The sequence below is a fragment of the Panicum virgatum genome, chromosome 4K (genome assembly GCF_016808335.1).
Source record: "Panicum virgatum strain AP13 chromosome 4K, P.virgatum_v5, whole genome shotgun sequence".
Taxonomy (NCBI): domain Eukaryota; kingdom Viridiplantae; phylum Streptophyta; class Magnoliopsida; order Poales; family Poaceae; genus Panicum; species Panicum virgatum.
In genome coordinates this window covers 47,006,090-47,074,993 of record NC_053139.1, presented here as the reverse complement: position 1 = coordinate 47,074,993, position 68,904 = coordinate 47,006,090, and the positions used below count along the sequence as shown (strand labels likewise).

At 46.1% G+C, this 68,904-nt stretch overlaps 5 protein-coding genes and 1 long non-coding RNA gene across 22 annotated transcripts; 2 read left to right on the top strand and 4 right to left on the bottom strand.

Moving 5' to 3' along the window:
- Nucleotides 1–6,805: 6,805 nt before the first annotated feature.
- LOC120704511 lies at nucleotides 6,806–15,578 on the bottom strand. 9 transcript variants are annotated; one of them, XR_005687583.1, is made up of 9 exons: nucleotides 14,903–15,577; nucleotides 14,646–14,801; nucleotides 14,104–14,211; nucleotides 13,213–14,015; nucleotides 13,002–13,099; nucleotides 10,888–11,026; nucleotides 8,979–9,787; nucleotides 8,793–8,894; nucleotides 6,806–7,225 (listed from the first exon to the last, which is right to left on the bottom strand). XR_005687583.1 is itself a non-coding variant. In XM_039988928.1 (7 exons), the coding sequence occupies exons 1-6, from the start codon at nucleotides 15,496–15,498 to the stop codon at nucleotides 10,916–10,918; spliced, it is 1,872 nt and encodes a 623-aa protein (XP_039844862.1). In that variant the 5' UTR covers nucleotides 15,499–15,577; the 3' UTR covers nucleotides 9,971–10,009; nucleotides 10,888–10,915. The 9 variants fall into 9 exon arrangements, 6 of the variants coding, with proteins under 6 accessions (XP_039844862.1, XP_039844861.1, XP_039844863.1 ...); XR_005687584.1 differs by having other exon boundaries at nucleotides 13,209–14,015; nucleotides 14,903–15,576; XR_005687585.1 differs by lacking the exons at nucleotides 6,806–7,225; nucleotides 8,793–8,894; nucleotides 8,979–9,787 and adding an exon at nucleotides 9,971–10,009 and having other exon boundaries at nucleotides 13,209–14,015; nucleotides 14,903–15,576.
- Nucleotides 15,579–18,615: 3,037 nt separating this feature from the next.
- LOC120704510 lies at nucleotides 18,616–22,582 on the bottom strand. 5 transcript variants are annotated; one of them, XR_005687582.1, is made up of 7 exons: nucleotides 22,162–22,581; nucleotides 21,939–22,088; nucleotides 21,473–21,800; nucleotides 21,099–21,206; nucleotides 20,192–21,012; nucleotides 20,011–20,112; nucleotides 18,632–18,997 (listed from the first exon to the last, which is right to left on the bottom strand). XR_005687582.1 is itself a non-coding variant. In XM_039988924.1 (6 exons), the coding sequence occupies exons 1-4, from the start codon at nucleotides 22,469–22,471 to the stop codon at nucleotides 20,280–20,282; spliced, it is 1,188 nt and encodes a 395-aa protein (XP_039844858.1). In that variant the 5' UTR covers nucleotides 22,472–22,577; the 3' UTR covers nucleotides 18,616–18,997; nucleotides 20,011–20,112; nucleotides 20,192–20,279. The 5 variants fall into 5 exon arrangements, 3 of the variants coding, with proteins under 3 accessions (XP_039844858.1, XP_039844857.1, XP_039844856.1); XM_039988924.1 differs by lacking the exon at nucleotides 21,473–21,800 and having other exon boundaries at nucleotides 18,616–18,997; nucleotides 22,052–22,088; nucleotides 22,162–22,577; XR_005687581.1 differs by having other exon boundaries at nucleotides 21,473–22,088; nucleotides 22,162–22,582.
- Nucleotides 22,583–40,833: 18,251 nt separating this feature from the next.
- Nucleotides 40,834–42,468, bottom strand: LOC120704509. The gene is made up of 2 exons (XR_005687580.1): nucleotides 42,283–42,468; nucleotides 40,834–42,024 (listed from the first exon to the last, which is right to left on the bottom strand). It is a non-coding gene; the product is annotated as an uncharacterized LOC120704509 (long non-coding RNA).
- Nucleotides 42,469–42,549: 81 nt separating this feature from the next.
- Nucleotides 42,550–44,917, top strand: LOC120704508. Of its 2 annotated transcripts, none has more exons than XM_039988920.1 (2): nucleotides 42,550–44,032; nucleotides 44,467–44,917. In XM_039988920.1, exons 1-2 carry the CDS (start codon nucleotides 42,697–42,699, stop codon nucleotides 44,487–44,489), a joined length of 1,359 nt encoding a protein of 452 aa, XP_039844854.1. In that variant the 5' UTR covers nucleotides 42,550–42,696; the 3' UTR covers nucleotides 44,490–44,917. The 2 variants fall into 2 exon arrangements, with proteins under 2 accessions (XP_039844854.1, XP_039844853.1); XM_039988919.1 differs by having other exon boundaries at nucleotides 44,461–44,917.
- Nucleotides 44,918–56,682: 11,765 nt separating this feature from the next.
- On the top strand, nucleotides 56,683–61,151 carry LOC120704506 (probable protein phosphatase 2C 60). Of its 2 annotated transcripts, none has more exons than XM_039988913.1 (5): nucleotides 56,683–56,850; nucleotides 57,642–58,069; nucleotides 58,206–58,573; nucleotides 59,399–59,635; nucleotides 60,445–61,151. In XM_039988913.1, exons 2-5 carry the CDS (start codon nucleotides 57,751–57,753, stop codon nucleotides 60,685–60,687), a joined length of 1,167 nt encoding a protein of 388 aa, XP_039844847.1. In that variant the 5' UTR covers nucleotides 56,683–56,850; nucleotides 57,642–57,750; the 3' UTR covers nucleotides 60,688–61,151. The 2 variants fall into 2 exon arrangements, with proteins under 2 accessions (XP_039844847.1, XP_039844848.1); XM_039988914.1 differs by lacking the exon at nucleotides 56,683–56,850 and adding an exon at nucleotides 57,286–57,532.
- A 999-nt stretch (nucleotides 61,152–62,150) lies between these two features.
- On the bottom strand, nucleotides 62,151–65,188 carry LOC120704507 (NEP1-interacting protein 1-like). 3 transcript variants are annotated; one of them, XM_039988918.1, is made up of 5 exons: nucleotides 64,722–65,188; nucleotides 63,842–64,657; nucleotides 63,059–63,142; nucleotides 62,789–62,959; nucleotides 62,151–62,643 (listed from the first exon to the last, which is right to left on the bottom strand). In XM_039988918.1, the coding sequence occupies exons 2-5, from the start codon at nucleotides 64,091–64,093 to the stop codon at nucleotides 62,521–62,523; spliced, it is 630 nt and encodes a 209-aa protein (XP_039844852.1). In that variant the 5' UTR covers nucleotides 64,094–64,657; nucleotides 64,722–65,188; the 3' UTR covers nucleotides 62,151–62,520. The 3 variants fall into 3 exon arrangements, with proteins under 3 accessions (XP_039844852.1, XP_039844850.1, XP_039844849.1); XM_039988916.1 differs by having other exon boundaries at nucleotides 63,842–64,646; XM_039988915.1 differs by having other exon boundaries at nucleotides 63,842–64,020; nucleotides 64,722–65,185.
- Between the last annotated feature and the right edge of the window lie 3,716 nt (nucleotides 65,189–68,904).

Sequence of the window (68,904 nt, the reverse complement as noted above, 5' to 3'; positions counted from 1 at the left end):
AATATATTGTGCAAGATAATGTAAAACCATAATGTGGGGAGCTCTCTTCTATATAGCAGCAGCTACATCATCTGATCCAAGTGAAGTTAAAACTATCACACACAAGTACATTCGGATAGCGTAACTAGATATATAGTCTCCAAGTGAGGAAATAAGATGCACTGCTCAGTCAGTTAGAGGAACTTTGGTCATGGCTAAAATAAAGAATGCTAACTTAGAACTGACCTCATCAGCTAACTGTGTGCATTTGCCTTTCTAGAGCTCCTTTCTTCCTGAGAAATCAGTTCTATACAGAGTTGTGACCTGCAAATGCAGAGCTTCAGAACAGCAGCTAGGACTGCTATTATTAATCATGAAATCATTTAATCAGCTTAAATGGTAACACCACAGTTTCATAAAAAATCTTGTACTGTAACAATTGCTCTGCAGGTTACAGCAAATTTGATAAAGGAGATAAAGAGAAAAAGAGGAAGGCTAATCATGCAATGCAAGTATTCGTAAATTACTTGTTCACAACTCAGCTAGGTTAGTTAACAAAGCATGGTCAGAGTAGAAGCTTGAACTGCGATGCAAGTATTCGTAAATTCATTGTGATTGTTTGTTACTAAAATCCTTGAAACAGAAAGTGTAGTATGATGAGACTGATTTCCCTATATCCAAATAATACGTAACACTTATTAGCCCTCACATGCATGCATGAGCCTTAAGAGGTGGATATTATGTCAACAGAGAAAGTCGTGTTCAATGTGCCCTAAATGCTTTAGTAGTTTCCGCTGATGATTTTGCTTTCTTGCTAGTCATGATGCTTAACCTTTTATTTGTTCTGACTGCACAAAATATAGGCTGGTAGCGGCGTCCGCCTGCGACGTGCTCGACGAGAAGCTTGAACTGCGAGTCCACACCAAGCCAGCCACGCCTACACCGCCGACCCGTTGTAAGCACTGCCACCGTCTTTGCATATCTAGCACCGCCACCGTCTTTGCATATCTAGCACCTCGTAGTTCATGTAACCTAGTTAGACGTCTCCCGTTCGGAAGAGATACAATTGAGATATGCGGATCTTTGCATATCTATAATTGTATCTCTTTCGAATTGTCCACATTATTTGGACAGCCCGAGGATGCGTAGATACAGATAGTTACCATGATCAACTCCCATCCGAGACAGAGTCTCGGCATCACCTCCCCGTTGTTCTCCGGATACACAATCTCCCTTTCGGGATGTGTATCTGGAGAACAACGGGGAGGTGCTGCCGAAATTTTGTCTCGGATGGTAGTGGACCATGAAAACTGACCGTATGTACGCATCCTCGGGTGGGATTAAGACCTACCTTCACCTATTAGAATGTAGGGACAACACGTAGATGCATTTGATTTTTATTCTCACTCCGGTTTAGAGGATGGATGACCGTCATTGGATGTACACGGGCCGTCCAAGTCAGGCTACCATGACCGATGAATGGATTCGAAAGACCAATGATTTTTTGGAAGCCGCGTGGAGTCAGGCTGAAGGATCGAGTTTCTTGTGGTGTCTGTGCAACATATGTGGAAATAAGAAACGGAAAACGAAGAAGGTTATGGGCCAACATCTTTGCAAGTATGGATTTACGCCGGACTATACCCATTGGATCTTTCATGGTGAAGGCCACCGTATGAGGGACGAGGTCGTGAGGCAACGCATCGATGATTGTGATGCTGATGGTGGGGTTGGAGACATGTTACATGACTATCATGAAGCACATTTCGGTGAAGGACTGCAGGAGGAGGAGCTAGAGGCATCCGCAAAGGCGTATTTCGAGATGTTGGAGGCTGCACAGAAACCACTTCACGGTCATACAAAGGTTTCTCAGCTGGACGGCATCGGACGGCTAATGGCCTTGAAGTCTCAGTTTAGCCTGAGCCGAGACGCCTTTGACAGTCTGTTGACCGTGTTTGGAAGCATGCTTCCAGAAAATCACATTATGCCAAAGTCAATGTATCAGGCACAGAAAATTCTCGGTGCACTTAAGATGCCATATGAGCAGATACATTCTTGTCCAAATTGGTGTATCTTATTTAGGAAGGAGCATGAGAAAGATGCTTACTGTCCGAAATGTAAAGCCTCTAGGTTCCTCGAAGTGAACTCTGGTGATGGTCAGCCTAAGAAGCAGCTCACGATTCCCGTGAAAATCCTACGCTACCTTCCTTTCATTCCGAGGATCCAACGACTATTCATGACCGAGGAATCCGCGCAACAGATGACCTGGCACAAGAAAGGTGTTCGATACAACCCTGACAAGATGGTGCATCCATCCGATGGTGAGTCATGGAAGAATTTTGATAGGATTCATCGTGACAAGGCTAATGAAGCTCGTAATGTACGTATTGCGCTTGCAACAGATGGGTTCAATCCTTATGGGATGGTGGCCGCCTCGTACTCATGCTGGCCTGTGTTTGTTATCCCTCTGAATCTCCCTCCAGGGGTCCTATTTCAACGACAGTCCATATTCGTGTCGTTGATTATTCCAGAGCACCCGGGGAATAAAATGAGTGTTTACATGGAGCCTCTGATTGATGATTTGGTCAAGGCATGGGACGAAGGGGTGTGGACCTATGATCGAGCAACAAAGACAAATTTTAGAATGTATGTTTGATACCAATTCTCCCTGCATGACTTACCCGCGTATGGCATATTCTGTGGCTGGTGTACTCACGGGAAGTTCCCATGTCCCACATGCAAGGTAGCTCTGCAGTTCATCTGGTTGAGGAAGGGGGTAAGTATTCGTCGTTTGACAAACATCGACAATTCCTCCCCGCTGACCATCCTTTTAGACAAGACGTTAAGAACTTCACGAAAGGTGTAAAAATTACAGAAATTGCACCGCCGATCATGACGGGTGCTGCGATTCATGCTCAGATAGACGCTCTCCGAGTCAACGATGGCGGTGGTTTTGTTGGGTACGGTGAGGAACATGCTTGGACTTAGAAGTCTGGGCTGTGGAGGCTCCCTTATATTGATGATATTCTGCTTCCACACAACATTGATGTGATGCATACTGAAAAGAATTGGGGGGAGGCACTTTTTGGAACAGTCATGGATATTTCTGATAAGACAAAGGACAACGTAAAGACAAGAGTGGATCTGGCAATGTTGTGCGATAGACCAAGATACGAAATGAGGACTCCTGTACCCGGGAGGAAATGGAAGAAGACACAGGCCGACTTCGTCCTCACGAGGGCCCAGAAGAAAGAAGCACTAGAGTGGATCCAAAAGTTACAATTTCCCGATGGATATGCAGTGAATCTTAGGAGGGTGTGAACTTGACTACTATGCGAATCAACGGGCTAAAGAGTCATGACTACCATATATAGATTGAGCGGCTTCTTCCGGTGATGGTTCGAGGCTACTTACCTGATAATGTATGGCTCGTGCTAGCAGAGTTGAGCAATTTTTTCCGTCAGCTTTGTGCTAAGGAGTTATCTCGGGCTGTTATTGCGGACATGGAAAAAATGGCTCCCGTGTTGCTCTGTAAGTTGGAGAAGATCTTTCCACCAGCCTTCTTCAATCCAATGCAGCATTTGCTTCTGCATCTGCCTTATGAGGCAAGAATGGGAGGGCCTGTGCAGTTCCATTGGTGCTATCCAGTTGAAAGATGCCAGAAGGTTCTTCGAACGAAATGTAAGAATAAATGCAAAATTGAGGCTTCGATTGCTGAGGCATACATTTTGGAGGAGGTGTCAAACTTCACGACTAAATACTATGGTGAGAAGCTTCCCAGCGTGCATAATCCACCTCCTCGTTACAATGCTGGCGATAATGAATCGAGTCTCAGTATTTTCCGAGGGCAACTTGGAAGTGCAAGTGATGCGAGGTACAAGACCCTGAACCATGAAGAGTGGCATCGTATCATGCTTTATTTGTTGACCAACCTTTCTGAGGTGGAGCCGTACATAGGGTAAGTTCTCATTTAACGTGTTCACGATGTTCCACGATTTAGCATCTCATTTAACATCTTCTTGCATTTGCACTAAGCAGCATCCAACCCCTTGATCATATTTCACACAGGCAATTTGTTCGTCAATTCTGGCGTCGCTCAAGGTCTCCGACCCAGAACGAATCGGAGTCTCTTCTAAAAAATGGCGCCGGAAATTCTCAGCCCGATTTCATTTATTGGTTGCAACAAAAAGTAAACTTAGTGGTTGGCTGATCGAACACGTGTGCTACATGATCCTTCCCAAGATCTCTCGTGCTTTATACTAGAGATTAGCTAGGCTGCCAATGTAATTTCCCACAAATTAGACAGTAAATTCGTGACTATATATTGCTGTTTAATTACGTATGATTAGGAGGCACCAGGACTGATCTTTCAGCCACACATTGTATATTAGTGGAAGTTTAGAACGATCGTACATGATGGACAAGTAGTGAGTAGTGACAGGGTTCAGGCGTTCTTGCGTATTTGCCCAATTCTGAATTATTGTATTTTGTGCAAATAATAGAAACACATTAAATACGAATCTGCAGTATTTGCGCTTTAGTGCTCGAGTTTTAGTTGTAGTATAATCTCAGTACTCCTTTTATTTTTTCCTTCTTTTATCAAGCTAATACTGGTTCAGATGCATTGCAAATAATACTTGAGTTTGATGCAATATATACAGCCTGCATTTTTATTGTATTTTACCTTGCTCAGATAGTGGCTCTATGCATCACCATGCCAAAAGTTAAAATATTTTTTTTTGCAGAATCAATCGATTGGGGGTCAAATGAGCCTCCGGACGAGCATTCACCGGCACGTGCAGCGTCGTAGTGGCCACCTAGCTGATTTAGAGTTGTTTATGATATTTGTTCTACGGGCTTGTTGTTGTTGGACTAGACTTGTTTAATTAGTTGGACTTGTGCTTGTTGAACGTTACATTTATGGCATCGATGTTGGACTTATGCTATTTGTGATATTCATGCGACACAGCGTGAGATATTTGCGTTATTATGTGATGGATGTGCCATATATATACTGTAACGCTTGTCTGGAATGTATATATGTTTTTTTTGTGATGATGAATGTGGTTAATACATAAAAAAACAGAAAAAATACAAAAAAAACAGCAAGCTTTGCCTAGTGTTTTTACCCTGACACTCGGCAAAGCAACCATTTTCTATTTTCTGGAAAACGTATTTGCCGAGTGTAATTACCTTGGCACTCGGCGAAGTTTGAAACTTCGCCGAGTGCCAGACGCCTGACACTCGGCAAAGACCCAAACTTCGCCGAGTGCCAGACGCCTGACACTCGGCGAAGTTTCAAACTTCGCCGAGTGCCAGACTCCTGACACTCGGCAAAGACCCAAACTTCGCCGAGTGCGGCCAGCTTGGCATTCGGTGAAGTTTGAATCTTTGCCGAGTGCCGAGCATCTGGCACTCGGCACCCGTTCGCCAGTTCACTTGTCCGTGCGTCCCGTTTCAACTTTTTTGCCGAGTGCGGCTTGGCACACGGCAAAGGTTTGCCGAGTGCCCGAGAAAAGGCACTCGGCAAAGCCGGCTTCGCCGGTAGAAGAAAGGCCGTGTGCGCTTCGCCGAGTGCTGCACTCGGCCAACAATTTGCCGAGTGTTTTTCGGCCTTTGCCGAGTGTCTGTGACACTCGGCAAAGTACGCGAGTCCGGTAGTGCATGATGTTAACATGTATTGCCACATATTTGGACTTAACAGTAAAAATGTTCCTACCAAAAAAAACAGTAAAAATGTTTCTTGGGTGCTGACAAAACCGCCCCTAAGCACAAGATCTCTGTTTTGGAAGGACTAAGCAAAAAAAAATCCTAACAGGTTATCTAAATAAAAATTATAAAGAGCAGACCGTTTCTGCGGTATCTTTGACTTTGGTACATCATCTCTCATTGACAGGTGGGGCCGAAACAGGTTCCTATCTCGGTGTATTCTGGCAGTTTTCGTTCTTTGTTCGTCCGCCTGTTGGTGTCTAAGACGAACTCGAACTGCACTGCTACCTCGCCTCACACCACAGCTCCCCACTCCCGCGCGCCGCCGCTCCCAGTCCCGCCTGCCGCCGCCATGAACCGGAGCTGTCCATCGCCGCCAGATCTAGAGCTCCACGGCCGGCAGCAGAACTCGAGCTCGAGCAGGCCCGCCCGCTCGCCACAGCCACGCGCCGCTAGAGGAGGGCCGGAGCCGGCGTGCGGCATAGCAAGGCGGATCTGGGGAGGAAGGCGCCGGGGCAAAGCCGAGGAGCCGCGCCGCCGAGCCGAGGTCGCGCACCAGCGGCCTTGCTCCTGCACGCACCCGCCACTACCGCACCTCCGCCGCATGGACACGACAGGTCTAGTCTTTTATTGATTTCCTGTTAAATAGGGATGTAAATGGTATGAATATTTCCCACCGTATTCGAATTCGATCCGGTCTGGAAAGATTTTTATCCGTCAGTATCCGATTCCGAATAATCAATATCTATAACCGTATCTGAATACTAAAAAATCACATTTTTACGATGTTGATATCCATTATAATTTTATCCGGCAAAAACTAACACTATCCATATCTAACTCCGTATTCAAACAAAAATATAAAAATAAATATAATATTACTAATATCCGTCCATATTCGATCCGTTTACATTAGTAATGGGCCGAGCGCCGGCAAGTACAGGAACGCAGGATCGCCACCATGGGCATGCAAGATGGACCCAGTCCTGATGCAGGCACGGGATCTGTTTACACTACCAACCAATACATTTTCAATTCCTTGGACCCCTGAATACTTCGCCGACCAGTCTGGACCCCGAATTACTTGTAACCAAATGAATTGGTCTGCAACGAAACAAACTGGAACCAACCAATCCAACCAAAATTTTCAGAACATGACAGAAAATGAATTCTGTATCTACCGTTCAAGCATAAATTTTTCATATGTACTATACAGCATATTACTTACACGATTACACCATAACAAGAAGAATATTTACATTGCCGGTACGTATACACGACGATCCAGCTGCTATACTACACCACTGAAAAGACAGAACAAAAACTCCCGTCTCTTCAGAGACCATTGACTACAAAAATTCTGGACTGTCAGACATAACCACCTTCACCAAGAAAAAGAGTTGCCCATAACTTACCACACCTCATAGCATTCCAATCAACCTGTGCCAACCTCTCTTTAGTGCTGGCCTCAAGATCCCCTCAACTAGGATCTTCTTCAGTCCTTCCATCCAAAACAACCAGACCTTGTCCACCAGAAACCCTGAAAAACACAAGCCACTCCTCAGCATTAGTTCTGCTTGCGCATATTATATGTCGATTTTTCCCTCACATAGATCCAAATTCTCAAACAGCTTGTTTATTGAAAGTTTCAGAGACAACTTCCTTCCATTAGTAGTAGTAATGTGACAGAGAAAACAGAATACTGCTATAACGACAGCACATTGGTACAGCTCCTTTACAACAAGGAGATCAAAGGGCTCAAATCACCTGGGTGGTTGCCCAACTATGAATCGAAAGGTTCAGATCAATGGGTTGTAACAGAGTTGTAAAAATGGGTTGTACTTGTACATGAGATGCTTCCTTAAAAATGATGGTGAATGGTTTCTTCTCTGTACCAAAAAGGAGAGAGAGAGAGAGAGATTCCTTCTCTTAGCGACAGGTTCTTCTCCAAGTTTATATCACTAAATAATAACAATAACACATTGATTATGGACGAACAAATGAACGGCGACCAGAAAGCACACATCTAAAGGTAATGGCAGAATTAGGAGACTAAATAGTATAAATCATTGATCAATTGAAAAACAGTTCCTAATCAAGCTGTCCTCACCCTCTTTCAACTGCAAAGATATGGCAATGCCCACAACTTCATTCAGAAATAAATGTCTACTACCTAGACCCTAAATGGAGTACAGAGCTGTTACATTGTGTATGACAGGCTTATTCTTACAGTAGGGTTTGATAGTGCACGATGTAATCAAACATGAGATGCTTTATGCATGTAATCAGCAGTGTTTGGTTCTCATGCGATGTTGAGAGTTCAGTGTTCAATAATCTACTTTGGAGACTCCTAGCATCGCCTAAGCAACCATAAGCCAACACAAGCTAAAAGTACATTTTTATTTAAGAAATAGAAAGGCTAAAAAGTGAGGTTCTCGTTGCCTTCAATATACCATCAGACACAGTATGAGAAATATCAACCTAGCTGTGTCTAACTATGACTCATAGGGAGGAGTTGGAAGACAGCAGGCCAGTTATAAATGGTCTAAGCTGGCATGGCCTCCTCTGATAACAGCAAATCGAGAATTGTTTGTGCCTCACAACGAGCATTTTGAACCATAACATAACAGGAATATGAAATAAATTCGTGTCTAAAAGGCATGAAATACCTAAATAAAAAAAACCAAGATAACTGGTCAAAAAAGGATATACACCTTATAAATATAGAATAATACAAACAAGTATACATTTCAAAAGTTACTGATGAGAGTATGATTTCAAATAAACATACTTTACACAATCAAATTGCACACTGTATATATTGGTTTATCTGTTTTTCAGTGCCCATCCTATTCATTCCCATAAACAATAATTCAGCATTACCAGGTAGGTAATGAACAGTTAGCATGCAGTAGTGAACCCAAACCACAGCTTGGCAGGCAGTGTACAAGGAGATGGCCAAAAGGTATATGGCATGATAAGTCATTTCATTAGTGGTAGTATGGAAGGTGATAGTTCATCAGGAAAATAGCGACACCATGGTAAAGTGGAAACTGAGGCAAAACAGCAACTTATGCAACTTGCATCTGAGAGAGAAAGATCCACACCTGCCCTCTTCACTAAATCAAATAAAGATGTCAGTTCTCCCTTTGGTATTATCATTGTTGCCAACTCTTGAGGCGTGATAAGGTGTCCACGGCTCCATAAATCTACAAATTTGCGCAGAAAAAAAACAAGAATGCTTATATGACACAGAAATGCACAGGAAAGCAAATAATCAATAGAGAACTTACAGTTTATTCTCATGCATTTTACGGTGCCTCAATAGCTTACTCAAAATGTCCGGTACAGCTCGGGGAAAGGTTTTTGCTGCAAATTGCTCTAGCTCAGCGAGCCCCCCAACCCTGAGATACTCGTACTAATGGCCATGTTGCAGGAAATTTCTTATGTATGCAAGTAGCCCCCCAAGTGTATTCCTGTAAGGGTTGTCAACACCTTCATACTTGTGCTTGAACCAGAAAACCTCATGCAAGCTATCTTCGACAAGTTTGTTTTTGGTAAGTTCAGTTGGGATAAGTGCCGTCCAGTCACTGTAACTGCATCCATCTAAAACTGATCGTATTAGCCTGCCTTCAACTCCAATTTCCACAGCACACTGCAATCCACAAACCAGATCCCTTCAGAGCGGGGTGTGAGAGGATGTATTCCCGAAACTGTTTCTCTTTCACTTCATTCTCGCTAGCATTGCTCAAATCTTTTTGCAGTACATCAAAGTACAATGCCATTTCTCCACCAGAATTGAACATTGGCATGAAAATATCTGCAATTTTGCGCAGGTCTCCTGCTATACAGTGAGATTCATCTCTCATTGGCTCCTTAGTAATCAGGCACTCCGTGGAGTTATCCACCACCATATCACTTAAGTCAAATTCTCCATTCCAAGTAAGATTTTTTAAAATGTCTATTAAAGATCTGAACCAGAAAGCCATGGAACAACATCATGCTGGTGTCAAGCGCGATGCATAGTTTAAAATTACCACCAAAGATTGACTTGTAACTGGCCAGTGTCCGTTTCCGTATGAAATCTTTAAGAGATTTGGTGCTACACACAGTAATACAAGAACGAAGAATACCAGTAGTTAATAGTTTTTTTTTGACAAAGTAGTACGAGCAACTTAAATACAAGATAATACACCTGTGGGCCATCGTGATGTAATTAACATCCATTCTTTCAACTACATTCTTCACAATCCCTTGACTGGACAACCCCCCCCCCCCCCCCCCCCCCCCCCCCCGGCCACTGACTGGTACCCATATATCAAAGCTGCGTAAGAGTAACATATTCTCACATAAGAATGTGATTATTATCCTAGAAAAAAAACACCAGGTGACGTGGCATAAATTCACAGCAACACCAAGATTAAAAAAGTCGGTAACCAGTGCTCCCTCAGTCACCTGAGTTGTTTGATGGATGCGGCATTTTGAACCAACGTGTGTTAAAAGCTTTTCTTGCAAAAAATACATGGTATTGGAGTTGTTGAAAAAAAAATAAGGCATGTCAATAGTTGAGTGGATCGAAAGTAGACCTTGCGGAAATGTACTTTGTTATCCGAATATGTACACAGCATAGTACTTCCTCTGGGTTTTTTTTTTTTGAAAGATCCAGAACCTTGCGGTTTAGCGTATATTAATAAGAAGAAGAGAGTTGACCCTGTTTATAGGTAAACCAGGTCCAAAAACAGTACAAATTACAACTACTACTACTACAACCTACAGCTAGCAACACCGGCCGGTTGGATTGGGACATCAACCCGCGCCGTACCACGCCAACTCAACTCAAGCACACAAAAACAGCCTGTTGGATTGGGACATCAACCGGGACTCTCTCAACATTGGCCGGTCGGATTGGGACATCGACACGAGCCTCAACGAAAAAACTTTGCCCGTTTTTCAATATATGATGTTTAGGACAATTATGTTAGTTCATTTTTGAACTAATTAGCTTGTCATAAACATCATATATCTAAGAAAGGAGGTTGTACTACACAGAACCAGTACAAAACTACATACATGGGGAGTGGGGATAGGCCCCCTAAAAACACAGAACAAGGTTCTACATCAGCAACTTAATTATAGCTGCACATTCCCAAAATTATTTTATTCAGAGACCACCGACTATAGAAATACTCCAGCAAAGAGTACCTTGCATAACGCACGCCAGCTCCAGGTTCTAATGATCCTCTGCCAGCCCTTCTTTAATCCTTGCTGGGATGGAAGGGTGTCCTCTCCAAACTGGGTCCCTTCCATCCCAAACAGCCCTCAGAATTGTCCGCTGGAGACCCTGAAAACACAAGCCATTCCTCAGTTTTTAGTTGTAAATGTTATGCTTTGAGTTTTTACTCAATGCTAATCCAGCGGTGAGCCATAGACGCTTAGTCTAAAAGCACAAGTTTGTTGAAGATCCGGCATTTTCAGTACAAAAAAAAGGCGAGAGGGATAAGAGACATTCCTTAGCTCAATTCTTCTACCAAGTTGATAACAAATTACTAAACAGCACATCCTTGTTAAAAAAAACTAAATAACACATTGATTCTCAAAGGAACAGATAACTTAAAACAGCTGATTAATAAACAGAAAGAACACATCTAAAGGTAATGAAAGAATAAGTAGACTGCAGAGTATAAATCCCATATCAGTTTACAGTTCCAAATCAAGCTGTCCTGATCCTCATTCAACAACAAAGTTATGGCAATACCCACAAAAAAAATGGGAATAGTGTTTGTGTGGCAACAAGTCTGTCATGGTGTGGCAAACCACAGCCGGGTGATGGAATGCACCCGCCTAAGCCCAGAGGGTGAGTACTCGGGGGTTAGCTAGGACTAGTTCGATCTCCTGGAAGAACACGATGAACACAGCCGGTTTAGAGTGGTTCGGGCCGCCGGAGCGTAATACCCTACGTCCACTGTGTGCTGTATTGCTTGAGTCTGGATGAGCTTGTGCTCCAGAGTGCTTGACCCCCTGTACAGCGAGCGTCTCCCTTTTATATCTCAAGGGAGGCGTGTACATGGCCGTTGGGTCCCCGACAGGTGGGCCCAACGATGTAGTATAAAATCACGTATTGTTCATACATTATGGCGTTACAGGCGGAGAAGATCTCATTCCTGGATTTACCTGGTTTGTCCGTGGGAATCTTCCGACCGGCGTGCTTTGCCCTGTCTTGTCGAAACGGCGTCAGGGTGTAGCGTGCGGCGTCGCCTGTAACGTAGCTGAACGGGCCGTGTAGCTTGCGGCGTAGGTAGCATGATGGAAAAAGTGTCGTGCCGTCGTATCCATTTAATGCGGCAGACGGGTTCTGCGCGGATGCGGCGAAGGTGGCTGCACTGTGTACCTCGATAATACGCGGTCTACAGTGAGACCTGGCAAAAGCTGCCCCGCGTGCCGCGGCGGCAGAGCACGCCTCAACCACCCGCATTGAATGCTGTGGGTGGGCGAGTCTTCCAGCGGAAGACCCGCGCCCGCGCCTGCGGGACACGTGGCGGCTCCGGACCCCCCCCCCCCCGCCCCGGGCGGTATGTTGGTTCTACGCGCGCGGGTGGTCCAGACGGGCGCGAGGAGGTCCCGGACCCCTATGGGGGGGGGGGGGGTCCGAGCCCTCGGTTGTTGGCTCGGAGCTTCCCCTCCTCAGGGACACGTGGCGTCACCGGACCCCTCCCAGAGTGGGGAGCGGGGCCGTTGGCCTGGTGAGGAAAGAGCCTGACCTGTGGGGCCCGGCTGCTCCGCCCCTTATGGCGTAGCTACGGATGGCTACGCGAGTCCTGATTTGCTGCAGTAAGAGTGGGTATCCCTGCTACAGGGTACCGACAAAGTCATTTTTGCTGTAACACGTGAGGAACAGGTAAATTTGTAACTAAAAGCATGAAACACATAAATAATATTTCTTAAGTGTATACCATGGCATGTATTAGAAAACAAAGATAAACATTAGAAAGAGGATACGTACATATACAGAATACCATAAACAAGAGTAAAATTACAAAAAATGGTATTGACGGGAGCCTGGTTTCAAATAAACATACTTTACTACAAATTGCTTATTCCATCTAGCGGTTCATGTTTTTTTTAGATAAGAACAATAAAACACTTGCTAGTTACTATTCATTCCCATAATCAACAATTCAGCATCAGCATGTACATAATGAACAGTTAGCATGCAAAAGCATAGTCTAATGAATCCAGAACACACAAATGGACAGGGAGTGTAAAACAGAAGCCACACGTATGGCACTTGCATCTGAGCATGAAACATTGGCACCTACCCTCTTCACAAAATGTAATGCAGATACCACTTCTCTCTTCAGTATTACCGTCATTGCCAACTGTTGAGGTGCGATAAGTGTCCCAGTGCACCGCGAGCCTACACACTCATACAGAAAAAAAAAGAACATTTATAAGAAATAGAAAAGGCGCAGGAAAGCACACACACACGCACACACGCACAGAGAGAGAGAGAGAGAGAAACTTACGGTCCATTCATGTGAATATTGCAGTATTTCAATAGCCTCCGTAGAATGTTAGGTAGAGCTTGGGAAAAGGTTTTTGCTGCAAATAGCTCTAACTCAGTGTGGTCCTCAACCTTGACATATTCATGACCGTGTTGCAGATAATTTCTTTTGTATGCAAGCAGACCCCCAACTGTCGCCTGAAAAGGATCCTTAATATGCTCACCATTGTACCAGAAAACCCTATACAAGCTGTTTGTAGGTGTGCTTCTGGTTGATTTAGTTGGGATAATTGCCTTCCAGTCACTGGAAACCCCTAAAACAGATTCAATTAGCGTGCCTGGGCCTCCAAAGGTTTTTGCAGCATGCTGTAATCCGCACTCCAGGTGGTAGCGTGTCATTGATCGTTTCAGTGCCGGGTGTGAGAGGAGGTATTCCCGAAACCACTCCTCTTTTACTTCCTCCTCACTGGCCATGCACAAATCTTTTTCCAATTCAACAAAGTATAAAGGCTTTTCTCTATTACAGCTGAACATTTGCATGAAAATCATTCCAAATTGGCGCAGGTCCTCTGCTCTGCAGTATTCACCTCGCACTGGCATCTTAGTAATCCTACACTTTGTGTGGTTAACCATCACCATGTCAGTTATGCTAAATCTTCCATTCCAGGTAAAACCTTCTGAGTGGCTATTAAAGATCTCTACCAGAAAGCCATGGACTAACATTATAACATTGTCATGTGCAACGCACAGTTCGAAACTCCCACCAAAGATTGGCTTAATGGTGGTCAATGACCCATGCTCTGCTAAGAAATCTGAAAGAGGTTTGATGCTACACACAAGATAATACAAGAACAACAGTAGTTAATAATTTGTTCTCAATGAAATAGTCTATGCAACTTAAATACAAGATAACACACCTATCGGGCATTTTATAGAAAGTAACACTCGTTATTAGAACTGCATTCTTCACAATCCCTTCGCTGATTAGGAACTGGGATAGAGTTGGAGACAACCATTCATCGAATCTGCATATGAATAACATATTCTCACATAGGAAACATGATTATCGTCCTAATAAACACATAACATCCAAGCACAGCACAAATTCACAGCGAACACAAAGACCTGAAGAAGTTGGTACACATTTTAATGGTGTTAACAGAACAGTTCAGAGTGTAAATTACATGGTATTCAATTTGAGTAAGTAAAATCAGCAATAGTTGAATTGATGAAAAGTAGATTTTTCTTTATCAGATTTGAAACATACATGTACATTTGGTGCTATTGGATTTGACTGTCAACTTCCTACTACAATTTCACAATATCAGCAACAACAACAACTCAGCAATTGGTTGACAAACTCAAGGGGATACTACCTACACTGATCAGGAGGATATATGTATACACTCAAATACTAAACCTTAACACAAAAGGGATAATTGCGAGTTGGAATACAAACCTATCCTGACAATTACGAATGGCATAGGCTAGTTCCCTATCATATTCGCAAAGGTGCTTCAAGGCCATCTTAAGATTGAAACTTGCTGCGTCCCTCATCGAGATGATTGATCCCTTGTTGTAGGCAGACATTTCTGAGTAGATGGTGCAAGTTACTCTGAAAAATTGACCATGGGTTTATATAGGATATAACCGTTGGTGTAAAAAGCAACTATACAAAAAAAGAAGAAGAAGAAGAAGAAGAAGCAGAGTGCTTACTCGCTTTTTAGAAAACTGAGAAGTCGTGATGAAAGTTTGGCCCAAGGGTCGTGATTGGCTGGGCCTTTGACGACATCTGCAAAGCTCCTAGCCGAACTCCCGCTTGAAGTCCATGACATGCGAGATGAGGAAGCAGACGAGGAGGGGCGGCTACCGGGCGGGGGAGATGGGGTGTCCGCTCGCGCAGGAGATGGCGTCGTCCGCGGCGTGCGCCTGTGGCTGTGGGCCGCGGCAGTGGCAGCCGGAGCCGGTTGCCGCAAACCCGGCACGGTTGTGACGCTGACGCCCGACGAAGGAAGCGGAGAGGTAGGCCCGGGCGCGCCGTTGGTCCTCCTCCTACCGGCGGGACCTGGTGCCGCTAATTGGTGAAGACGATGCGGGTTACGGAGGGACGGCGAGCGGTGCTGGGGAGCATCATCCGCCGCCGCCAAAGGGATAGATCCAACCTGGGTCGAAGCGCGAGGCCCGTCGTCTGCGGTGGCCGGAGGACCGCGATCTGCCGCGGCGGAGTCGGGCTCGGGGTCCCGCATCACGCGCGGGCACCACTTGGGCGGGCCGGAGGGCAAGGGTCGGGTGCGGCTTTGACGCCCTGGCATTGTGCTTCTCGCCGTCCAAGATGGCGGGGAGGGAGAAGCTGGCGGCGCGGGGTTTGGACGAGAGCGGTGGCCGGTGGGGAGAAGAGGAGATGGGAGCAGTCCAGGGTTCCCTTACCGCGGTGGGAACCGGTCCGGCAAACCGGTCCGGTCCGGGTTCGGTTTGGGCCGGTACCAAATCGGCCCAAATTTAAAATTTGAATTTGAATTAAAAAAATGAAAAATTCTTAAAAATATTTCAAGGTGCGATGAATTTAATGGTGTCAAATTTTCTCAAAAATTCATTCGTTTAACATACTTTTCGGGCATTTAAAGTTAAAACAAAAAAAAGGAAAAAATGAGACGGCCCATTAAGGCCCACTTGATAAACCGGTCAAACCGGCCGGTTTACCGGTCCAAACCGGTTACACATGCGTTTTTAAATTTAAATTTGAATTCAAACCGGCCGGTAAACCGGTCTAACCGGTCGGTATACCGGTACGAACCAGTTGAACTGAGTTTTTTGAATTCAAATTTGAATTTGACCGGTTTCTACGGTAATAGATCAAACCGGTCCGGTTTACCGGAACCAGAGTGCTCCGATTTGAGGTGTCCGGTCGGGAAAAAAACCTTTGCGAGCACTACTCGTCCTCGTCCAGGTTCCCGTGCCCCCGGCATCCGTCGTTTTCGTTTCGGAGCAAGTCTCTCCCTGGCAGGTGGGCCGTCCAGGTCCTTGTTGCCCGGTGGCCGCCCAGGCCACGACCGTGCCGTTGCCCAAGTCGTCGTTATCCGTTTCTGATGATGGCATGGCATCCTATATATCCGACCCTGAAACATTGACCCTAGGTTGGGGATATTCTCGTGTATGCAAAAAAAAAACGACTACTAGAAAATGTGTGTGATTCCTCATCAAGAAAGAAAGAAAATAAAAGTGCTTACTTGTCTTTCAGAAAATTGAGAAATTGTTTACTTAAAAAAAAGAAATTGCGACCAAACTTTGGTCCATGGAGATGCCGGCCGGTGCGGGTGGGGTTTTTTAGGCCTTGTTTGGCTCCAGGATTTTTTTCAGAAGTCCCTATCACATCAAAAGAAATCTTACTATTTTATAGTATTAAATAAAATCTGTTTATAAATATTTTTTGACAGCTGAGTGCTTTTTCGCGAGACGAATCTAATGAGCCTAATTAATTCATAATTTGCTATAGTGATGCTACAGTAACCATTCGCTAATCATAGATTAAGATACCTCATTAAATTCGTCTCGCAGTTTAACCCCAGGGTTCTGCAGTTAGTTTTATAATTAATATTTATTTAATACTTCTAAATACTAAAAAGTCCCTAGGACTTTTTTGAAGTCCCTGTTTCTGAACACCCCTTAGTGCGCGGGGAAGACGAAGGGGAGCCACGCACATCCACTGCACACAACTTGAAGATGCATCACGGATGCCTCAGATGCACCTAAATTTGCCAGGTGGATTTTTTTTTTCCAAAAAGATTGACAAAAGGCATGTACATGTAGTTGGTCCGGCTGACATGTGGTACCGGAGATCTAGTAGGTCCACACGTTAGCGACGGAACGTCACCGTGACAATCTGGTTCCGTTCAATGCTGTCCATTTCTGTCTTCTCTAGGAGTTCTTTTTGTCCTGGGAGGTTTCATTTTCTTTATTTTTTAGGATGCGTTTCATTCTGTCAAGCGTGGTTAGGGTGCTCGTCTTCGTCCAACTTTATTTTTTAAAAAACTTTGTCCAAGATACAAGATGTAGTATCTAAACTCAAACCCCACACACTCCTTATTTAAATCAGAAAATTCCGGCCAGGTGTCGTACGGGGCTGGAACCCCCGCCAGTTTTTTTTCTTTTTTCCGCCTCCCACACCGGGAAGCTTTCCATTGGGCCAATAGCCCGTCCACGTCGGCATCCAACTTTAAGCTTGTCGGTATGTTGCTAATTGCTAATCTAAACCCGCTGAGAAAAAGAAAAGAAAAAATGAAATATCATACCACTTATGTCCGCTACCCTTCTAGTCCTCCGTCCATAAAAAATGCGATTCTTATTTTTCAATATGTCAAACACTTTGAACTTTGACTAAAGTTATATAAAAGAATTAATAGCATTGATGATAAAAAAAAGTATCATTAGATTAGTTATAGAATATATTTTTATTATAAATTTATTTAAATACATAAGCGCTAATATTATTTACTACAAATTTTGTTAAACTTGAACTAGTTTGTGGATCCAACAATTGCATTCTTTTATTGACCGAAGAAGTAACTTATTGTGGCTTTCTAACCTGATTTGTTGTTCTAATTGGTCACATGTGACATGATCACAATGGGCGCGTGTTGCTTGCAGGACACCAAGGCGGAGGTGCAAGTCAAATAATTATGTAACGGTGACATCTACTGAACAGAAACACTAGTGGGCAGTGGCATACAAAATTAAAACCCGATACCAACAAAGGAAACGCTATATTTTAAATGGCACAAAAGGAACGGATATAAATTTATATGGTATTTGATTTAACGGCTCGGCTTATTTTACTTTCAACTAAATCAATAAAGTTACAGGGAGACTGGGCAAAGTGGAAGATATCCTAATTCCTAAGGCTGTCCACAATGGCAAGAGCAAGAGCAAATTTGCTCTTGCCTCGTTTCCCACGCCATCTCTGTCTACAGTGCCAAACAGTGCATCTACAGTGTCAAACAGTAGATTTACTCCTCCATTTCCTCCTATCGCTGTGGACAAGACCAGGTGTGAATCGCTACATCTGATCTGGTGAGTAAATAATATTTGCTATAGACTGTGGGTAAAATCGGTTTAGTGATATGGACTAAGCTGCGCTCCGCCCGAGCGTAGACAACATATAGTTACCAAAACCAGGGTGATGACACATTCCGTGGTCCAACCGGATGACGACTTGGATTAGCAAGATACTCCTCTAGATAGAGACAGCAATGATACTCTAGATAGAGACAGCAATGATAGCGACCAACTGTGAAATGGCTTTCTCAACGTAAACAATGAATTGAGTCGGATAGCGACAAAAACAAACATGAACCAACCTATCCTACCAAAATTTTCAGAACATCAACAGAACATGGATTTTGAGCATACCAGGTGCAATCAGGAATGTTGGCTGATGTTTGGGACGAGTGGCGTTCAAGAATAAATTCCTATATATGTACACAACATGTATTACTACACACCAACAGGGTCATTTACAGAACCAGTATGTATACGTGGGCACAACCCTGCCACGCTACTCCAAAATAGTACAGAACAAGGTCCACATCAGCAACGATAAACAGCTGCACCTTACATAAGTCTCTTCAAGGACCACAGATTACAAAAATATTGTACTGGTAGGCAGAAGCACCTCTACTAAAAATGAGTTCCTTATAGAAAGCTCCAATGCATTCTAACCATCCTGTGCTAAACTCTTTCCACCATGGTAGTTGGTTATATGAAGAGGATCCCTTTTCCATCCAAAAGAACCCTCAGACTTGTCCACCGAAGACCCTGAAAACACAAGTCATTCCTTAGTTTTAGAGATATATATTTTTTGCATCGAGTTTTTCCTTTTTGCTAATCCAGCGGTGAGCCATAGACTCGAACTTTTGTTAGAGTTTTTCCTTTACTCTCTTCAGAAATGCATAGGCCTTCGGACAAAGTATGGGACAGTTTCAACTAGCCGTGTCTAATTTTTCTGATAGAGAGGAGTTGGGGCAGTTATAAGCTGGCCTGGCCTAGTCCAATTTTTTCTTCGAACACAAGAAAATTGCATGTTATTCCATTAAAGCAGAAAAACAGAAGCAGATGCAACCCACAAACTCAGAATCCAACTTACAGCAGAGAACAATATAAAATGGGAATTGTGTTTGTACCTCACAAGAACTCAATGAGCATTTTGTACCGTAACATGTCAGGAACAGGGAATAAATCGGTAACTAAAAAGTTAAAGCATTGAATACCTCATTAGGATTTCTTAAATGTATTACCGTAGCATGTACTGAAGAAGAAAAAAAGATAACTTGTAGTGAAAGAAGAAAGGATACACACCTTGTAAAATATAGGAAACTAGAAACACAGATACACTATAAAAAAAATTATCTGATGGAGTATGGTTTCAAATAAATATACTTTACATAAAGCTGCACGCTGCATATTATGGCCTATCAGTAATTCAGTATGTAGAAAATAACCATCTAAGCACTATCAATTTAAACTGATAATTCCTATTTACTCCCATAACCAACAATTCAGCATCACCTGGTATATAGTGAACAATTAGCATGCAGTAGCATAGTGTAATGAATCCAAAGCACACAGGTGGACAAGGAGTGTAACAAGCAGATGGCCCAAAGCACATCACATGATTAGTTGTCAATAGTTCATCAGGAAAATGGAAACACCATCATTCATAACTAAGGGAAAAGAGCCAAGAATTTAAGATTCATAGATGAAAAAGCAGAAAGAAAAAGGGTATCCCACAGCATGTACGCCACTTGCATCTGAGAGTGAAAGATTGGCACCTGCCCTCTTGATTGAATTAAATACAGATGTCAGTTCTCCCTTCAGTATTATCATCATTGTGAACTCTTGAGGCGCAATAAGCTTTCCAGGGCACCATAAGCCTACGCATTCATGCACGAAAAAAATGTTTATAAGAAAAAGAGAGGCAGATGACTGCAAAGAACGAAAAGAAAAACTTACGGTCCATTCATGTGTATTTTGCAGTCCCTCAATAACTTCCGCAGAATATTCGGTAGAGCTTGGGGAAAAGTTTTTGCTGCAAATTGCTCTAACTCGGTGGGGTCATGTACCTTGACATACTCATTACCATATTGCAGGAAATTTCTTTTGTATGCAAGCAGCCCCCCAACTGTAGCCGCAAAAGGATTATCAACACCTTCAATAGGCTCGCAGTTAAACCAGAAAACCTTATACAAGCTGGAATCTGTGACAAGTGTGTTTTCAGTAAGTTCAGTCGGGATAAGCGCCTTCCAGTACTGTATACTCCAAGAATTGATTGGATTCGCGTGCCTGGGCCTCCAAAGGTTATTGCAGCATGCAATCCGCACTCCAGGTCGTAACGTGCCATTGATCGTTTCAGTGCCGGGTGTGAGAGAAGGTATTCCCAAAACCATTCCTCTTTTACTTCAGTGTCACTGGCCATGCTCAAGTCTTTTTGCAGTACATCGAAGTATAGTGCCATTCCTCTACTGCAACTGAACATTGGCATGAAAATCTCCCCAATTTTGTGCAGATCCTTTGCTCTACAGTGGCATCCACCTTGCGTTGACCTCTTAGTAATCCTACACTCCATAGAATTAACCACCACCAAGTCACTTTTGTTAAATCCCCCATTCCAAGAAAGATATTTTCTGTGGTTTTTCAAGATCTCTTCCAGAAAGCCATGGACTAATACCATGCCGATGTCATGTGCCACACACAATTTGTAACTCCCTTTAAAGATTGACTTAATGCTGATCAATGACCCATGTTCCGATAAAAACTGTTCAAGAGGTTTGATGCTACACACAATAATACAAGAAGAGCCCCATAAGTTAATAATTTTTCACAAAGAAATAGTCTGCAGATTGAATACAAGATAACCCACCTCAGGGGCATTGTGTGGAAAGTAATTTTCATTCTTTCGACTACATTCTTCGCAATCCCTTCACTGATTAGGAACTGGTACGCAGTTGGATACAACCATTCGTTGAATCTTCATGAAAATAACATGTCGCACATAAGAAACATGATTATTGTGCTAACAAACAGAGCCAATGCAGCACAAATTAAGAAGTCAGTAACCAGTACTCGCTCAATTAACTGAGCTATTTAATGGATGAGGAAAGCTTCACATTTGAATTGTGCATTAACAGTTCAGAGTGTAAATTAAATGGTATTGGAGTCGAATAAGTAAGCTGAAACAGCAATAGTTGAGTTGATGAAAAGTAGACCTTGCCTTTTCATATCTGAAACACGCACCTATGACCTATCTAATGCTATTGGATTTGTCAGCATCTGCCATGATATGAGTCGCGGCTGGCGAACACGAGGAGTTTATCGTTCATGGGCCGCAAGCCCGGTCCAGTTAAAGCCCAAGTCAGGCTGTGCGTGAGTCGGCTAGCCGGTCAGCCTGTGACCGTGCCGTTTAAATGCTTGTGCTGGGAACCCGTGGAGGGCATGAACCATGAAGGAAATGAATCGAACTATTCCGCATTCCTGAGCTCTGTTTCTCCCTGTTCTACTCTCTTCCTCCTCTGAATCCCCTCTACCAGTTCTCGAATCCGTCCAGTTCCCTAACAGCATCCTACTACAATTTCACAATATCACCAAGTCGGTAACTGGTTGACAAACCCAAGGAGATAATTCTCCGAAAAGGAAACAATGGATGCACACTGAAATACCAAAAACAGTAGACAAAAGAAGGGATGGTAGACACAATCATAACCTGTCCTGAGAGTTGCAGATGGCGTACGCTAATTCCTTATCGTACTCGAGAAGGTGCTCAAAATGGATCTGGAAACTTAGACTCGCTGTCTCTCTCGTTAAAGCGGCAAGTACCTTATAGACGGCGGTCTTCTCCGAGTTGATGGCGTATCTGAGAAATTGACTAAGGTGAGAGCAAAACTTTGAATCCAAAAGGGAACTAAATATGAGGGGAAGGTGCTTACTCGTTGAGGAAAGCAAGAAGTTGCACCCTCCATTCGGAATAGTTGCCGCCGCCGCCAGATGACACGTGAGGTGGGCTGGGGGAGAAAGCGGGTGGGGAAGGGGTTGGTGCGTGAACGCGAGCAAGAGATGGCCTGCATAGGCCACGGTAGCCACTCTGTCTGGGTCGCGGTGTGCGCAGGGTGGGCACGGCTGTGAGGTCCGGCGATGGTGACGGAGGGCGCTCCAGATCCCCCGCCGCGCCCGCGCGGAGGTGAGGACTGGAGGTGGTGGCCCGAGCGACGAGACCCGCTCTGGGCGAGCTGGAGTCATAGTTTGAGCTGGACATCGCGCTTGCGTAGCGTGGCCCGTGGTCGGCGACGGCGGGGACGACCTAATACGGCGGCGGAGGCGGAGGCGGAGAGTGGTAGTAGCGTACTAGCGTGCTCTACTTCCTCCTTTTGTCCTCGCTCGGGTGACGACCAGTTTATAGATTGAGAAAAGAAAAAAAAGGCCCAACCAAAAAAATCCCCGACTCCAGCCTGACCCAGCCCAATTTCGGCCCGCCTAGTCTGCATGATTTGGCATCAACAATCTGCTGCAAGAGATAGAGAAAAATGGGGGAGTACTCCTCAAAAGAAAAGAAAATAAATGGGGAAGTGTACTGAGGTCCAGTTTGGACTAGGTGCTAATGAATAAAAGCGTTAAACTTCGTCACTAGCTCATCTAAATGAAGTGCTAATTGAATGTGTTAAATTTTAGTCAAAACTTAAAAATTTTAGAATATATATAAGTGCTAATATGTGCTAAAATTTAGTACTTAACTTTAGCACATCCAAACAGATCAAAAATCATCACGCTCAAACATCCTCCAAAACATTTTTAATTAGAGTTAATTGGATCCGTGTCATTACAATTTTTTAAGTTTACTGATCTGCCATTAAATTTTAATTATTTAGAGATATACCATTACAATTCGTTATTTGCTTGAGAGGTGACATTTTGTACATATTTGATTCTCTTAGACCCACGTGCAAGTTCTAGTATTTTTATATGGTCCAAACTTTAAAATGCTCCTGTCGCCTCTCCTCTCCACTTGCTGATGTGTGGACCCACGTATAAGCTTCATCCTTCCTTTTCTTCAACCGGCCAGTCCACCCATCTTCCTGAGGCCAGTCTCAGTGAGAATTTCATGGAGAGTTTCATAACATTAAATATCATCGATTTTGCTGATATGGCAAGGAGAGAGAAGGTTGAAATTTTATGGGATGTGAGGAGAGTTTCATCACCATGAAACTCATCTAGCACGGTTATCTAGTTCTAAATCTAGGTATTTGAGCCCACTAAGGCCAGTCTCAGTGGAAGTTTCATGACATTAAATATTATCAATTTTGCTGACGTGGCAAGGAGAGAGAAGGATGAAGTTTCATGAGATGTGAGGAGAGTTTCATCACTATGAAACTCATTTGGCACTATTATCTAATTTTCAGTCTAGATATCTGTGTACATGAAACTTTCACTGAGACTGGCCTAATCCGTCGTCAATCTCGCCTCGCTTGTCATATCGGGAAGCGGGTTGCCGGCACATGGTGCCGGGCTTCGTGTGCTACGCTGTCGCTCAACTAGGGGTGGTAAAAGGCCCAAAATTTTGAACTAGAAAAATATAAGGACCGGGCTCTAAAAAGACCGGGGTCTAATCTTATACAATTTTGAACTAAATATTTTTAAAGACCTTGTTGGGCTGTGAAGAGGCTACTAGGCCCATGGCCCATTACCACCCCTACGCTCAACCTGTTCGATGTCGTGGGCAACGTTGCGGCGGACCCGTTCCTAGCAGCAATGCTTGGGGTGGTCGATGAAGCAGCGGCAAAGGGGTGGCAGTACGCCGCCGGGAGCGAGCCGTCAGTGGTGGCGGTGCAGCTGGAGAGACAGACTCGAGGTTCGATGAGAGCGACATGCACGACGCGTAGGGGCGGGACGGAACGAGATCCTCTGTAGTTGAGTGACTGTCATGTGGGCCCCACGGTGGTGGGCCCACATGGCAGTCGCCCAACTGCAGAGGGTGAACTGCAGAGGAACCAGTTCCAGATGGGACGGCAGTAGAGCAAGAACCTGGTGGCGGAGCGAAAGCAGAGGAAGAAGCTCAACGGCCAGCTCTACAAGCTCAAGTTGGTGGTCTCTAGCATTACCAAGGTTTATATTTAAGAATTTGCTGGCTCAGTCTTTGAAGATGCTCATAAAAATAGAGTTTGTATACGTGTATATTCATAAGTGTGAGTGTACATGCATTATGAGTGTCTAGACGGACTATTGGTGATGAGAGGCGGTAGACGCAAAGCACATCTCTGGTAACCTGCAGAGGTGTCATTTGGTGCGGTTAAGAGCTTTTTCTTGGGTGAGAAGTGGTCCCGAATGGGACCGTGATCTTGTTTGGGTGAGAATCACGGCTTAATGTTCGTTAAAAAAAGAAAAAGAGAGAGAATCACGGCTTAATTCACATACTACTCCCTCTCTCCACTCTTATAAGATGACATGTATATCAAGATATTTCAAATTGTCGGTGTTCCGAATCACCGACTAGTAAATTTGTATTCACGTCACAGGAACGGATGGTAATATAAGGATAAGACACAAGATTTTATACTGATTCGGACGGAATGTCCCTACGTCCATGTAACAGAACCGTCCAAATTAAACCGGTTTAAGTGCGCTAACTATTATTTTAATGGTTAATCAAATTACCACGCACTTAAAATGGTGTAATCCGGTCGTCTGTTGGGTTAAGGATCGAAAAACACTGGAAGTCTCGTATGAAGACAAGCACAGATGATTACAAATAGACAACAATTCTCAAGTTTAACTTACAAGCAGAGCTTTACAAAATAAGTTTTAAACAAATTATCAGAGTTCAACATGCAGCAGAATTTAAATAGAAATTTAGTTTAGAAAAACAACGACAACTATGATGACGTGAGGACGTCACATCGAGCCCACCGATGTGATTCCTGGTTAGCTCCCACCAGCAGTAGTTATCTGAAAACAGAGTGACAACAAACCCTGAGTATACTAATACTCAGCAAGACTTACCCGACTATGGTATATACTTAGCCGACTCCTAGTATGCAAGCCTTTTGGCTCTGGGATTTATTTTGCTGGAAAGCGACTAATAATGGATCTTTACTTTCAATATTTTAGCTCAAGTTTAACGTAACCAGTACCAACTAAGTTTGCATACATATCTAAAGCAAGCATGATATATCAAATTAATCTTTCCAGAGTATCATCATCATATCATCATCATTCCATTCTCATTCCAATTTTTTACTACGATGTGACAAAGCGATCAAGGCTCTCATAACCGCGAGTCACGGCGAATCGATCCTGTCGGTACCCTGTAGCAGGGATACCCACTCTTACTGTGGCAAGGCAAGACCCACGTAGTTATCCGTAACTGCGTGGAAAGGACGGAGTAGCCAGGCCCCACGGGTCAGGCTCTTCCCTCACCAGGCCAACTGTAGCAGCACCGTCCAAACTAAACCGGCTTAAATGCACTAACCATCATCTTAATACTTAATTAAGTTACTGTGCACTTAAAACGGTATAAACTGACAGGCTGTCGGGTAAAATCCCGATTAAACTACTGTACTCCAGGATCACAATTGCACTTAGACCCGTACGAAGACGAGCACAGGTGTTACCAGCATACAGAAATCTTCAAATTAATTTACAACACAGGTTTTACATAAAGTCTTAAATACAAACAACAGAGTTCAAACGCACAGCGGAAGTTTAAAACTGAGTTCGAAATACAATACGATAGCTACGACGACGATAAAAGGTGAGCTCCACATCCTGCCCACCGATGTGACGCCAACCTGCCCAATCTTCACGGGGAAGACGGGGCCCACTCGACGGTCCAACCTGGAGGAAGCGGCTGTGGGGCGCGCGACGGTGGCCGGCGGGGCGCGCGCAGAGCTGCCCGCGGCACGCACGCGGTGGCGGCGGCGCAACAGCGGCGGTGGTGGCGGATTTCGGCGGGGAAAAGGACGGGGAGCGAGAGGAGGTGGCTGTGGTGCTCACCGAGGGTTCGTTTTGGGCGGGGAAGTGCCGGAGGTGGGAGCTCAATGAAGAGGGCGAAGCTCGGGTGAACTGCAATGGCGGCCGGGACGATCTGCGGCTCGATTCGTCGGAGTAGGGGCTCGGCCGCGCTCGTGGGTGGTCGGAGTGGGTGGACGGCGAGGCTGCGCAGCTCGGGGTGCGATGAATCGAGGCGGGGCGGCGAAGCTCGGCCAGTGGAACGTCAACGGCGAGCTCTGCTCGCTTCCGCTCGCTGCTCCAAGGAAGGAGAAGGGGAAAACGGAACGGGACAGGAACCTTCGAGGCGTTCGCGAGGATAAGGGCGCCGACGCCGAGGTCGGGCGCGATTGCCGACGCGTGGAGGCGGCGCCGACGAGCACAGTCGCCGGTATGGCCGGCGAGCGCACCGTGTCGAGCACAGTACAAGAACAGGGGAGGCACAGTAAAGCCCAGTGACAAATTTTGAATGATTTTGACCTGTTTTTGACCGGCCAAAACTCAAAATTTGATATGGGAACAAGAAATTTGGCCAAAATAAAAGTTGTAGAGGAAGAAAAGATCTACAACTTTCGTTTTGGGCGAAAATTGATTTGAGGCTCGGATCATGGACAAAAACGAGATCGAACACGGCTAAAATAGATGTTTACTAAGCGAACGCGGTTAGCTTTAACGACGAATTTGAGTCCACACTTAGCGAGTAAACTCATGATTAGCGAGATGATTAACACAGGGGTGTTACAGCCTTCCCCCCTTAAAAGAATCTCGTCCCGAGATTCAGGCACAAAGGAATAAAGACAGGCGGAAAGGGTTCGAAGTTGTAGTACCTGGATGAGCGTTTAAAAACTCCGGATACTTGGATCTCAGGAATTCCTCCTTCTCCCAAGTAGCTTCATCTTCGGAGTGATTACTCCATTGTACTTTGTAGAATCGGTTGGTTGTGCGACGAGTAACTCGATCCTTGCGATCAATAATCTTGATAGGATGCTCAGGATAGGTGAGATCAGACTCTAATTGAATCGAGTCACTTTCTACAGCTTCCGTCGGAACTCTAAGGCACAATCTGAGTTGTGACACATGGAAGATGTTATGAACTGCAGAAAGATTTGCCGGAAGATCCAACCGATAAGCCACAGGACCGCATCGTTCCACAATTGGATATGGACCGATGTATCGGGGAGCTAACTTCCCTTTAATTCCAAATCTTTGCACGCCTTTCCATGGTGATACTTTTAGATAGACGTGATCACCGACCTTAAAGACGAGTGGATCTCTTCTTTTATCTGCATAGCTCTTCTGTCGAGATTGTGCAATCTTTAAGTTGGCTTGGATAAGGCGGACTTGTTCTTCGGCCTCTTGAACCATGTCGGGCCCAAAGATTGTTCTTTCTCCGGTTTCAGACCAATTGAGAGGTGTACGGCATCGACGACCGTATAAAGCTTCAAATGGTGCCATTTTGATGCTTTCTTGATAACTATTGTTATAAAAAAATTCCGCTAATGGCAAACATTGATCCCATTTCTGTGGATAGGTCAAGACGCAAGCACGGAGCATATCCTCCAAAACTTGATTTATTCTCTCGGTTTGGCCGTCTGTCTGAGGGTGGTAAGCAGAACTGCGAATGACACGAGTTCCTAAGCAATTATGCAATTGTTCCCAAAAGCGAGCAGTGAATTGGCTACCACGATCAGAGATGATAGTCTTGGGTATACCATGCTGGCATAAGATACGCTCAACATATAACTCAGCATATCTTTTTGTGGAATAACGAGTACTGACTGGAAGAAAATGTGCTGACTTGGTTAGCCTGTCGACCACAACCCAAATAGAATCGTAACCCCTTTGAGTTCGAGGCAGGCCAACTATAAAGTCCATACTAATGTCTTCCCATTTCCATTCAGGTATACTCAAGGGTTGAAGAGTCCCAGCTGGTTTGAGATGACTGGCTTTAACCCTCCGACAGATATCACATTCTGACACATACTTGGCTATTTCCCTTTTCATCCGAGTCCACCAAAATCGTTGCTTCAGGTCTTGGTACATCTTGTTGCTACCCGGATGAATTGATAGTCGTGAAGTATGGGCTTCGTCAAGAATCTGTTTCTGAGTTCAAAATTCTTAGGGACCACTAATCGGTTCTTGAACCATAACACATTCTCAGCATCCTGGTGGAAGCAATTTACTTTAGGATCTCCTTCTGATAGTCTTCTCTGAATTTCCTTTACCCCTTTATCTTGCTTTTGTACCGTGATGATAAGGTCACGAAGAGTAGGAGTAAGCTCTAGATGAGCCAATGTGCCATGTGGTACGATGCTTAAATTCAGCTTTTCCATTTCATAGCAAAGAGACTCACTTAATGGTATAGCTGAAATACAATGACAGTGAGCTTTTCGACTTAGCGCATCGGCAACTACATTAGCCTTGCCAGGGTGATAATGCACTTCGAGCTCATAATCTTTAATCAACTCAAGCCATCTTCTTTGACGCATGTTCAAATCAGCTTGAGTGAAAAGATATTTGAGACTCTTGTGATCGGTATAGATGTTGCACAATGAACCTAAAAGATAGTGTCGCCAGATCTTCAGAGCATGGACCACAGCTGCCAATTCAAGATCATGAGTGGGATAGTTTTCTTCATGACGCTTGAGTGATCGAGATGCATAAGTAATCACCCGGTTCTCCTGCATCAGAACACAGCCAAATCCTGTGCCCGAGGCATCACAGTAGACATCGAATGGCTTTGTAGTATCTGGCTGGGCCAAGATTGGAGCAGAAGTGAGAAGTGTCTTCAATTTCTGGAAAGCTTCCTCACATTGGGCACTCCAATAGAATTTGACACCCTTCTTAAGAAGTTCAGCCATCGGCTTCGCAATTCGAGAGAATTCTGGAATAAATCGTCGATAATACCCAGCTAAACCCAAGAAACTGCGGATTTCAGGAACTGAAGTTGGGGCTTCCCAATCGAGTACATCTTGTACTTTACTGGGATCCACAGAGATGCCCTCAGCAGATATGACATGACCGAGGAATGGCACTTCCTTCAGCCAGAAGTCACACTTGCTGAATTTGGCATAAAGCTGGTGCTCTCTCAGACGCTGAAGTACTATATGAAGATGATGAGCATGTTCTTCCTCATTCTTGGAGTAGATCAAAATATCATCAATGAAGACCACGACGAACTTGTCTAACTCCGGCATGAATACCGAATTCATGAGGTACATGAAGTAAGCGGGGGCATTGGTTAATCCGAAGGACATCACCAAATACTCGTATAAACCATAACGAGTAGAGAAAGCTGTTTTTGGTATATCCACCGGTCTGATTTTGATTTGATGATAACCAGATCGTAGATCTATTTTTGAGAATACCTTAGCTCCAGCTAATTGATCAAAAAGAATATCAATACGAGGAAGTGGATTTTTGTTTTTAATGGTGACTGCATTCAGAGGTCGATAATCCACACATAGCCTCAGCCCGTGATCTTTCTTCTTCACGAACAAAGCCGGGCAACCCCAAGGTGAGGTGCTCGGTCGGATATAGCCTTTATCCAGCAACTCTTGTAATTGGATTTTTAATTCCGCTAACTCGCTTGGAGTCATTCTATATGGCCTTCGAGATATGGGCGCTGTGCCAGGCTGTAACTCAATGACAAACTCAATATCCCGATCGGGAGGCATGCCTGGCAAGTCCTCCGGAAACACATCGGGGTATTCACAAACCACCGGAATTACTTCTAGAATTTTTCCCTCAAGATGGTATATGATAGTGGCTGGAATTTCATGCTTGGAAAGTTGAATATCCATCAAACCATACATGGGGGAATTAATCCGAATGACACGAGAAGAAGTATCAAGGATAACACAGTGTTCCTTCATCCAATTCATTCCAAGTATGATATCTATACCTTGGCTTGGAAGGACAATGGGCTTGGTTTGGAAGATTTTTCCACCCAATTCAAGGGACACACTCGGAATTATTCGTTGGGTGTGCAACCGTGCACCCGGTGTACAAATAGCATAAGGTCTTTTTATTTGAATATCTTGCAAGTTGAGTCGTTCTACGCATGCTTGACTGATAAAGGTATGGGATGCTCCCGAATCAAATAGCACAGTACACAGGGCAGTGATTAACGGAGAACGTACCCGCCATCACTTGGGTGCCCTCCGGAACTTCCTCCAGAGTGGTGTAGTTCACACGACCAGTCTTGGCAGGTACAATCTTCTTTTTCTGATCCTTCTGGCTGGAACCTTGACTCAGCGCGGGAGTCTTGTAGATATTCTGCCGAGGTGGCAGACGGCAGTCACGTGCAAAGTGCCCCATGTTACCACAATTGTAACAAGGGTAGTTGTTGGGGCGAGGACCTTGTAGCATTAAAGGCCTCTGCTGCTGTATCGGAAAACGGGGTGCCCACTGCTGCTGTTGCTGGGGTGGCCTAGCGACCCAACGGCCCTGCTGTGGAGGACGGTTTGAAGCCTGCTGATTCCCTGTCTGAACCAGCTTGTACCTCTGGGGTGCGTTGCTGGAAGATCCAGCAGGTGCCTTCCTCTTCTTGCCAGCTTTGTGCGCCAATGTGGCATCTTCCTGCGTTATGGCCTTATTAACCAGATCGGTAAAGTTGTTGCATGTAGTGAGAGCCAGTTTGTCCTGAAGCTTTGTGCTGAGTCCCCTTCTGAAGCAATCCTGTTTCTTCTCATCAGTATCCACATGAAAACCGCCATACTGGGATAACTGATTGAAAGTCTGAGCATACTAGAGCACAGTGTTGGTCCCTTGCTTCAGGGCTAGGAACTCTGCCATCTTTCTCCTCATCAAGCTTGTCGGGATGTGGTGGGCTTTAAAAGCTGCCACAAACTCATCCCAGGTGAGACGTGTACCAGCGGGAAGTAGAGCCTTGTGATTGACCCACCATATTTTCGCAGGTCCTCGCAGCTGTTGCGCTGCAAAGGCGGCTTTGTCCATCTCTGTGCAATTGAGGATGATGAACTTATCCTCAATGGTGCGAATCCAGGCATCAGCCTCAAGGGGATCATCAGCCTTATGGAACAGAGGTGGCTGGGTGGCCAGAAAACCGACATAGTCAGTTTCTGCTGGTGCTAGTGGGGGAGCATGTCGACCTCTGCCGGCATTGACTTGGGCTTGCACCAGTTGCCTTATTAACTCCGTCTGCTCGTTGCGGTCAGCGATAAGAGCTGCAACGGCTTGAGCCAAAGAGGGAGGTTGTTGGGGCAGTGCTTCGTGATTCTCATTGTCATGATTATCACCCATCTGCAAAAATAATCATTCCCCTGGTTAGCCATTTCGCTAGCAAGACTAATCCATGCAAGTAAAGAATGTGCATATATAATATGAACACACGGCATGAATCATTTCTCTCGCGAGATGGTTCACCAAGGGAATTAAAATTTACTTGCTTCGGTTGAAACCGTCTCACTCAACAATTTCCGTCCAGAGTAGTTCTAACGTATGCAATACTAAACCTCGCTCAACAATGTTTCAGATTCGAAGACGATCAAAACACAACTCAAATCTGAAATTTCACACATTGACAGAAAAGATCATTACGGGAGTAAAATTTACATTAAGCAACCACGCTGCTTGATTTAAAACAAGGTTCAGTACAACCCAAGCCATGCTACGGCAACAAACTAACATTGGAGAAGGGTTCACAAACGACCCGAGAACACACCACTACTAAAAGAAGGGTCTTGCACGACCCGGCTACACACCATACTAGCGAGAGTTATCCTACATGACTCGAACTACCGAGCCACAAAAGAATTCTCAACCCAAGGTTAGCCTAGAGCACTATGTTGGTCATCCTACCCAACTATCCTACAGTTAGGCTACACTGCAAGGGGAGAATCAACACTATCTATCCACGTCCTCACGGAGTCCCGGGTCCCGACTCGACTCCAGACACTCCCTCGATCTCCTCAGGGTCCTCTTCCTCTTCCTCTTCTTCTGGCTCCTCCTCTGCTGCCTCGGCCTCCATCTCTACTGCTGCCTGCACCTGAGCCTGAGCGTCCTCAATCCACTCCTGGGCCTGCTGAAGCTGCCCCTCAAGGTGCTGCACCATCTGAGTCCTGTTCTCCAGCTCCTCCTGCAACTCCTGAATCCTGATCTTCCTTGCTCTAGACTTGGCCTTCAGGGCCTTGATCTTGTCCTGGGTACCAATCATGTGCTGCTCATGGAGGTGAGCCTCTCGAACCTTGCTCCTACATATCGCATTTTCCTCGCGAAGCTGCTCATACATGTTGCTCAAAGCTGAGGAGTAGCTGAACGAGAGTGCTGTCCTGACATTGTAGTCGGGCATCATATAGTTCAGGTTGCGGTTCACCCGATCTGTATAGGCCTGAGTAGTCTCATCCCTCAGAGGAAACACACTGTAAGGAGTATCTATCACCTCTGCATTATGCTTCTCTGAGAACTCCTCAATAGCCTTCCTAGCTGCAATCTCCCAGGAGTCTGCCAGCTTCCTACCATAGACAGTGAGCTGCCACGAGTCCCATTCCAAGCGAGCGGGGCACGCAGGAATCTTCACGATCATCTGACAGCGCTCGGTGCCCAGCAAGCTAGACTCGTGTCTGGAGTACTGTGGAGGCTCAGTGTAGTCAAACGCCCTGAGCATCTGCCACAGCAGACGAGGAAAGTGGCCGGTGTGGAGGGCATTGGAGTGCGCCCAACCCTCAGCGTCCACGATCACGTGCGTGAAGCTAGCCATCTGTAAGAACACATAGCACTAACGTAAGTCACAGTTTTCAAAAGAAACAGGTTTAAACTTGGTAACGCAACACAAATAAATTTTTAAGAACACATAGTAAAAACATGGTGATCCAAATAAATTTTTGTGAAGCGCAACCGAAGGTAACAAAACAAACAACAACTCAGGAACGCAAGATGCAAGATGCATGCCACGTTCTAGCGTTTCTCACCCAAACAAGCACCAAAAATATGGTATACGAGAACAATCGGTGGCACGTTTACGTACTCTCCCTATATATAGACTAGTCGTTCCTACGATCAAGGTTTTTATAACGCGCTTACGAAGTTAGTTTCCTGCAGAAGAACACATAGACAGATATAAATATCCATTTCTGGACCCTTCGTGCCAGCACACACGAACGGCTCCCATGTGTCCTACGCCACACGGGTAACGCATATGCAGTTTCCCACATATTCACACATACATTACCATCCACTATAGAGATGGCACCCAGACGTTTGACGCTGAATGGGCAGCGCTGCATACGTCATAACAACGTATTCACTTCCCGTACACTCGCCTTACGGGACATCCAAGGGTAGACGTGTCCCAAGGGTCACGGTCATGGCCAACCGCATGACAGGTTTACATCTCGTAACATTGCCTTACGAAATGGCCGTGATCACAATCACACGGCATGAAATCTGCACTCCATATCAGGCGGCAGATAGCGACAGGCATTTGAATTGAGCCTTATCACCTCCTCGTATGCTCATCATACGGGACCCGCGCACGTATGAAACACGTGGGCTATTCTAAGGACTACCAGAATGCTTACCTCAGCGTAGGTGCATCGTTACAGAAGTAAGGTTTAACAAAAAGTAAAAGCTGGAAGTGCTGGAATAAAATAGATACTTAGTTGCCACCTAACTTATATAAATAATTAGGGCATACGAACTATCTATTCTATTCCTTAGCGCATCTAGCGTCAACTTTTCGAAAAACCCGAAATCGTTGCAAGGTAATCACCCCAGTGCAATTTAGAGCTCTGATGCCAGCTGTAGCAGCACCGTCCAAATTAAACCGGCTTAAATGCACTAACCATCATCTTAATAATTAATCAAGTTACTGTGCACTTAAAACGGTGTAACCTGACAGGCTGTCGGGTAAAATCCCGATTAAACTACTGTACTCCAGGATCACAATTGCACTTAGACCCGTACGAAGACGAGCACAGGTGTTACCAGCATACAGAAATCTTCAAATTAATTTACAACACAGGTTTTACATAAAGTCTTAAATACAAACAACAGAGTTCAAACACACAGCGGAAGTTTAAAACTGAGTTCGAAATACAATACGATAGCTACGACGACGATAAAAGGTGAGCTCCACATCCTGCCCACCGATGTGACGCCAACCTGCACAATCTTCACGGGGAAGACGGGGCCCACTCGACGGTCCAACCTGGAGGAAGCGGCTGTGGGGCGCGCGACGGTGGCTGGCGGGGCACGCGCAGAGCTGCCCGCGGCACGCACGCGGTGGCGGCGGCACGCACGCGGTGGCGGCAGCGCTGCCATGGCGGCGCGGCGGCGCAGCAGCGGCGGTGGTGGCGGATTTTGGCGGGGAAAAGGACGGGGAGCGAGAGGAGGTGGCTGTGGTGCTCACCGAGGGTTCGTTTTGGGCGGGGAAGTGCCGGAGGTGGGAGCTCAACGAAGAGGGCGAAGCTCGGGTGAACTGCAATGGCGGCCGGGATGATCTGCGGCTCGATTCGTCGGAGTAGGGGCTCGGCCGCGCTCGTGGGTGGTCGGAGTGGGTGGACGGCGAGGCTGCGCAGCTCGGGGTGCGATGAATCGAGGCGGGGCGGCGAAGCTCGGCCAGTGGAACGTCGACGGCGAGCTCTGCTCGCTTCCGCTCGCTGCTCCAAGGATGGAGAAGGGGAAAACGGAACGGGACAGGAACCTTCGAGGCGTTCGCGAGGATAAGGGCGCCGACGCCGAGGTCGGGCGCGATTGCCGACGCGTGGAGGCGGCGCCGACGAGCACAGTCGCCGGTATGGCCGGCGAGCGCATCGTGTCGAGCACAGTACAAGAACAGGGGAGGCACAGTAAAACCCAGTGACAAATTTTGAATGATTTTGACCTGTTTTTGACCGGCCAAAACTCAAAATTTGATATGGGAACAAGAAATTTGGCCAAAATAAAAGTTGTAGAGGAAGAAAAGATCTACAACTTTCGTTTTGGGCGAAAATTGATTTGAGGCTCGGATCATGGACAAAAGCGAGATCGAACACGGCTAAAATAGATGTTTACTAAGCGAAAGCGATTAGCGTTAACGACGAATTTGAGTCCACACTTAGCGAGTTAACTCATGATTAGCGAGACGATTAACACAGGGGTGTTACACCAACGGCCCCGGACCCGTTCCCCTCCTGGGGATGGGTCCGGAGATGCCACGTGTCTCTAAGGAAGGGAAGCTCCGAGCTGACAGCCGAGGCCTCGGACCCCCCATAGGGGTCTGGGACCTCCTGCGTCCGTCCGGACCCCCCCCCTTTACCGCGTAGGGGTCCGGAACCGCCACGTGTCCCGGAGGCACGGGCGCGGACTCGTGCACAAGTCTTCCGCTGGAAGACTCGCGCACCCACCGCATTTAATGCAGATGGTTGAGGCATGCTCTATCGCCGTGGCACGCGGGACAGCCTTTGTCAGGCCTCACTGTGCACCGCGTATTACCAAGGTACACAGTGCAGCCGCCTGTGCCGCACCCGCGTAGAGCCCGTCTGCCGCATTAATTGGATACGACGGCACGGCACTTTTCCATCATGCCTCCTACGCCGCAAGCTACGCGGCCCGTTCAGCTACGTGGCAGGCAATGCCGCTAGCTATGCCTGGCGCCACTCCGACAAGACAGCGCCTGGACACGCCGGACGGAGGATTCCGGGAGCAGGCAATGGAATCCAAGAGAGGGATCTCCTTCGCCTGCGACGCCATAATTATGAACAGTATGTTATCTTGTACTGCATCGTTTGGCCCACCTGTCGGGGTCCCAACGGCCATGTACGCGCCCCCTTGAGATATAAAAGGGAGGCGCTCGCTGTACACAACAGAGGTAGAGAGGCTCTCCAGACACACCAGCTCTCGCGAACTCTCTCTCTCTCGAGGGAAGGCAATACAACACACTGGATGTAGGGTATTACGCTCCGGCGGCCCGAACCACTCTAATCCCGCGGTGTTCATCGTGTTCTTGAGAGAGATCGAACTAGGACTAGCTAACTCCCGAGTACACACCCTCTGGGCTAGGGCGGGTGCCTTCCGCCACCCGGCTGTGGTTTGCAGCACCACGACAGATCCGATTTAACCTTGCAAGGTGGACCTAACCAACACGGCACGTATATGCCCCGTCGGGCTATACACACCAACCCTTCACATATGCACACCGAATAGCCGAACTGCCCTGCGACCCGGGACTGCTAGCCCCACCGATACCAACGAAGGGTCAGCCATGAGTTTCTATACTAGCTCCACTGGTGAAGACAATATCAAGTCCGCCTACCGGTGCGCATATGGTACTGAGTTTACCGGTTTCGACTACCTCCTACTTCCGGCATGTGGTTAGTATTGTTCAATCCTCGATCAACACTGCCAACAACGGTACGGTCCTCAATCGACACAGACGGGGCCATTTAAGACACCAGGACCTTGTCCTGTTGCCATCACTTACATCTCAACATCATTCCCCGTCTGATCTCTATTTTTCTTTCCTCATTGATTCCTTCTCAAACAACTTTGCCATAAGTAACAAGATCCTATAACTCGCTTGTGACAGGAATCACTCGGCTTCTATCGAAACCTATTTAAGCATTGCAGTACTAACGATCTGCACACTAGTAGAGTAACTGAGGAAACCTAGGGATTATGCATCTAAGGTTCCAATCAACTCCTAGAAACGTAAATGCACAATAATTATATAGTAAATATTGAATACTAAAATTAAGGGTTATGCTCCGGGGCTTGCCTGGTGTAACACTAAATTAGTGTTAGTTAGATGGTACTCGCTTGGCGAGCAATCTTCCTTTGGTCATGCATATCGGGGTCCATCCATCCATCTTCTAGATGTATCCACCATTCACCGTCTTCTAGCTTGGCTCCAAAATCATGTGCTTCACGTCCATGCATTGTACTTCTAGCGTACCTAAATGAGATGCACCAATGCAGATGTCTGAATGCATGAAAGTGCAGTAGACGATACAACAAAAAGAATAAGCAAGGTAGGCACAATGTCACGATTGCATGGGCCCGAACATGATGCAATACAATGTGATACGATTAACAAGAAAGACATGACTGTGCAATCATTTATCGAGTAAGCACCGCAAATAAGCTCAAAAGGCAAAATGAGTTGGTTCTGCAATACGAGAGTTCATTCAATTTATTTTAGCCTGAAGTATTTCCTATACAAAGTATTACTAAACTTGTTTAGAAAAGACCAAGCATATGCAATAAGCAAACTAAGTAACTAATGAATTAGTTAACTAATAAGCAACCAGAACCAAGCTTAGCAAAAACCATCCACATCCTAGTTCTAGTGTTAGAGCATGAAAAACAATTGAAATAAGCACCCCGCTGCAAACATACACATGCAGAAAGGAATTCGTTTAGCAACAACAACAAAGGGAAAGCTATAACTAGCAACTAAACAAAAACAAACATTTAACTTGCAACCGTAATTTAGCACACCAATTAACTGGCATGACAAGAGATTGGTAAAGGGTGTAACAAAAACTTACCAACCCTTGTTTATAACAGAAAGCATTTAAATTGGCCTCAACAAGACAATTTGAACCATTAAAGATATACAAACATTTACATAGATTCTGGACATGAAACTTTTACAGTGAACTAAGCATTCCAAGAGTAAGCTACTGCATAAATTTCAAAAAATTTAGACTTCCAAAACTGCAGATATTAAATAAACAATCTAAAACAAGCATTACTCATGATTAAATCAATACAACATAGAAACATTAAACAAACAGCAGGTTAAATATTTTTTCGAAGTTCCACATGCCAAAACAAAACTAACCCAACTGGTTTTATATTTTTACCATTTTTTTTACTATTTACTATGCATTTTCAAAGCTTGCAACCATTTAAACTAACATTTAAAATAGAGCAAAAATTATTTAGAAACTGAAGATCAACCTGTAAGGAAAGTTCTATATCTTAGAACAAGGAATCCAACAAATTTTAGTTTGTATTTTTCTGATTTTTCTATGATTTACTACTATTTTCCAAACTTTCAGCCAATTTATTGCAAAAGAACCCATGCGGCACTATTCATCTGAGTCTATAGCTATGCAGATAGCCCCCTGGACTTGTTCCAATTCTTGCACAAGGTCCCTGGGCCGAAAAACAGAGGAGGGGGCGGTGCTTGCCGGCCGGATTCCGGCGAGGGGGCTCGCCGGCGGCTATGGGGAAGTGGGGGAGGAGATAGAGGAGGTCGCGAGCTACCTCATGGTGTGCTCGGTGCGGGTTGGGACGGCCGGAGGCGGCTCGTCGGCGTGGAGCATGGGCCGGCGGCCGGCATGGCTCGGGAACGAGCGCGGAAACGACGTGAACGCGATGAAACGAGGCGAGCACGAGCATCAGTGAGTCGAGGGGAGTCGATTCTTATACCTAGGTTGGAGGGAGAAGGGTCAGAAGGACGGATCGACGTGCAGCCTGAGTTTCGTCGAAGTTTAATGGAGGCCGGCAGTACGGGGGCTAATTTCCGGCCGAGGTAGGGCTCGGCCAGGCTCAGGGAGGGGCCAAGGAGGGAGCTTGGAAGGTGAAGGAACTTCGGGTGAGAGGGATTCGAAAACCATGGCGTGGTTTGGGCGGATTTTGGATCGGGGGTGGTCTGCTCAAGAGCTCTGTCCAAGGAGAAAGAGAAGAGCGAGCACAAGCGAGGAAGGAGGAGGCAGGTGGCGAGCTCGGGAAGAAAGCGTGGACGACTTGGCGACGTCGCTGGCCGGGAAAACGGGCGAGCCTCCACGACGGACAGCGAGGCGGTGGAGGAGCTTCGGGAGGCGTCGGCCCTCCATACTGAGCCCTGTTGAGCACAGGGAGAGGTATGGGAGAGACAGGGTGAGGATGACAATTGGGGCCCACATGTAAGGTCCAAATTTGGAGAGAATTCATTCCAATCTTTGGTGAATTCATATTTTCGTTTGGAATTTAAAAACCGGAGTGTTCTAAAAGGGAATTTGTCATCACATGGGTTGAAATGCTAGCAAAAATTTAATTTAACATTTTTATGTATGCATACTTAATGCTAATGATCATGTTAAATCTGAGATTAATCATAACTACAGGTCATTAACACCTGGGTGTTCCAGTCCAATTCGAGCTCTCATGCTCTTGTATTCGATGTCTGCAGTAGGGGTTATAAATGGGCGAGAGAGGGAGCGGGGGTCCAAATCTCTGGGTTGCGTGCTCGCGCACGTGTGTGTGGGCGCGCGAGTCTGGTGGTCGATCATGGATGCGAGAGTGGCTGTGGATTGCGGGTGCCGATGTTGATGCCCCTGTGGGGGGGGGGTACGTCTGCCCCCTTTTTATAATCTAAGGGGTGAGCATTTACATAAAGGTAAAATAAAAGCGCATGGGGGTCGGGCGATTCCCAACCCCTGCCTACCAATCCTATTGGTGGGTCTTGTTGACCTATCTTGACTGAGTCGTTGGGACGTCTTGTTCCTACGTTCTAACGCAATATCAACTGTAGCATCACAGGGGGGATGGGATTCCTGCCTGGCCGCTACGTCCCCCACCGTGGGGTATGGCGTCCCGTCCCATCCTTACATTGCGCATGTCCTCTCGTCCACTGTTGGTGGCATTAGGCACAGTGGGCAGGCCACGTCTCTGTCCGGACGGCGCGGGCTGACCTGTCGCCCACTCCGCCCCGTACAAGGGCGTGGGACGGTCACGTCCCTGACTTCCCGGAGCCATGTCTAGCGCCCAGCTTTTGACCGGAGACACTCCCGGTTTCTTGGAGGGTCGTGGTTATGGACCGAGTGAGCCCTTTCAGGAGGGTCGGGCGAGGCGGAGCTTCTTCGAGGAGGTCGGGCGAGGTGGAGTTCCCTCGCGGGGGTTGGTCATGGCAGGCCCCCTCCCTCGGGGGTCGGGTGAGACAGCGTCCTTATGGGGGAAACGGGCTATTTTCCCCCTGTTGGGCCATCCGGCCCATTAGATGTTGTTCCGGACTTGGCTGTTTCGTACTCCTTCATGTTGTTATTTTGGCGAATGATGTTAGGGGTACCCGTTATCTTTAATCCCAACACAAATTTTACTATCTTTGACTAATAATTTTTTATTTTCATAATATAAATTTTACATGGTTAGATTCGTAATCAAATATACTTTACCATAATTATAAATTTATAATCATAAGTGATATTGTATATGATAAATGAATGGTCAAAGTATTATTTAGAAGACCGTGCCATGTTATACTATACCTTATAAAAGTGGAAGAAGGGAATATACTTTCGTGGAGTCCAATGCAAAATAGATGTTACCTTCGTTCTTAAATAAAAGGTATCATTGTTTTTTTTTCACTCATTTGACATTTTGTCTTTTCTATAAATATTTAGGCAAATAGATAAGTCGACAAGACAATGCTAAAGCACATCTGGTGATAGATCTAGTGGTTGAGTGACTCCTAGTCCTAAGTCCTAACTAGTTTTCTTGAGGGCGCCTGATAGACTGAAACTTCAGTTGATCCTGGCGTTGCAGCATTGGTACCTAGCTGAATGCTGATCCAGCTAGCTGTTCAACACTGACAACGAAACAGTCGACATTTTCTGAAATAGTAAAAAATAGCACAGCAAAAGATTATTGACAATAGGTGGACAAAATAATACTAAGAAAAGGAGCAAACGCTGTAATTTGTATAAACTTGCATTTCAAAAAAATTGTGTAACTTGAATTTCCAATGAGAGTTAAGGAACGGTCCCAGATCAAGTCGAATGTTCCTGCTGGTGCACTGCTTCAGTACAAGGTAGTGAACTTGTTTCAGACATCCAAACGAGTACGAAGTATATATATCTCAAAGACAAATTAGCATTACTAACAATTGCAGCCACAAACGCACTGCAGAAGAGATTATTTTTTTAATATAAAACAAAAAACATTGCGAAGAGGTCTCAAAGTGAACGTGACTTGGCAAAATCCCCTCCAACTCCACATTGATGAAAAGTTGAAAATAGGCTCAGGAGTACCTAATAACTCGTCAAGAAAATAGTCTTCAAAGGAACATTAAGTCCCGCTTAACACCCCATATGTAACAGAACATTTCAGTTTCCCTTAAAATGCATCCCGTTATTCCCATAGACATTCATTCAGGTAGTAATAATTGACAACATTTCCTATCCAGAATGAGCCAAAATAAGAACCCAAGGAATAAAATGAGGGTAAAAGGAGGGTGGAGGAAGATCCGAGCACCATAAATTCTATAAAAAAATACAGTGTCCTAAACCATAGTGCTGAAATTAACGAAACTTTTCCTCCTAGAATTTTATGCAGGTCCATGGGGCATTAGGGCGTGACTTTATTATTTTTCTTCTTCTTATACTAAAGTAGATGGTGCTGGATGTTTTATTGGATTAACAATTACTCCCTCCGTTTCAAAATATAGGTCGTTTTGACTTTTCTAGATTTATATATTTGCTATGAATTTAGACATACGTTATATCTAGATGCATAGCAAACACTATGAATCTAAAAAAGCTAAAACGGCCTACATTTTGAAACGGAGGGAGTACTTAATAACAAATAGTAAATGGCGACATTACCAAACTATTGTGGTGAATTACAAAGACATGTGTCCATAAAATGAGCTATCAATATAATTCGTGGTCAATGTAAATAACATACACGTTTCTTTGTTTTAGAAAAAAGCAAGCTAATCTCCACTAATATTGGAAGTGAATCAACAAGTTCATACCTGTTTAACTGGAGGAACCAGTTAGTCACCGCAACTGATAAAAAGAGCTAGTCACCACAAAAAAAAAATCTGGATTCAAGATCATGCTGCTTAGACATTCAAGTTCCTCCTCCTTCCCTTTAGGTAGCACCTTCCAGCACATGAGAATGAAGAGAATTTTACAAAACATGTGAGTTAGATTCCAGCAAGAAAATCTGCTCAAGAACCATCTTGTATTGAATCAGATGATGTATGTATATACTATTACAAGTAGATACTACAAATCTAATAGGTGTCATATTAAAAGTACTCTGGAATATATATATATATACTCATATTTCATACTGGGAAGTTTGCAACAAAAGCTTCTTCAAATCGCGTTTTGTTTTGGGAGAGCCGAATCACATACTTGAATGATGCATGGTGGGCCAGCAGGCAATTGTGAAATCAATCCGCTGGCCCCAGGCCTAATTTTGACCCCACAAATGGCTTTTCCGCACCTGGAATCGAAGAAGGAAAGAATTGGGCTAGGGTCCATCATATTCATGCCGCCGTAATCTGTATCTGTATCTGTATCTGTATGGAAACGAAACGAATTAGCGCGGTAGATTGAGATATCGGACGGGCGCCCGGACATTCTCCTCGCCGCCAAACCCTAGCCGTCTGGTGTGTGGAAACTGCAATGGATTGATGAGGTTCTTTTCTTACGAGGAGGAGTCCGCCCGCCGTTGTTCCCCAAGCTCCGAGTTCTTGTCTCCCTCCCTCCCCTTGCCCGCCCAGTCCATGCCCCCGTCCACATCGCCGTCTCCGCCTCCAATCTCCCATGTCCCGGAGGGCCACCGGAACTTCAATCGCCCATCACTTGACAAGGGGGAAGGAGGGGATGCATTCTGAGGGGTGCTTGGACCCCCCTCCCATCCACGGCGGCAACCAAATGCCAGGTTCGGTCCTCCTCGACTTCACGACCCGCATCGACGACCGCCGGAACGCCACCACCGCCTACTCCCGGACGAGGGACGGCCACAGGATTCAGGTCACCTTCTGGTCCGCCCTCCCGCCGCCGCTCGTCTCCTACTTCTCTGTCTACTGCCCTGATCTGGAGCCCGCAGCCTTCCCCAGGGAGCCCGTCATCATGGCCACGGAGGATGACCTCGTCCTCCTCCGCCTAGTCCTCGGCCCTCCATCCGCCATCCTGGAGCCAGACAGATTTGATTACTTGGTCTACCAGGCCGGCGCCGTGCCGTCGCTCCATCTCATCGACCACCCCGGCCCCTCCCGCTTCTTTGGTGATTACCAAGTCGGCCTCCTGCGTTGCCATCCCAAACTCGAGCCTACCAAACGTGCCCATGATGACGGCGACTTCTACATTATCGCTGCACTCTGCTACGCGATGGTTCCCGGACATTATGACCTCCACACTTTCGACTCCAGATCAAAAGTTTGGGGCACCAGGACGGCCTTGCTGCCCGAACAGCAGCAACGCGGCGAGCATTCTTCCCATGTCAACAGCAAGGTCGTTGTGCTTGGAGGAGAAATGGGCACCATGGGTTGGGTTGATCTTTGGCAGGGTATACTCTTCTGCGATGTCCTCCTCAAACAGCCTGTGCTCCGCTACATCACATTGCCGGCACCGCTCGATCCTGACAGGAAGTTGCAGGGCTGCCCAAGGTCAGCTCGGGACATTGCCGTAATTGAAGGTCGCATCAAGTATGTCGAGTTTCAAAATCACATTATACCAGGCTCTGTCATTGACGGGAACTACATCGCAAATGGTTGGACAGCCGTCACATGGAGCAGGAAGGCTACTACTGATCCTTTTCAGGACGATCACTGGCAACAGGACTGCAGGGTTCATGCTTCGCAGATCTCTGTAAAAAACAATCCAATGGGGTTTGAATTGCTGCAAAAGTTTTTCGATGATCAAGGCACACCTCTGCATAAACTCCACACAGGTCATCCCACACTTAGCTTGAATGGTGATGATGTTGTTTACCTCATGACCAAGGTCCACTACCGGGAAACGGGAGCATGGGTGCTTGCTGTTGACATCAGAAATAGGACACTACAAGGAGTCGGCGAGTTTGTTCTACGGAGAACCCACGGCATGAATTTTGCATATATGTGCAGCGGGATTGGCAAACATCTGCATAGTTCTCCAGGTTATTTTACTTTACCAACGCATATCTAATTGCATGATTGAAGAACCTTTCCATGGCATTGTTGCAAATCGCCCTGACCTTTCATTCTACTGCCCAGTGTCCTATCATTCATATGTTTCTAGTGTGTCCTTTGTTGGGGGCTTAAATGTCTGTTTCATATGTGTAACAAAGATCTTATAAAGTTCAGTAAAATAGCCACATATTGGGATAGAATATATGGAAAGAACGTCGTTTTGTTTTGAAAGAAAGAGCACATCACATGGGTGCCATTGCATTCTACAACTAAAATTGGTTGATAGTAGCGTAGTAATAACAGACTGAATTTTGTTAGTGATCTTAGATAGAAATACAAGGGAGGCGGGGCTGTTACTGAGTTGTCGTTCTACTAGTTTCTTTACCATTTACTAAACTATGGGCTACTTTGATAGGTGCAGGTTCAAAGGGTAGCCTGAATTGAGCAGGGGATGCCAGCAATGCTGGTATTCTTTCTCAAGAAGAAATCCAGAATCCCCTCCTGAATTGGTCAGGGATGCCAATGCCCGGACTCTTTCTCAAGAAGCAATCTGAAATCCCCTGAAATCGATTTGCTATCCTGCAATGATAAACAAAAGCACCATGATGCTAGTCAGGAATACCTTAAATTGCTTTGCAAGCCTGGGATTACATGGATTAAAGCACCATGATGCTGAAGTGGAAGGAGCAGGTGTGAAATATTTAGTTTGGGTTGATATGGAGCTAGAATACGAGTTAATGTGTGTGTTAAGGAGAATATTTAGGGTGTTCTTTTAGAAATTTATGCTGTAGTATTATGCCTTGTTTAATAATTTTTTACTATTAAATCAGATCTAAAACATGCCTGTCAATGTTTTCATCCTATTTTGGCTTGGCACTGGTGTTCGCTCAGTGGATACTTACACTTTCTTGGATGAAGTTGATGCTGCATCTTGAAATGTATGTTACTTTTCCCTACAATTCAGAAATTGTCGTTAGGCAGGACGCGTTATGTTTGGTTTTCTAATCTAATATCTCCGTTGTAACCCCATAAACATGATTGGTGGCGGTATTCCATGGGCAAAAGGTTCCTGGCTAAAAGCAACTTGTATCAATGAGCTTAAAATGTAAGCTTACTACTGTGCCATCAGGATTAGGAGTGCCGTCATGCGACCTGGGACTTTGAATCCTTTTTACTTTTTTTTTTACTTCTATGTTTCATATGATCAAGTGCCCTGTTGTGGCAACTGCCAAAGTTACTAGGGTCCTGTTTGTTTCAGCTTATGTCCGATTTTGAAGACTTGATTGTGAGAAATACAAAAGTCAGATGACTCCTAGAATCGAGAATACATAATCAGCTGACTTTTTTATTTCACAAATCGAGCCTTCAAAATCAGCCATAAGTTGCAAACGGAACCTATGTAAACTGGAATTAGCATGGAATTACCTCCACTATTCTTGTTGGCGAAGATGACAAAAGTTTGCTGTGTGACCTGGAACTAACATGGCTCCCGCTTGGCTTCTCCAGCATGGAATTCTGGAAGGAGCGCGCACAGCAATACCGAATGAAATTAATTATTGGGACAATGTACCAAAATCTAATTAAGGTTATGCTGATCGTTCGTGTGTGTGCATGTTCAAGTACGTGTTCCATGAGATGGATAATTAAAATAGACAAACATATGGTTTCTTGGTGACGTTAATCAACAGACAATTATTCGATTCATCAGAAAAGCCTGTAGTACTATAGCGACTTCTCCAATAGAAATTTATACATAAGTAGACACCAACCAGCATGCATCTAGACAATATAATTGGAGCAATAAGTGAAGTCGCAGCATTTACCTCAGATGAACCCCTATGAGAGCAGAGAGTACACATCGTCAGAAACTGGCGCTTCTCTTACGAATGTGGGATTGAGTCGCATTGCACATTGACCTTGAATCACTTCTAGTGTCACAGGTCCATGGCCCTCTCTTCCTTTTCCTCAATACGCAGGAGTAGCAGAAGGATTGCAAGCTCATCGCGGCTGCGTGCTTTCAAGTGTCAACACAACATTAAAAGAGCAACCCCAAATTCCACCGGCATGATCTCGGAAGTTGCATTGAGCAATACTCGTTGAGATCGCCTACAGAGTCAAGCTGATACGTACTTACTCATAAACATCATCATTCCTGAATTCATTTGTGTAAGGAATTGATAATAAACAAATCGAAAAGAGAATGGAGGTTAGGACGAACAATCCGACGTTGCCGAGGCGAGAAGTCCGAGGAAGCGCCACCGAGCACCACACAACACAGACGCTCGGTCCCCTCTGAGGAAAGTCCCCCGTGCGACACCCGAAACTCGTCCAGACAGGGTTCGAGCTCGGGCGGGTGGCGCTCCACCGAGCGACCCTGCCACCGAGCCGCATGCTCGTTCGCCGACTCTGGCGATCTATCGAACAAAGAAACAGGGCAGGGGTGAGAGGACCGGTGATCAGGTGGAGAATCTCTCTCATCAGTTAAGGCCGGGCGGAGGCGGTGGGGAATGGGGATCGGAGGAAAACTTGGCGGGTAAGAAAGCGAGGTAGAAGGGTGACTGGCATGTGGGCCAGCTTGGGAACATTCGTGATCGATCCAACCCCCCAAGCAAAGCATGCACGCAGCAGCTACCTCCCTGGCCTGCCCACGAGCCCTTCCACCACGCCGGCCGGCCAATGATTCACCTTCTTCCACTTATCCGGCGGATCTGCTGGCAACATTGTCTATCGGCTCGTTCTTAATTATGGCCACGGTGGCGACATCGCCAACCCAAGACCTCGATCGGGCCGGGCGAACACAAGCCTCGTCCCATGTGAGTTCTTACTAGTATATGCCAGAAAAATCGATTTTTCCCCCAACCAAAAGCCAATTCCAAAGACATTCATCTCAAGGGAACTGAAGGGGAGGAGAAAAGGCGGAGGATCGGAATGGCCAAGACCTGTCCATACGGCGGCGGCGGCGCTTCCAGGGACGCGCCGATGGGTCTTCTCCTACCGGCACGGCATGCACTCGGCCGAGCCCGACTGATCCTGGACTGCGCAAGTCGCTTCCCTGGTGAGGCGGAGGATCGGATGTCCCTCGCCGCCAGCCCAGCCGGCCTCAAGCTATCGGCGCGGCGGTCGGTCTGGTGGCGGGCAATTCGATTTATTACCTCCGTCCGCCAACCGTGCTGGGCTTCTGCTTCTGCCACGGGGCTGGGATAGTAGAGGACCGGTGGTGAAGCCGTGAAGGTTGAATCCACCACCGGCAGCTTCTACAAGGCGACACGATGAGGAAGGAGGGCGCGGCGGCGGCTGGAGAGAGACAACGGGAGGACAGGGCAACAGGGACGAGCAGGACAAGAAAAGAAAAGGTGAGGCGAATGAGCCGAACCAACGAGGAATGGTTCTCGTCAAGTGACAGTACAATTTGATGGCTACCGGTACTTGGTACTTTCTCGGTTTCAAATTATAAGTCGTTTAATTTTTTTATTCAAATTTGACCACTTATCTTATTCAAAAATTTGTGTAAAATATCACTTCTTTTGTTGTGGGTCGTTTTATCAATCCAAGATCTGCAAGAATAAGACGAGTGATCAAATTTAGAGTCAAAAAATCAAACGAACTACAATTTAAAATGGAGATAGTAGTTAGTTAGGGTGCAGTAGCTTATTGTATGCCAATAGCTAAGCTAGACTGAGCAGAATTACTGAATAAATTTTTATTAGTTCAGTGACCGGTGAGCTATTACTAATTGTTTAGCAACTTGGTAAATTTAGCTCATTCTTTTGACAATTATTTTTGCTAGTATTAGAATATGGGTGTAGATAGTATTGTCATATTACTTCATAATTTTAATCAGATTCATAAGAGGGGGGATCACAATTACAAGAATTGGACCGTTTATGAAATGGCTGCAAGAATCAAAATACAGTAACTTCGTTGGAAACTGCGTCGAACGTACAATCCGCCTGTTCGGATGAGACGACTAGGCTGGTTGTGGTCGGCGGCCAGTCCAGTCGAACGGCTGATGGGATTATCAGCCGGCTGTTCTGAAATGGCTGGAGCTAATTGGCAGGCTGCTCCAGCCCTGCCAATTAAGCCTAGCCGAACAGGGAGAATTTCATCATCTATTTCCTCGGACCTTCGGTAACAAAATAAGTGTTTTGGCGAGCTGCGTGCTAGATTGTATTGCATGACAAATTCATCGCTGTTTTGATTTATGCAGCCAGGGTTTGTTGTAGAACTTTCTAGAAGAGATTCCTTCCTACACTTTTGTACTTGTCTTTGGTCAAATCAAGGCAACGGCCGCGGCCGGACAAATAATACCTGCATCTAGCTCGCCTTGAGGATTGCTCATGATTTGAGTTTTGAATGGGTCAACCGAAACTCAAATTTTGATCGGTGCGGTTGATTAGTTCTTTAAACAGACAAGTTTGATTAAAGGATGACAGAAACAATGCGTTAGGTGGAGTTGTACGTGGAGAGATTCTTTCTCCATCATTAAGTTAAAGAACGCGTGAAAGAAACAGGGTATCTAGCCGCGCGCTCACCTACTGACCTAACGCAAGACCATGACCATTCCTTTCATGAAGTCAACACGTACATGTTATTTTCACCTGCTAGAAGAAATTTCAGAAATACAAGTCAGAGGCGAACTTTCTTAATACAAGTCACGCTAACGCTAGCTAAGCTAGTAGGCGAAAAAAAAAAACTACTTATTATAGACTTGTTGCTATTGTAGGGATGGATACAGTGTCATGTACATCGTCTTTTCTTTTGGTCATGTTGCATGTGTTGGTCTTCTTTCATCTAAGCGATGCTAAGATGATCGATAAACTCCGCCTCTTTCTCCTCTTAATGAAATATGTGGTAAGCCATGTTCTCAAAAAAAAAAAGACAAGCACCATGATTCTGATCTAATATGGGAGTATTCATAAATGTTTAAATAATGGTAGCGGCTGGATTTTTTTAAATTCCTTTCAAACCTATAAATTTATATTTTGTGCTATTTCCTGGATGCCTTTTTGCACTCCGGTCCCCACGGCACGACAGCAAACATCGTTTCTTTTCCTTCCACGCGGCCGCGATGCTTTGTCTCTACCGATGTCCGAACGGGTTCTGCAACTGCAAGCAGCCACGAATGGAAGAAAGGTCCATGGCCCATGCATGGCTGTGTGTGTGTGAGAGAGAGAGAGTTGAGATGGACGTTTTGAAGTGCATGGCGCTTGTTGTTTGTCCCGTATCGTCGAGGAGAGTTGTTACGGTGCTTGTAAGCCGTTAATTTTTAGGGGATATTAGAAGCTTTTTTTTTCTCTAATAAAGGGTAGTTTAGTAATCTATCATGTGAGCACAATTGGTCTGCTTCTCCGTTCGTCGATATCTCGATTCCGATCGTCCATCCGCTGGCCGCCGCCGGCCTGGGCACGTCGCTGGGCTCCCCTGCACAGCCACCCTGGGCGGCCCTTCCCATCTCCATCAAGAGCATCATGCAGCGCATCCGATTTTCTAGTGCCGCCGTGCCAGGGGCGGGATTCCCACTAGAGATCGTTGCGGAGGGGCTCGTAGGCTAAGGCTTCCTTGCGTCGGGGCTCGCCGGCCAGCGCCCATGCTAATGCTCATGTTCTCTCTCCAACCAATCCAAAAATATTCCTGTATTCTACGTTTACTGAATTGTTAAGCAATTAATATCAAACTAGGTATCACTATATAATTATTTCAATTTCCAGTTATAAATCCAAGCATCATTCAGGCGCTGATTGAAGGGAGCTCAATCACCAGGAAAAAGGAGGAATGACGGCGGTGGAAATTTGTAATTGTTGATGCTTCGATGCAGGTTGTGCAGCGCCGCATATGATCCTGCACTCTAGATGCCGGGAGCTGAATCGGTAAGATTGCCATGGAGACGGATGCTACTGCGCTGGGATGGGCAGGCCTTGGTGCTACGGGAACCAAATGATAGGAAAAATACTAAAATATTCTTAATATTAATTTTATAAGTGGTTTCTGGCCCACAAAAATAGGTTGCGGCCCCACATCTTTAGTTCTTCGTAACAGGTTCCTCCGTCTTTTTAACCATTGAATCTAAAACCTTCAACGGCTCATAAAATCTCCAACCACCGTAAAATTTCTCTTCGTCGAGACGATTAATCCTTCAGATCCGTTCCATATCTCTTGGCAGCTGTGTCCTCTCCTTTATTCAATTCATCCTCTGCTGGCCCAGTCAAGTAGGAGCTCAAAGATTTTGCAGGGGACATGCTCGATCCCATCACCAACCTGTCCATTCTGATCGTCTCCGCTACCTCCGTACCTCGCCGTCGCCGTGCAGAGAACCTGCCCGGAAGCTGCCTAGTAGTTTTGAATCACGGCGATCGATTTGTTCCGTTTTTGACAAAAAAGATATTTTGTTTTTTTCTTTCTTTCTTATATGATGAAATCGCTCATGGAAAAGATAAGATAAATAGTACCGCGACTGCTAGTCCTCTAATTTTGGGAGCTCCTATTTATCGTGCGGAAGTAGATAACATGAGGAAGTAGATAACATACTCCTATGTATCTTTAAGCCCAGTAGGTGGTCCAACCGAAATCTATAACGGCCCACTACTGTACCGTAGGCTTTTCATTCAACAAGATACTTGCGAAAGGGCCTGTAGCCTAGTGGTTACAAGAGCCTCGGTATCACCTAAGGTCAGTAGGTGGTCCAACCGAAATCCATAACAGCCCACTACTGTACCGTAGGCTTTTCATTCGACAAGATACTTGCGAAAGGGCCTGTAGCTTAGTGGTGGTTACAAGAGCCTTGGTAACACATGAGGTCTTGGTAACACATGAGGTCTTGGGTTCGACTCCCCATGTGTGCGAGTATTCTGAGATTTAACGGCGTTGTGTGGTAGGCGACGCTCCCATCGACAGCGAAGCGCCTGTGGTGACTTCGTCAATCTCGAGGATTTGCCGGCTCAGTCTTCGAAGATACTCATAGGGGTAGATTTTTGCGTACGTGTGTTCATAGGGGTGTGAGTATGCGTGCATTGTGAGTGTCTGAGTTGTACTGTGTAATCTCAAAAAAAATTCAACAAGATACAGAGCAAGTGAGCAACATGCATCAAAGCAAATAAATCCTCCAGAAAGCAGCAAGTGAGCAACATGCATCAAAGCAAACAAATCCTCCAGCTACGGAGGTTCAGACATGTACAGATATAAGCTAGCATGTGTTTCTTCTTTCCTATTTCTAATCCATATACGTACTAAATGCATGTTTTCATATATTTTAAAAGCCGTCAACATTTTCGAAAAGATGATTCAACAAATCTCAATATTTCATATAAAGTAGTACATCATTTGATATGAAAATATTGACGTACATAAGATATCCAAATTGTTGAACAAGGTGATTCAAAATGTTGACTTTTGAAAAACAGCAAAATATATTCATATTGGATCTCATTATGTTAGATTAATTCTCAATAATATAGTGGTTGAAATGGATTAAAAAATGAGTTAAAAGTTTAGAAGGAAAATGCCTTTTAAAATTGGAATCTAAAAGACACATGAATGGGTAGCAGCCAACCATAAGTGATACATAGGCCACACACAAACTCATCTGTTCTGCTTCGGGCTCCGCCCACTGTGCATGATCTGCCGGAAGCCTGTCACCACCGTCTGTGGATCGATTGAAGCCCCATCGCCGAAGCTTGGAAGAGAGCCGCATGAGACACCGTCCATGGACGAGATGATGCCACCGTTGTTCGCCCATCGGTCGGGGATGCATAGGGGCGAAGCCAGCGTGGGGGCAGGGGGGTCCAGCACCCCTGCCCCCATGTTGTCCATTGCAGCCCCCGCAAGCCCCTCCTAAGAAATTTTGGCATAGTAAAGAGGAGGAAGAAGGAGAAGAGAGAAAGAAGGGAAAAATATAAGAGAGAAGAAAGAAGAAGAAAATGAGCCTCCTCTTAGTCCAAGTTCTGGCTCCGCCCCTGGGGACGCACCGAGCTTTGAAGGTCCTAGATACAAGCTCATCGCCAGTGACAACCGCAACCGCCGGACAGTTGAGCTTGCTCTACTCTCCCACCTTCCACGGAACCCCAAGCTGCTCTTCCTTCCTTGAGACAAAAAACCAGTAGACTCACCTCACATCTGGGCTGATGAACCACCGACAGTCTACTCCTAAATAGAGCCTCCACACGGGGAGGATCACCTACACGGGCTCGCCATTAAAGCCGGAGAGAAGTACCAACAGGGAGAGGAAGAGTCCGAGAGGACTTATTCCGACGCGCCAACGCCGCCTGGACACCAAACCCTAGACAAGCTAGGATCTAAGCTATGCTAGACACCACCCGCCGGCAAGATCCCCACGGTCTCCGCCACCTCATGAAGGCCCTTAGGCCATCAGAGATGGAGAAGACCGCCAGCCTAGCCGGCTGGCAACTACACCGCCTTTTTTTCGCCCTTTAAGCTGTAGATGGGTGAGTGAGTTGGGGAAGAGAGCTGGCGGCAACCACATCGTCCTTTTTCGTCCCTTTCAGCTGTAGATGGGTGAGAGAGTTGGGGAAGAGAGTTAAGATGAGGCCATTGGAGAGGAGAGAAGGTTTGACAGTGCAGGACGTGTGTAGGAATCACAAATATTGAAAGCTAAGTTTACTACGTGGCAGATCTAGACCATTTTGCTAATAGATGTTCAGAAGGCCCGAATGTGGCGGAGGCCCATCATTTGGTCAGGTGGGACGGGAGAATGAATACGGGGCCCAAAGTGGCGAGGCCCATTTGTACGTCAGTCTTGCGGGCTCGCAGGTGCTACACCGGCCCAAGACGGCCTGCACGCCTTGATCCAGGGCCGGACTGAGACGGAGGAGGCGCATCAAGTAACAATGCTTCTTACTCTAAAAAAAATGCTTCTTACTCTAAAAAAAGCAATAATGCTTCTTTGCCATAAAAAAGTAATAATGCTTCATAATCTAAAAAAAAGTAACGATGCTTCAATCTAAAAAAAAAGAGATAACAATGCTTCCTCCTGCTACGACTTGCTGCTCCTCGTCGTCTGATCGACTCGTGCTGGCCACTGCATGACCGACCTGAGGACAAATAGATCAAATCTGCTCCATCTGTCTTATAAACACGTCGTTTCCAGTACTATATATGTCAGCTTAAGTTTCTTGAAAAAACTAAAAAAAGGATAAGTAAGTCAATAAGTAGAGAGGTGTAGTAAGAAACAACAGAACATATCTAGTGCAAACCAGGGTAGTTGTACAAATTTGCAAACTATGGATCCAATTCACACGATGCCCATCCGATGACACCCTTTAAAAGTGAGTTCATTTTGCACTTAAACCCCTACCATTAGCAAAGCTAATTACAGTTTTGCAGAAAATCCCTTTTGATCCCCCTCAAATATGTTCGTTTCGGATCGCTGTCGCCGCTCCCCCTTGCGCCTCCCGCGACTCCTCGCCTCTAATTAGCTTTGCTAATGGTGGGAGGGTTTAAGTGCAAAATGAACCCACCTCTAAAGGAAGGCAACGGATGAGCATCGAGTATTCGTGTGGACTGGATCCATAGTTTGCAAATTTGTAGAACTACCCTAGTTTGCATTAGATATGTTGCCGAACAAATAAGAACAAATAAGGATGCTTCAGTTTAATTTGCTATAGTAGCTAGGCTGGTGTTAGCAGCAGAGCGATGCATGCACCTAGTTTTTTTAATGAACGGCACTCGACGAGTGCGTTTCTATTGATATAGCAGAAAAAATACAAGACTACGGCCCTGTGAGGCCGTAGACAGAAAACAAAAAGAAAAGAAAACAACAAACTCGCCCGGTTGGATTGAAACGTCAACACGGGTTACCACTCAACTATACTCACTGGCCGGTTGGATTGGGACATCAACACGGTCAAAACTCTATTCACAACGACGACAGAGGAGAAAAGACACAACCGTAGCTTCCACCTACCATCGCACTCTTGCGGCTATCGAAACATCTGAAGTGTTCCAGCGTTGATAGAGGAGCAGAAGGGGCAGACACCACCACACCAGGAGGCCACTGCCGTGCAGGACCCAACGCCGCAGTGCTGCTGCACCCAAACCGACCGCCCGACGGCATGAAAAACACCAGGTCCGGAGCAACCCAACGCGCGGGGGCCTCGCCACTTTCGCCATTGGACGCCACACTCGCGTGCGCGGGAACCTCTAACCCGCCACTCAGCACGCCTCTCTCGTGTGCGGGAACCTCCAACTCCCCACACGGCACCACGCTCCGTACTCGTTTCAGAAATTGTTGTCGAGACAGCAAGAAGTGGTGCCGGGGACCTCTTCGATGCATGCACCTAGTTCACTTCCTCTGCATGGTGAATTATTCAAGCGGGTGGGCCGCTCAAAGATTTTGAAGGGGACATGCGTGATCCCATCACCAATCTATCTATCTATCTATCGATTCTAATCCAATCTTTCTGCTACCTCCTCCGTACCTCACCGTGCCGAGAACTTGCACGGAAGCTGCCTGTACAATCCTCTCTCTACCACAGATGTCTCTTGATGAGTGGCTGAGATTGTGACGGACATTATATTCAGACTGACAGCAACGGTGCTGGAGTTTTATTATCGCTCAATCTTCTCCGTTTCAAACTTTCGTACGCTTGATATCATGACTTTGGCAAAGAAGGTTATTACTGTGAATCATTTTCACCGAGAATCATGCACGAAGAAGTTCCAGGCCAACTATGAGAATTTCTGCACTTGCTCTCGCTGGACGACAAATATTCTCCTGGAAAATTGTCATCACAACCAAGACTTTACTACCACAAGTACACATTTCAAGTTTCCTGCACAAGCAGAAAACGGTTGGTACAGCGATGTGTGTTAATTTTCTTCTACTCGCCCTTCAATGCCGGTCATCCTGATGACCATTCTCCTTGAAATCTCGCCAGAATGAGAACTTGGATTGAATCGTAAAACAAAGGCAAACCTTTGCATTGTCTCCCAACAGGAAGATATGTCACATAGTTACTCCCCTTACTAAATTTTATATGGCACTTGTTTAAGTACAAGCCTTACATAGATTATTGGCAATAAAAAATCTTGCATACCTTTTAAGGGGCGGAAAAAAACCAATGTTTTAAATAACCGGCTAAAGCATTTAGCGATTTATATATAAAAACAGGATATAGCCGGCTATAACGGGCTATAGCGGCAGCTAAGAGCTAAGTTGTACATGAAAAATCTTAGCTAAATCTCTCTCAAATAGCTATAGCGGGAGCTATAGCCGGAGATTTAAAACCTTGGAAAAAACACATGCACAAGGCAGCAAAGCACGACCTTTTATAGAACAGATAAACAAGAGGCTCTGATGAAACCACCAAGCAGCTAATGCTGAGTGTGAAAATGGGATGATATGCAGGCAGAGCTACCTAACCCCTACTGGCATCTAGGCAACTGAAGGCAAATTAATCGGTCATTGTTCATCTGCCTTTGACATGATCCGGTCATGGTCAGTGTGAACGCCCAAATCAAAGCCATGCAGTGAAGGACTATGTGCATCATGGCTACAGTGGATCTTTGCAAAGGTACCGGGTTGGTGTCATACGTTATTGGGTGTTTGCTGGTGCAGGCTCTCATTAGCTCCTGCACCACATTTTCATCATGTTGTTATCTCCTGCACCACATGTTATCTGTGCTTAACAGCGGCATAAAAGATGGATGTGGCCGGACAGGCTTGTGTAGTTGTGTTTGGCAGATAAAGAGACAAATTCCACACTGTGCTGATACCGGTCGTCGTCTTCTCATCCCAGCTGCTGATTTTTCAGAGTTGAGACACAAAGATTCAGAATTCTGGCCAGTTGAGAACTGAACAATGGATATTCAGTTTGACAGTGAATTACGTAGTTGGTCAAAATCCAGGAGCTGTGGATCCTGTAAAGTTTGTGGCTTTTCGATTGAGCCGTAGAAGCCAAGGATGACCTTTGGACAGGTAGGTGACGCTGGCTGCCGGGCAGAGGCATCAGCCGAGTGTGACCAGACCAACTGCATCCACATGTGAACGCATTTACAAATCAGGTGGGTCAGATAACAAATTTCTTCCTTATTCCTCTTGTGATTAAAGAGATAGCACAGAGAGAGGAATCTTCCGGCTGTTTCGTGAAGTAACGAACTCGGCATCGAGTCTAACGAATTTCGTGTTGTTTTCAGAGAAAGAACAGCCAAGATGAATGAGCAGTCAGTGAATTTGGTTGGGCAGATATTTTCAGCAGGTATGGGTAGGTTTTCCGTAGGGACTAATCCGCAATTAAGAATCTGGCCAAGGGTTGCCAGCCACAAATCCCTCTACCTTTTTCTTTTTTGTCTACTCGATCACACGTCATCTACCCTGTCTGTTGCAACGGGCCACACCACGCACCTCGCCTTCGCGCCACTCCCGCCGCCGCTCGTTGCATCCATCACCCGCCGCTACGAGGGGGCCCCACCCGCCGCCGGCGATCCGCGGCCTCCGCGGCCGCTCCGTCCGCTAGCCTTCGCCGCCCGTCGTCTCCAGCTCCGGTCGGTCGCGCAGCACGGTCTCTCTCCCCTCGCGTCGCCTCGTGGGTCGGGTCGGGCGGGAGGGAGCCACCCGAACCCGTTTGGGCGGCTGCTCCATCCAGCTTCTTTTCCCCTTTTGTCTCTCGCGACTGCTATTTCCTCTCCCCCTTGTCCAGACCGAGAGAGAGAGAGAGAGAGAGAGAGAGAGAGAGAGAGAGAGGAGCAGCAGCGTCGTGACGCCCAAATCGCCGATTCGATCGAGACCCCTCGCCCCTACTCGCTGAATCGGAGGCCGAGCCCGCCAATTGGGCGCCCCCCCGCCCACGCAGAGGTGCGATTTTTTTTCCGGACACTTTTTTCTTCCCTGCGTCCCCCCACCTCTTGGAGTCTCGCGTGCCCCTGGATTGGGGCCTCGCTTCATCCGAATCAGCGACTTTAGCCAGTTGTTTCTCGGCGTTTGAGTGTTGTGTTGCCGTTCATTTTTTTTTGAGTTTGTTTGTTCGGGCTAGGAAATTGCGTGCTTTCGATAATTGATGGGTTGCCTGTCCTACTAGTATGTGGGAAGCGCCTGCGCAATTAGGCGGAGGGGATACAGGATTTTCGGGGAAATTAATGTGTGAATTAGGGTGTCTCCGTTAGCTCCTGTTTGATGATAACGTTGATCTGCGCAGTGGCAATAATCGAAGGAGATGAGGCTTTGTAATTGAGCTTTCTGGGTATTGGTTTTGATTGTCATTTACTACAAGCCTATCATTTGTTTGGTTCACCCGTTAGAAGAAGTAATAAAAAAAATTCTGCATTTGTCAGTAGATTTCAGTGTTTATAAGCCAAATACTAGCTTTGAACAGTTGTTCGGAGGGCACGTGATGTTTATTTCCACTTCTAGTGTAGTAATACTAAGGAGGAGATTTATGAACCACGAGAGTTTTTGGTGAGCAGTTATCCCAACACTGATATGGTATCTTTGATGTTATTGCTAACTGCTATGAAAGAAAAGAAATAGTGATCAAAAGGTGCTGTCATCCTTTAACCTGCGCAGAGGTTTCAAGTCAATTGGCTTCTGAGAATTGTCCATAAGCCTTAGCTATGTTTGGCTCATTTCTACTTTTTTTTTTGTTCCAGGACAAAGGGAAGAACAACATTGGCGTGCTGAGAAGTCCAACTGCACTTTTTTTTGGACCACAGATGAAGCGAACTCGAAGGCGTATGTGGGAGGGATGACTGATGAGGGATGCTAGTGACATTGATGAACTTGTTGCGGGCGTGCTGGCGACCGTCATCGAACCGGCATGCCCGAACAGGCTCAGATGCTGCCGGTAGGCAGGATGGACTTCTATGGTACAAGGATACCGGGCAGCATGTCAATGGAGAATTCTCCATGGCTGTTGTCCAAGCCAATAACTTACTTGAGGACCAGTGTCAGATTGAGTCGGGTCCATTGAGCTTTCTAGATTCTGGACCATACGGCACTTTCGTTGGCGTTTACGATGGACATGGTGGTCCAGAGACAGCTTGCTACATCAACGATCATCTCTTCCAGAATCTGAAAAGTAACTCCCTAACCTTCTAATACCATGCCTTAGCATTATTTTCATTTCTTCACATTATATCCGTACTATGTTTTCATTTCCCACTTAAAGGGAGAAATCCAGCGATTGATCCATTCATTCATGGGTCGTGTTGCAGGGTTTGCATCTGAGCAGAATTCAATGTCTGCTGATGTCCTGAAGAAAGCATATGAAGCTACAGAAGATGGATTCTTCTCTGTTGTTACCAAACAGTGGCCTATAAAGCCTCAGATAGCGGCTGTGGGCTCATGCTGCCTTGTCGGTGTAATTTGTGGTGGCATGCTTTATGTTGCCAACGTTGGGGATTCCCGTGTTGTTTTAGGAAGACATGTTAAGGCCACTGGAGAAGTTTTGGCTGTCCAACTGTCAGCAGAGCATAACGTAAGTATTGAGTCAGTGAGAAAGGAACTGCAGTCAATGCACCCGGATGATAGGCATATTGTTGTTCTCAAGCACAATGTTTGGCGTGTAAAAGGACTAATTCAGGTATGTTCTCTTTAACTGAAACATTTGTGGTTTTCAGGCTTCATTACGGTTGCTCATTTCATACTGGCAATAGATGCACCGGTAGTTTTTGTGGCCTTGTGAATGTGTTAGCTTATTTGGTAAGTGCGCTAGCTGTGCCCACGCCAACCTGCGTTCGAACTCAGCTCAACGGAATTTTTTCCCTATTAATTGATCATATGGCTTCAGTGCCATTTATTTAGAATTTCTTCCCTGAACTATATCCATTCTCCTTATCAGTTAATCCTGTTTACTAAATGAGACCATTCTTGTACGTCTTTGGATGACAAAAGCAAGTAGTTATTGGTGGCACTAACAATGCAACTGAAATAATTTTATACTCGTTTGTGCAAGATACTGCTTTTGTTATGAAAGATCGCTTCACTATTCCCATTCCTCATTAGCGAGGAGCATTTTATTTTTTAATGCATTGTTAGTGCCTGAAGCATGTATGATCATAACGATCATTAAGCTTTTCCTCATCAGTTAGTACTACTATCAAAGTATTGTAGTGAATAACATTTTCATTTAGGATTATTTATCGGTTAGCGTAACTTTTTATTAATGAAATAATATTTTGATATTAGTCACCCGTAACCTCCACTCTCATCACTTGTTTGGGTTGGAGTTTAATGACCTGCCAATCTACTCTCTGAAGGGCTTGAGTCTAATCTCTAACCATCCTGTGACATACCCATATAGATGATAAACTTTTTTATTCGAGTAACAACTAACATATTTGACAATACTTCCTAGTTCCTACATTGTCATATTCATCAATTGTTGACACTCTATTGTACATTGCAGGTCTGCAGATCAATCGGTGATGCTTATTTGAAAAAGCAAGAGTTCAACAGGGAACCTCTATATGCAAAATTTCGCCTCCGCGAACCTTTTCACAAGCCTATACTAAGTTCGGAACCGTCAATCAGTGTGCAACCACTACAACCACATGATCAGTTTCTCATATTTGCATCTGATGGTCTTTGGGAGCACTTAACCAACCAAGAGGCTGTTGATATTGTTTGCAGTAGCCCTCGCAATGTAAGTTACTCTTTTCTGTGTATATGAGCTAACATCACAAACATACAGTAGTTGACATTCTACTGCTAGCATGTGCAACCTTTTATGGATCTGCTATTTCAGATCTAGCCATTCTAACTATGAATAAAAAAAAATCTAAACATGTTCTAAATGACTGTATTTATGTTCCAACAAACTCAAGATATTAACCTGTTACTACCTTCCACTGTTGTAACATGGACTACGTGCTCATCACATGGTGAATTTGCCAAGTGCAGAAATAGCTTACACTTGCAGTATTGCATCCTTGCAAAGGAATGAGGGAGTAACCTGCAAATATCTTTGATTTACAATAATAAAAAATATGATCCCCGGGCACTTTGCATGTGTACCTTTTTCATTTGTTTGAAATTGCCTATAAACAAAACATAGGGATCACATTATTCACAAACTAATGATCCACAACAGTTGCATGCACGGTAGAAAATCAACATAGTGGGTTGAAGTTCTCATTCCTATCCTGGAAGCATAGAATCATTTTTTTTAATTTTCACCTTGCTTAGCCGATGGAAAATGTTTGTGCTTAATTCTTCTTATAAAGGCTCTGCAAGTAATGGTGCAGCAAATTCTGATTTTCTTTTAACTCCTAAGTGAATAAGTCTAATTCACGAGTGTTTCTTTATGAATATTATTGTAAGAAAAGCTCACTACATGTACATAGTGCTTTTAGCCAAACAGAAGATAGCTTAAATATATGAAGGTAGCTGACTGCTAAGTGGAGTGATAATTGCATCATCTGAGGATGATTCATGCTATATTTGATCTTTCAGGGCTGCGCTAGGAAGTTGATAAGAGCGGCACTGCAAGCAGCAGCCAAGAAAAGAGAGATGAGGTACTCGGACCTCAAGAAGATTGATCGGGGTGTTCGCCGCCACTTCCACGACGACATAACAGTCATAGTAGTGTTCCTTGACTCCAGCCTCGTAAGTAGGGCAAGCACGAACCGAGGTCCCGCTCTTTCCCTGCGAGGCGGGGGGGCCAGCATGCGCAGCAACACGCTCACACCAACGTAACTAGAGGGGCGGAGATGACGCACCTTTCTGAAGAAGGTTATTTTTCCATGTGTTTAATGTGTTATGTATGTATCGGCCAAGACCACACATCCCCTCAACGTTGTAAAGAAATAGGAGACGCAGATAAGCTCCTATCCCGGTGTCCCTTAATTGACAGTAATGTATGTGTCAAGGTTGGTTCAATTCAATAGGTTCTCAGTTGTTCTGATGGTGCTCCCTGGAAAGCGTGAAAATCTTCCACCTGGAAAGGCTAGTGTGTGTTCATTCCAGTGGTGGAATTAACCTAGTGCATATATTATATATGAAATAATAATCAGCAGCCAAAAGCAGAGGAGTAACTTGTTTAACTGATGGTGTCAAGTGTATGTATGTTTTGTATCTATACTGTATTGATGACTCGCTGAATCTAAACTATTGTCTGTTGACCACTGGTGAAGTGAAATTGCTGATGTCATCTTATTCTTGATGGCTGTCTGTTCCTAGTAATGCTTGCTGTTTAGACTGGTACATCATTTGAAGGTTTGCTGCTCCTTGCTATGAAGTGCTTATGCTTGTAAGACAGAAACTGGGTCTCATTGATTGTGTTGAGATTGCATTGATCTTTTTTATTCTTCAATCAAGTAACTGTTTGGTTTCAGACGGCGACATGGTGGAGGCACTATTTTGACCATAGTAGCATTAAACCATTAAAATATAGCAAACATGTAGGCCTGTACCATTTTAAAAAGTAAAATTTAAAATTTTTATAGAGATGTTGATGGCCAAAACGATACTGCAGTAATTTGAAGATAGCTAGGATGGAGAAGCTTTAACAGCAGCATGCGCCGCTGGTTTTCGCCCGGCAGATGTGTCATGACTGATGATGAGGAGCGAATCCCCCACTCACCTAATTCTCACCCACCGCGGGCGCCCCATGTTCGCCCCACCTCCATGCCTCCGTGTTTCTGTTCATCATCGTTGAATTAGGCATGGCGCGGCGCAGGCGCTGATGATGCTGCAGGTGTCCGGGCTCATCTTGTTTCGGGCTCGTTTCATCATTCAGATCCGAATTTATTGGCTTTGGCGCAGCTGCAACGCATATGCAAGCGCGCGTGCGTAGCGTTGTGTCCGGCCAGACTCGGACATAATGATAATTATATATGATATCTTCCTTATGGAGAAGAAGAACGCCATGAATTATCTGACCTAACAGCCTAACCAATCCAGCCCACAGTGCCCCTGCTGCCGGCCCTGTGTCGGCGCGCCTACCAGCCGATCTAAAGCGAAACAGGGATCAAATCCTGCTTCCAGTCACGAGCTTTTAAGATTTCGGTTGGAGCTGCGTAGTTTTGAGTGAAATCCGTCCAAGAGGTCCAAGTCAGTGTTTGTGTTTCTGTTCATCATCGTCGAATTTGCCAAAACCTGACGAAACTGAAACGACGAGACAAGATCACAAGAACCCAAGCACGGCATGGTATCTGACATGTTCAAGACCGATGATATACAAACTAGAAGTAATATATATAAATTACAGCAGATCGAAGCACAAGCCGGCCGGTCCAAGGGTTTTCCGTTTTCAGCAGCAGCAGCAACAGCAGACGTAGTATATTACATGATCAGGGGAGAACGAACGAGAGAGGAAGACATTATATATAGATCAAAAAAGATGCAAGAGAAAGGGTAGAACACGTACAAGCAGCAGCAGAAGCAAAAAAGAAAAAAAAGCTCTATATAAATTAAGGGTTCTATAGATGTCAGTCTCTTCCTCCTCCAGCTCCTCTCCTCATCCTAGGCAGCAGTGGGGCACAAGGGCACATCGACTCGCAGCAAGCAGCATCCATGGCGTCGGGGCGTCTAGAGCTTCCTCCTGCAGAGCGGGCAGGACCCGTGCTTGATCAGCCAGCCGTCGATGCACGGCACGTGGAACACGTGCCAGCAATCCGGCAGGCTCCGCACCTTCTCCCCAACCTGGAAATCCTGCACAACCAACAACAGCATCCAAGACGGACGGAAGAAATTTTCAGCACATTTGCATCGCAACATATGCAGCAGTTTATTTTTGATGTCTGAATGTGATAATAAGGTAATGTGCTAGAGCACAGGTGTTCAGAGTTCTACGGACCTGGAGGCAGACCGAGCAGCCGGAGGGGTCGCCGACGGCGTCGCGCTTGTACTCCTCGGTGATCCAGGACTCGGGGAGCTTGTCGATGGACGCCCGCGGCATGCCGTTGGTGGCCTCCACCTCGAACAGGTCCGGAGACTCCCTGAATGGCGACGAGTCCACCGCGTTCATCTGCAATGGCAGGCGCTGTCAGGCATGGAACGGAAGCATTGCATAACCGCATTGATTCAGCGAAGCACATGATGCATGGCATGGTGTGGATCAACCGACCTGGCTCCGGACCACCCGCTGCACCGCCGGGTCGACCTTCTCGCGGACGAGCCTGCCGGTCAGGAGGCTGTAGATCACGTTCAGCTGCATCACAAAGACCAGCACATTTGCAAGCGTTAGGCTCTGTCAGAATCCAGGCATGATACCAATTCGACAGCACAAGAGATGTGCTCAGTTCAGAGGTGATGCCTCAGGACCACGTTCATTTTTCATTTTCATGAGCTACAGATCACACACAGCTCCTGCCATGATCAAGGTGAGCAGATGTATAGATCACGCGTGGCCGTGTTATGTATGCTACAAAGAATGCAGAGACTGCTTTGCAACAAATATCCTACATTCTTACAAGCTGCTAATTAAGGTAGGAAAAGTTCAGCCTGACTCTTGGGCAGCAACACTATAGTAATTCCACAAGAAATTTGTGCAGGCAGGAATTGTTCAGAAACCCCCCAAAAAATATCCCAATGAGTCTTGAGTTGCAGGCATGAAGACGTCATTAGCCACTGGAAGAGGGCAACACTGTCAACACAATCCATGCATCATATAAACTAATCAGCAACACATGCCGACATGCACGCAGGAACAAGCAAGCGCACGCAAGCAATCAGGTGTGCAGTTACGAGTTGCTGTCCTACTCCCATCTACGACATGCTTCTTGTGCCTGGTAGTAGTATCTTCAAAAAAAAATCTCAAAAAAAAGTGTCTACAAATGATACTGTCGTCAGCTAGCTAATCACCGATCCATACTCACAGTCACAGTGTTTACGGAGCTCGGGTGCTTACCACATAGAGGATGCTCCAGATCCCGGAGCGGCGCGCCTGCCACAGCCGGATGGAGGAGTCGACGACCTCGATGGAGACGAGCGCGCCGGTGATGGCGCCGATGCCGGTGCCGCGGAACAGGCCGCTCTCCGTGGCCAGCCCGATCAGGCCGCCGGTCACGGCTCCCAGGAACAGACCAGCTGCATGCACGCAGGCATCGAATGAGCTTGCTTGCTTCTTCAGTGGTTTCGAATTAATTTGCAGTATCAACATGCATAAATCAAGTTGCTTAGTATAAAGAAGAGAGATGACTGGTCTATGGAATTAATTAATGCGCCAAATTAAGCATATACAATCAGAGCCATCCATCAATTCGTATGTTTGAGGCCAAAAATGTGCCAGCTTCAGTAATCAGTGTTCAGTGGCGGGGAAGAACATGGCTCTCAAATCTCAATATGTTTCAGACATTGGGAGCGAAAAGAGAGGCTGCTTGTGGTGGCGTCAGCGAAAAGAAGGTGGTTGTGAAGTTGGGAGGTTGTAACCAATCCAACGATCTAGTTTAGTAGTACTAACAGGTGAAAGCTGGAACCGTGTTAAATCATGAATGAAGAAGGAGATAGGGGGGAAAAAAGGACAGACAGAATCAACTGAAAGTTGAGAGGCCGGTGATTAAAAAGCCGAATTTTTTTGCACCGAATTACTAGAACATGGGACAGAAAAGCCCAAAAAATAAATAAAATCCAGAACGTTAGGCAAGATGGCAGGCACACGCCGAAATCGGACACCCAAGTTGAGGGGATGAGAGAAGGTCGGCGTGGAATCCATCCTGCAAAGTTGCTGGAATGAAGGAGCGAATAAGAGAAGAAGAGGGGTGAGCAAGTAGAGTAGGAGAGGGTCGTACCGATGGCGAAGATGAAGGTGATGACGCCGCGGCAGACCCTGCGCATCATCCTCCTGCCCCTGGTGGCGCCCCTCCCGCGTCCGGCGCTGCCGCCGCTGGCGCTCCTGGCCAGTGACGACAGCGACACGTTGCTGGAGCTCCGGGGGAAGGAGAAGGAGCCCACCTGCGGCTGCGGCGGCAGGAACGCGCCCGACGACGGATCCATGGCTTGCTTGCCCGGAGCGGAGAGCGATCGACCAGCAGCTCAAGCCTCTTGCTCCTCCAGTGAGTCAGTGAATCCGCCTTCCGGTCAGCAAGCAGGAGGCGAGGCGAGGCGCCGGCGGGTGCGGTTGGGAGGCGAGGCCGGTGACGACAGCAGTAGCAGGTGAGAAGCAAAGGGCGGGATGGGATGGGATGGGATGGGATGGAGAGTAGTAGCAAGCAGGTAGTAGAGGGGGTGGTGGCTTGGCTTGGCTTTTATGGCGCCAACGACCCCGTCGCCGCTGCATTTATAGCGCGACGAGACGCGAGAGCGGCAGCCACGCACACGCCAGACCAACGCGGCCGGCCTGCTTGCTCGGGTTGCCTTGCCCTTGCCCTTGCCCTTGCCCTTGCTCTTGCCCTGCGCTCCTCTCCTCTGTCCTGATCTGATCTGATCTGATCGTCGTCTACCTCTCGTCGCCACCGATCCATCGATCGACCGTACTACGCCGTAGTAGTAGATATTTTTGGGCGGTTTGCCGGCCGGGCGCGTGCACATGCGTACGTGCAGTGCAGTGCAGTGCCGTGCCCACCGCACTAGGCCCAGTTACCTCTTGCCCAGGCAGGAGCAGGAATGGCAGACGGAGCAAAGCAAAGAGGACACCGACCGTCCGGCCAGGTCCGTACCGTATCCTCCTCCTCCTCCTCCTGGGTCTGTAGGAGTAGTAAACAAGACAATTGATTTGAATCCGTCAATTACGCCCGCCCGCCGCGTGACAAGCACGAATTTATGGCGCCAACCAGCTTGACTTCTCTGGCCTACGAGTTGCTCCCCTCTGAAACAAATTCGTCGAATTATCCCTAATACTACTGCAATGCTGCTGACACTCCAACGCAGGTCAGAGATGGATGGATCGCTACCCCTAACTGAAAGCTAGCAAATTCAATTGCCAGTGTTGAACACAGTGTGTCGTCAAATCTAACTTGCTTCCTCCGATCCTCTTGGTCTTGCTCTTGGAAATGTGATTCATGCAGCTCCGTCCGGCTACTCAATCCAGGTATTCATCAGCGGCCAATTAATGAAAGAAAGAAAAAAGATATTTGGGCAGCAGTTAAAAAAAAACTGCCGTCTGCCGGTGACATGACTTAAGTATTTTCCAACAGTAACCTTAAACTGTCGGCCACTCCCGCTGGTGTATATCTTGTATTGCTAATCGTCGTCTTAGCTGTGAGGCGGGGATTTTTTTTACCCAGAAGTTAATCTGCGCAAATGATAGGCGATGCAGCGATCACCTTGATAACTAGTAGTAAACAGTAATCCAAAGGGAACACGTGTCAAAATCAGGCTACGGGTGGTACGGAAAAGGGTGTCCCCTTTACTCTTACCTCTTCCTTCTCCCCCTCAATTTCCACTGTTTATGCCACCACTGTTCACTCAATTTTTTACAATATTTATATGGTGGTACGTAGTTATGCAACTGATTCGCTTTGTATTGGCTAAATTCTCTCTTTTTTATAATAGTAATAAATTGTTGCGGAATTTACAAGAGGAAGAGAACTTTTTGCATAAATCTCATATTTATTAATATAAAGTATAATGAGTTTGATACGAAAATAAAAGTTAAGGGACTGTATTTGTCAATTTAAGAGTTGACAGATGAGGTATGGGTATTCAAAATTTTAAAGGCTAAAGTTTTTAAAATATTTGATCACTACATTACTATCTATTTATAAAAAATTTAGGAGTATTTAGCAATTGCAAGAATCAATTCACAAAATATGAAAAAATTCTTCACTTTTACTGTACTGCGGCCTGCTACAGTGTTGCCGCCTTGGTCCCTAGCCGAGTGCGAGTGCACCCGCGACCTGTGGAGACTGCCCTAGGCCGTGCATGGTCTTAGCGCGTGGGCGTGGCACTGCCAACCGCCGCGCCTGCACTGGGCCGCCAACTGCTGCACAGAGCTCAGCCTGGCCTACACGCAACTTGTTAGTGGCCCGTCGGTGTCCATCCTATGTCCGTGGCTGGCCGGAGTCCGTTGTCGCCTACCTGCGCCTGGCAGTCTAGGGTTCCTTGGCAGCCGCTCAGACTCGGGCTCAGCTATGGAGATGGGAGGTTTGGGGGTGAGGAGTCTGGCCACTTAGAGTAACTCCAACAGCTTGATTTTTCCTTTTTCTCTTTCCATCTTTTCTCAATATAGGGGATTGATGGTGAAAAAACTTGCTCCAACAGATTGATTTTTTATCTCCCTTTTCCCTATATTTTTTCTCAATACCCAATAACATTTCCCCAATCCCCAATAGAAAGGGGAGACAACCGCGTCTCCCTTTCCTCGTTGCTTCCTCCTCCCGCCGTCGCCGACGGCCGCCCCCGCCATGGCCGCCAACGAGCACGCTCCGCAAAACGGATGCGTGTGTCTGTGTAGTCGTGCAAACGGGGGAGTTGAACCACACGCTGTTCTTGGACTTGCGCAGCCGCGTCAGGATCTCGGCGCACCGCCTCTGCATTGCCTCCAGCAGCGCGGGCGGCGGGTCCGGCCCAGGGGGGTCTGCGGCGGCGAGGCGGCGGCACTGGCCGCCATCCTGCTGCGGCGGCAGCGCGTCAACGCGGGAGAGGAGCGCACGGACGCGGCCAAACTCGCCGGCGAGGCGCGCCCGGAGCTGCCGCGCCTCGGCGGTGGTCATGTCCGACGGCCTGAATGCGACGCGCCGCGAGGGGGAAGGCTCCGGCTATGGCGCCGATGGGACGACCCGCGGCGGCGTCGGCGGGCCGCCGGGGATCGGGTTCCCTGGGGCGGCCGGGGAGGCGCCGAGGGGTAGGGGCGGACGACGGCCGCCGGGGATCTCACAACAGGTTGACCGGGTGCAGGGAAGATCTCGGAGCAGGCCGATGAGGTGGCAGGGGAGATCTCGGAGCATGCCGACGCGGCGGCGGAGGCCTCCGAGCATCCGCCATGAAGCCTCCACTAGCAGGCGCAACACGCGGAGCGGAGGGAGCGACCAAGCAATCAGGAACCACCGCTTTGCCTTTGCCAGCAGCGCGCGGAAACAAAGGGAGAGCACCACCGAGGTCATCGCCGGGTGTGGGGGTGAGCTCGGGGTGGGGGAGAGGAGGGGAGGGGATCGGGGGAGGGGAAAGAAAGAGAAGATGTGAATGATAGGTTGACCCCACGTGACAGGAGGAGGGAAAGGGGAAAGGAAAAAATCTAGCTGCTGGAGCACTTCTCTCCTATAAGTTGAAAATAGAAAAGGGGATTTCCCTATATGATGAGAAAGGGGAAAGGGAAATATCAAGCTGTTGGAGTTGCTCTTAGCTCGGTTAAGCAAAGCTTCAGTTGTTGGCCATGAGGGCTATGTAATCCATCTGATTGTGAGAGGGATGGGGGAGGCGGACTTGCTATTTTTATTGGATCGGGTGAGAGAAGGAGAAATGATAGGCCTATATACAGTGAAATTTTTGTTATATATATATATGATATACTACATGTACAAATTTGTTTGCTAAAAATCATGGGTATTCACTTGAATACCCTTGAATTACATTGGGCCCGCCTCTGCATCGCAGATAATGTGCTGTGGACCAATGAGGTGATGAATCGTCGTATGTCCTAGGTCGTCCTCTACGAGGACTTTGTTGCATTGGTGTCTTACTTTTTGGAGAACCACAATTTTACAGGTGAAAAAACTAAAGGTGATGGAAAAAAAACGAATAAGGGCATATTCAAGCGCACAAAATAAGCAAAGGGCAGTTTGGTCGGAGTTATAAGTCCACATAATTTAGTCTTGGTCAAATAAACTCGTTCAGCTTTATTTGATAATGAAAAACAAACTGATGAGGAACGTGTCTAGGTCGTCTCTGAAACTTATTAAAAAAAACCGTTTGGTAGATATTTTCACTAAATGTTCATGTGTTGGTACGGTGTTACTTTCACTTGGGGTAAGAAACCGGGACGAGAAACCTTACAAATAAATGGACCTGAAACCTACTGCAGAGATTAGTGAATTA

Bases quoted from the DNA above. Each gene is read 5' to 3' on its own strand.
- LOC120704511 (XM_039988926.1), bottom strand. From the start codon at position 15,498: ATGCCAGGGCGTCAAAGCCGCACCCGACCCTTGCCCTCCGGCCCGCCC. The intron at 14,802-14,902 runs GTAAGCACTCTG...TCAATTTTTCAG, and splicing joins CTCAGTTTTCTAAAAAGCGA to AGTAACTTGCACCATCTACT. The intron at 13,100-13,212 runs GACCGTAAGTTT...ATGAGTGTGTAG, and splicing joins CTGCAATATTCACATGAATG to GCTCGCGGTGCACTGGGACA.
- LOC120704510 (XM_039988923.1), bottom strand. From the start codon at position 22,487: ATGTCCAGCTCAAACTATGACTCCAGCTCGCCCAGAGCGGGTCTCGTC. The intron at 22,089-22,161 runs GTAAGCACCTTC...TCAATTTCTCAG, and splicing joins CTTCTTGCTTTCCTCAACGA to ATACGCCATCAACTCGGAGA. The intron at 21,207-21,938 runs GTTATGATTGTG...ATTTTCATGAAG, and splicing joins ATCTGCAACTCTCAGGACAG to ATTCAACGAATGGTTGTATC.
- LOC120704507 (XM_039988915.1), bottom strand. From the start codon at position 64,926: ATGGATCCGTCGTCGGGCGCGTTCCTGCCGCCGCAGCCGCAGGTGGGC. The intron at 63,143-63,841 runs GTAAGCACCCGA...TTTGTGATGCAG, and splicing joins TCTGGAGCATCCTCTATGTG to CTGAACGTGATCTACAGCCT. The intron at 62,960-63,058 runs GTCGGTTGATCC...CTGCCATTGCAG, and splicing joins AGCGGGTGGTCCGGAGCCAG to ATGAACGCGGTGGACTCGTC.
- LOC120704506 (XM_039988913.1), top strand. From the start codon at position 57,751: ATGCTAGTGACATTGATGAACTTGTTGCGGGCGTGCTGGCGACCGTCA. The intron at 58,070-58,205 runs GTAACTCCCTAA...GTCGTGTTGCAG, and splicing joins TCTCTTCCAGAATCTGAAAA to GGTTTGCATCTGAGCAGAAT. The intron at 59,636-60,444 runs GTAAGTTACTCT...TTGATCTTTCAG, and splicing joins TTTGCAGTAGCCCTCGCAAT to GGCTGCGCTAGGAAGTTGAT.
- LOC120704508 (XM_039988919.1), top strand. From the start codon at position 42,697: ATGTCCCGGAGGGCCACCGGAACTTCAATCGCCCATCACTTGACAAGG. The intron at 44,033-44,460 runs GTTATTTTACTT...CTACTTTGATAG, and splicing joins ACATCTGCATAGTTCTCCAG to GTGCAGGTTCAAAGGGTAGC.